Genomic DNA, 72,089 nt, shown 5'->3' with positions numbered 1-72,089 from the left:
CGCAACAGCCGTTTAACATTGATTTCTCGCTGACAGCGGCCATGTATCTCCACTGGAATTTGAGTCTAAATAAACCTCCCAAAGTTCAAGTTATCTTCGCACTTGTCCAACTGAGGTCTGGTCAGCGCTCTCTCCTCGGTCTTTCCATCCTCCTTGACCCTTCTCGATTATTTGACATCATTCTTAGAGGGGCGACGATGGAGCAATAGGGGTTGGGGAGGGGATAGAGAACTTATAGCTATGCAGCTTCATGGTTCTTGGTTCCATATAACGCTTCTTCACGTTTTGCCTCTGCAGCAGTTTGTCTGGCCCGTGCATGTGGCTAATGTGTATTAGTCTTTTTTCTTGATATTTCAGCTGTTTTCATTATTGTTACTTGCTGTATCTTTCAAGCCATTCCTCTGGTTCCAAATTTCTCCCATTCTTATTTCAAAGGTTTTCAGAATTCTTCCCAGCATTGTTCTTCTTCTTCTTCTTCTTCTTCTTCTTCTTATTATTATTATTATTATTATTATTATTATTATTATTATTATTTAAAAAAAAGTGGTTCTAGGAGAGGAAGTTGCTGCAGAATGTCGGATTTGTGGTAAGACCTCAGAGTCAATTGCGCACCTTGCAGCAGGGTGTAGCGGATTGGCCCAGAGAGAGAGAGTACCGCAAAAGACACGATCGCATGGAACTCCGGATATATTGGGAGGTGTGTAAGAAGGTTGGGGTGAAGTGTGCTGGAAAATGGTTTGAGGAGGTGCCTGATGAAATGAGAACAAGTGAGAATGGCAAGATAGATGTATGGTGGGACAAAAATGTCATAATGACCAAACAATTAGAACATAATCGTCAGGATTTGGTCGTCATTGAGAAGGTCTAAAAAAACTGGCAGATTGTAGACTTCTCAGTACCCTGAGACAGGAATGTGAGAGAAAAGGAGAATGAGAAGTGGAGCAATTATGCTCCCTTGGCCTTGGAGATAAGGCGTATACACGGGGTAAAACACAAATAATCCCGGTCATAGTTGGTACGCTAGGAATAGTATCAAGTCGTCTGGAAGACCAATTGAAAAAAACTACGAATCCCCGATGTTTTAGGCGGCCTTCAGACCTCTGCTATTGTAGGTACTATCAACATCTTTAAGAAAACACTTGATCTTTGAAGCTCCTGGTTTGGAGCTGGAATTGAGGGAAATCCTCTGGAAATGAATCCCATCTCTTTCCAGAGAGACGTTGATAAACGAAATAAGAATTATTATTATTATTATTATTATTATTATTATTATTATTATTATTATTATTGTTGTTGTTGTTGTTGTTGTTGTTGTTGTTATTATTATTATTATTATTATTATTATTTTGTTGTTATTATTATTATTATTATTATTATTATCATTATTGGCTCACAAGGAAAATACACACAGGTTATCAAAATCTCTTTGAAAACAGCCTATGGTGTTCCCTGGAAGCTAAGTGACTACAAGTCTCCCCAGGTTTCCAGTACTCTCTACCTCTTTCGATAACATTTGCAAATAAATTTGCATTATCGCAACCGCTGCTTGCCACTGATTTCTCGTTAGCGGCGGTTATTGGTCTTCACCAGAATTTGAGTGGCAATAAGTTTCTCCAAGGTTCCAGTTCTCTTCGCACTTATCCGGCGAAGGTCTGGTCAGTTCCTCGATTTTTCCTTCCCTCTTGACTCTACTTGGTTATTTGCTCTTACTCTTTTTTTCTTTGGGGGGGGTGATGTGGTGATGGGAGGATCGGGGGGGGTTAGAGAACATAGATATGCGAATTCAATGTTCTTGGTTCCATGTAGCGCTTCATGTTTTGTCTTTGCAGCAGCTTGTCTAGCCCGAGCTTGTTGGTCCCGTGTGTTAGTTCCCACATTCAAGGGTTTTTCTTAATATTTCACCTGTTTTATTATTATTATTATTATTATTATTATTATTATTATTATTATTATTATTATTGGTGGGGGTAGTAGTAGTAGGTATAATAATAGAAGGTTATTTAGTAATTTAATTTTGCTTTCGTTTTATTGTCGATTAGTTCTTTCTTCTCGTCAATTAGTTGTTGTTTTATTATCGATTAGGTTTGTTAATATAGGTTTAAAGTATTGAATAGGAATGTAATTGCGAAGCAATAGAAAGCCGACGAAGCCAGATTGCATTGTTAATAAAGAAAATATATGTAAAGAATATATATCAGCCTATCTCACGGCAACATATATTGAGCGAGTTTCTAACAGTATTTTGTATCTTTGTTTTTATTTTTAACTCCTTTCCTTAAACTTATTGTTGTGAACAGAGGGTCTGGCGCCATTTGTAATTTTAAAATTCGTCGGTAAATACTATGTTTTTTCGAGCTGAATAAACATTTTACATTAAATAAAAACACTAAAAAATTATCCAGTTAGGAATAGAAGTAACTTATCTTGCCTTTGATAACATTTATTTGTTATATATTTGTTATTTGGCCACTTTTTCGAATCTATGTTTATATTAATACAAACCCTGAAATTGAATTTTTTTCTGGCGAGCCCTTCAAAGCGAAGGGTATTTCGTCTAGCTCTTCCAAGGAGAATGCCTAGCAGAAATTGCTTATAGACAAAGTTTTATAAAAGTTGAAGAGAGTTACGAGAACGCAAAACAAACCGTTATCAGTATTGGCCTATTAATTACGCATGCATAGTTCACTATTTCCATCCACGGCTTTTTTCTCATGGTACTTGGGATGGCAATTTATTTATTCCTCAGTAAAACGTTTCATTTTGCAATCTATTTTATATACCTGTTTGTCGTGTTTACATCCGTATACGTGTAAATCAGCTGACCACGAAAAAAAAATTGTTGATTTACAGAATTACAAAAAAATAAATATGTTTATTTACAGAATTACAAAAAAAATAAATATGTTTATTTACAGAATTATAAAAAATAAATGTGTTTATTTACAGAATTACAAAAAAATAAATGTGTTTATTTACAGAATTACAAAAAAATAAATATGTTTATTTACAGAATTATAAAAAAATAAATGTGTTTATTTACAGAATTACAAAAAAATAAATGTGTTTCTTTACAGAATTACAAAAAAATAAATATGTTTATTTACAGAATTACAAAAAAATAAATATGTTTATTTAAAGATATACAAAAAAATAAATATGTTTATTTACAGAATTACAAAAAAATAAATATGTTTATTTACAGAATTACAAAAAAATAAATGTGTTTTTTACAGAATTACAAAAAAATAAATGTGTTTATTTACAGAATTACAAAAAATAAATATGTTTATTTACAGAATTTCAAAAAAATAAATATGTTTATTTACAGAATTACAAAAAAATAAATATGTTTATTTACAGAATTACAAAAAAATATATATATTTATTTACAGAATTACAAAAAAATATATATATTTATTTACAGAATTACAAAATAATATATATATTTATTTACAGAATTACAAAAAAATATATATATTTATTTACAGAATTACAAAAAAATATATATGTGTTTATTTACAGAATTACAAAAAAATAAATATGTTTATTTACAGAATTACAAAAAAATAAATATGTTTATTTACAGAATTACAAAACAATAAATATTTTTATTTACAGAATTAAAAAAAAAATAAATGTGTTTTTTTACAGAATTACAAAAAAATAAATATGTCTATTTACAGAATTACAAAAAAAAATAAATGCTTATTTACAAAATTACTAAAAAATAAATATGTTTATTTACAGAATTACAAAAAAATAAATATGTTTATTTACAGAATTACAAAAAAATTATTGTTTATTTACAGAATTACAAAAAAATAAATATGTTTATTTACAGAATTACAAAAAATAACTATGTTTATTTACAGAATTACAAAAAAATAAATATGTTTATTTACAGAATTACAAAAAAATAAATATGTTTATTTACAGAATTACAAAAATAAATATGTTTATTTACAGAATTAACAAAAAATAAATGTGTTTATTTACAGAATTACAAAAAAATAAATATGTTTATTTACAGAATTACAAAAAAATAAATGTGTTTTTTTACAGAATTACAAAAAAAATAAATATGTTTATTTACAGAATTACAAAAAATAAATATGTTTATTTACAGAATTACAAAAAATAAATATGTTTATTTACAGAATTACAAGAATTATATATATATATATATATATATATATATATATATATATATATATATATATATATGTAGTTACAGACATATGAAAAATATGTTAATTTACAGAATTTAAAAATTGATGCGTTTATTTTCAGGATTAAAAAAAAATGTTATTCACAGAATTACAAAAAAAAAAATATGTTTATTTACAAAATTAAAAAATGTAATATGTTTATACAGAGAATTACAAAAAAATAATTTGTTTACTTGCGAAATTACAAAAAATAAATATTTTATTTATAGAATTAAAAAAAATATATTTATTTACAGGATTACAAAATTAAGTATGTTTATTTACAGAATTAAAAAATAAATATGTTTTTGCAGAGCTACGAAAATAAATATGCATATTTACAGAATTTCAAATAATGAATGTGTTTATTTACAGAATTACAAAAAATAAATATACTTATTTACAGAAATACAAAAATGTATATGTTTATTTACAACATTACAAAAAATGCATATGTTTATTTATAGAAGTACAAAAAAATATCATTATTTACTGAATTACAAAAAATAAATTTGTTAATTTAGCGAATTTCCAGAAAATAAATATGTTTATTTACAGAATTACAAAAATTAATGTTTTTGAATGACAAAACACAGAGTAACAAAAAATTTTTTTTTAATATTTATAGAATTACAAAAAATGAATATGTTTATTCACAGAATGACAATGAAAAATATATTTATTTACTGAATTCCGAAAAATATTATGTATAGTTACAGAATTACAAAAAATGTGTTTATTTGAAGAATTACTCAAAATAAATGTGTTTATTAACAGAATTACAAAAATAAACATGTTTATAGATAGAATTACAAACATTAAATATGTTTATTTACAAAATTAACAAAAGTAAATATATACAATAACACAATTACCAAACCGTTTTTTACAAAGGAGTCACCAGTACTCAAGGCCCGAAGACAACTCGAGGATAAGAGTGAATGACTGTTCAGTGGCTAAGGGGAACATGTCAGTCATCGATAGTAGATGAAATTTAATAAATTGGATTACTTAAGAGGACGACACATCAAGAATTTGTTTATGTTGGACTTGAAGACGACCATATTGTAGTCAGTTGGAAAGCAGGAAAATGGAACAGAGTTCCACTGGCGTGCATTTTTAAGAAGGAATTATTCATAGAATCTACATTTAGGTTTAGGAACAGATAAAGAGTGGGGGAAATTATTGATAGTGTTATCAGCTAGACGAAATTTTTTCGTGAAAGTCAAGCCGGAGGGGACTATAGATTGGAGCTCAGACGAGCACTTGCCATAAAATAATGATAAAGCAGAGACAGGCTCGCGACGTCTCTTCTCTGGGACAGAGGCTCCAAGGAAGAAAAAAGGGCATCCCCTTATTGGGCTACGACGTCTATTTTGAACTCTGTTAAGGCAGGATAAGTCATTCTAGCAGTTCCTGCCCAGATGTGGCAGCAGTACTCCATCCTTGGGCGGCGCACTTGTAGAGAATTGCATCTGCAGTGAGATATTTACTGGAATGGTAGAACGATCCCACCATTTTTCCAGCAGCCTTGGCCACGATTTTTATGTACGTGTTCCATCTCAGATCAGGAGTAAAGATCAAACCCAGAAGTTTGTCAAAACCTGGAGCCTTCTTAAGATGAGAGCCATTCATATCATTTAATGCCAGACGAGTATCAGAGCGTTGATGATGGAAAGATAAAAGTTTGGTCTTAGATGCATTAAGATTAAACAGACACCTCTGTTCTTGTTGCACTACATACTCAATATCGGAAGAGAGAGGATCAGAGAGAACTTGGTCGTTTATGGCCTTTGAAGTGTTGTCGTTGAATGTAGTGTCGTCAGCATAAATGTCTATGCATGATCTTAGAATGTGATTTGGGAGATCATTGATGCAACGCATGAATTGAGTTGGGCCCAGGATGGATCCCCAAGGGACTCCAGCATTAATCCTGTGAGCTTCGGATTTTTGCCCATCAACCATTACTCATATGAATATCAGAGAGAAATGATTTAATAATTGGAAAGACGTTTCCAGTTATACCGTAACGCAAGATTCTGTGGAGTAGAACTTTACGCCACACACTACCAAAAGCCTTGGATATGTCAAGAACAATTGCCTTTGAAAGGAAGCCTCCATGCAGAGTTTCGCTAATCCTATGCGATATAACTTTTAACACATCAGCTACACAGTTTTATTTACAGAATAAAAAAGTAAATAAGTTTACTTACAGAATTACGAACGGTATGTTTTCTTTTACAGAATTTCAAAATATATTTATTTACAGAATTTCAAAATTTAAATATATTTAGTTGCAGAATTACAGAAAATAAATATAAATAATTACAGAATTATGAAACCCACATATGTAAATTTACAGAATAAAAAATAAATATTTTGATTTATAGAATTACAAAACATATGTTTATGTACAGAGTTACAAAAAATAAATTAGTATATTGAAAGAATTAAAACAATTAGTACGTTTATTTACTGAATTACAATAAAAATATGTTTATGTACAGAATTACAAAAGGTATATGGTTATTTACAGAATAATAAATAAATAAACATGTTTAGGTAAACAATTACAAAAAATAAATATGTTTCTTTACAGAATTTCAAAAAATAAATATGTTTATTTTAAAACAATTGTAAAAAATAAATGTTATTTACAGAATCACAAAAAATAAATATACCTTTTTACAAAATAACAAAAAATAAATATATTTCTTTACAAAATAAAAAAATTACAGAATTACAAAAAAATAAACATGTTTCTTTACAGAACTACAAAAAGTAGGTATGTTTATTTAAAAAAATTGTAAAAACTAAATATTTTATTTCCAGAATTACAAAAAATAAATATGTTTGTTTGCAGAATTACAAAAAAATAAATATTTTAATTTATAGAATTACAAAGAAATAATAATATTCATTTAAAAATTTATGAACAATAAACGTTTATTTACAGAATTACAACAAATGATTTGTTTAGTTACACAATTATAAAAAAATAAATATATTCATTTTCAGATTTAGAAAGAATATATTTATTTAAAAATTATAAAAAATAAATATGTTTATTTACACAAATACAAAAAATAAATACGTTTTTTTACAGAATCAGGAAACATAAATGTGTTTCTGTAGAGAATTACAAAAAAATTAATATATTTATTTATAGAATCACTAAATTAAATACGTAGATTCACAGTATTACAAAAAGTAAATATGTTCATGTACAAAATTATAAAAAAACAAATATGTTTATTTACAGGATTATAAAAATATGTGCATTTACAGATGTAGAAAAAAGTCATATATATTTATAGAATCTTAAAATAATATGTTTATTTATTGAATTACAAAAATAAATATGTACATTTTTAGAATTATAAAAAATATGTTTATTTACAAAATTATAAAAATGATATGTACATTTACCAAATCATAAAAAATATGTTTATTTATAAAATTATAAGAAATATGTACATTTACAAAATCATAAAAATATGTTTATTTACAAAATTATAAAAAATGATATGTACATTTACAAAATCATAAAAAATATGTTTATTTACAAAATTACAAAAAATAAATATGTACATTTTTAGAATTATAAAAAATATGTTTATTTACAAAATTATAAAAACAATGATATGTACATTTACAAAATCATAAAAATATGTTTATTTACAAAATTATAAAAAAGTGATATGTACATTTACAAAATCATAAAAAATATGTTTATTTACAAAATTATAAAAAAATGATATGCGCATTTACAAAATCATAAAAAATATGTTTATTTACAAAATTATAAAAAAATGATATGTACGTTTACAAAATCATAAAAATATGTTTATTTACAAAATTACAAAAAATAAATATGTACATTTTTAGAATTATAAAAAAATATGTTTATTTACAAAATTATTAAAAAAATGATATGTACATTTACAAAATCATAAAAAATATGTTTATTTTCGAAATTACATAAAAATAAATATTTCCATTTACAGAATTATAAAAAAATAGATATGTGTTTTACAGTATTAAAAAATAGATACGTTTGTTTACAGAAATTTAAATATTAAATATGTTTAGAGCATTAAAAAAAATCTGTTTTCTAAAAGAATTAGAAAAAATAAATACGAGATGCCTTAAATAAGTTTCCAGACTTTTTCGTACAGAAATTTTAAATTGTTGTAGACACTTCAGAATTCAGTATGTTATTGCTATACATCTTATGAGATGACTGACCAATTTTTATGATTTCAGGTTCAAATGAACAGCTACAGCAGGATTTGGAATACACTCTACTAAAGTATTATTGCCACAACTAGTAAATTTAAACATTTCAATCTGAACGTGAGGACACCTTATAAGAAAGATACGCAATAAAATTCTGTTTAAAATTTGGAAAATGCCACTGAAACGTATGGAATGCTTCAGACTGCTTTTGGACCAGCATGCACGTATCGAGCATCAGTTTTTGAGTTGCATAGATTCAAGGAAGGCAGGGAGTCTGTGAGTGATGATGAGACGTGCAGAAGAAGTAAAGAAGTCAGAACAGTAGAGTTGATTGACCAAATAAAGAATTTCATAGATTAGGATCGTCGTGTATCTATAGAGACTATAAGTGCACATAAGGTGTTATAAATAAAAACCCAGATAAAATACCGTTAAAAACTCGCTCTTTATATGTTACCGTGACATAGGTTGACATATATTCGGCGGGTTTTTAATAGTATTTTGTATAGTTTTTTATTTATAACACCTTTTCCCAAACTTACCGTGTTAAAGAGAGAATCAGACGCCATCTTGAATTTTTCAATACATCGGTAAACACTGTATGTTTTTCGAGCTGAATAAATATGTTACATTGAATAAAAACACGAAAAATATATCCAGTTTGGTAGAAAAGTAACTTATCTTGCCTTTGATAACATTTATTTGTTATATATTTGTTTTTTTGACAACTTTTTCGAATCTATGTGTACAGTAATACAAACCCCATATTTATAAAACAATTAAAATTAGTATTAATTAACAGAAAAAAAAATACATGAATGTTTACTTAACCTATTTTTCAAGTGTTTAATACCTACTGAACAGTTAGTTTTTTTTCTGAAATATTTTTTACTAGCCTGAGTGCCCGGCGTTGCCCGGGTGTTTGAGGTGTGTGTGGAGCAAAATAAAAAGTGATAGTAGGCAGGTAGGCTCGAACCGTATCGTGTAAAAAAAAGTTAAACAAAAAACGTAATGTCTTTGTCGTTGCGTCCATCACCAAACCGGAAGTGACGAAGGTTTAAATTAAGGCTAGTCAATCAAAAAGATGGGATGCCTTTCAAAAATATCGGCGAAAAAATGCGACCCCTCCTTGTAGAAAAGTACCCAGTTGAGAGTGAAGGAATTATTGTTTTTAGCCAATTTTTCGATATTTGTCGTCTGGAGAGTCGGGCTTCAAAACGATACCGATCTCGTGAAAATTTATCGCCTATGTCGAAAGTTTTAGGTAGACATAAGTACATTTAAACAGACAGGTGAGATTTATATAATAGATTAACACTAAATATCTAACACTTTTAACTAATATTTTAAAGCAAAAATAATCATAATTACCAAACAAATTAACTACAGAAAATGGGGGCGTTAATTTGTTAACATAGTTTAAAAATATGAATTATTCACATATAATAAATTAAATAAACTAAACTGAAAGATTGTCTATAGTTTTTTCCTCGGGAATTTATCCCCATTTTAGTCAAGTAAATTCGTTTCACGTACAAGTTTTTTTGGGTCGACAAAACGTTTTCTTGTTCTCAAAACAGAGAAAATAAGAGGAAAAAGTGTCGGATTCAAAATTCTCTTAACAATCAGCGTTGTATTTCTGCACCCTTGCCGCCGCCGTCGTCGTCGTAAGTCTCTTTTCGTTCTCTTTCCAAGTGTCAATAACCTCACGTGCACGAGATAGATGTCTGCCCTGGAAAAAAACATCATTGTATACTGCAACCTCGAACCACAATAGCGCCTAAATTCGCATTTATCTTGTTATTTTTTTGCATCGGACGGGTTTTAAGTTCAGATGCCAGCTTTTCTCTACAGAGGACACACGGCAACCGTTGCTGCTTTTTGCTGTTGTTCTTCAGACCATCTTCTATAATATAAATCTCACATGTCTGTTTAAATGTATGTATGTATGTATGTATGTCTACTTAAAACTTTTGACAGAGGCGACGAATTTTCACGATGTCGGTATCATTTTGAAGCCCGGCTTCTCGGACGACAAATATCGAAACATTGGCCCAAAACATTAATTCCTTCAACTGGCCAGTTTTGTTACAATGTGGCGTTGATTTTTTGCGAGCCATTTTTGCAAGTTATCGTATCGGTTGGATAGACTTTGCCTAATTTTAACGTTCCAGACTTCCGGTCGCCTCATGGAGTAGCGGTAAGACGTCAGATTTTCTTTCACCTTCTTTTCCGCCTTAGCGTCATGGTTCGAGCCTGCCTGCCTACTACCACTTTTTTTTTTTTACTCAACACCCGGCAAACGCCAGGCACCCAAGCTAGTTATTACATAAATGTAATTTAAAGAAAACGCGAATTTGTTCAAATATAATTAAACTACACAAGAAACACGAATCTAAGCAAAGTAAAGAAACGCGAAATAGTGACGTCATCAGATAAGGTTACACTGTTTACTGCAGACGAGTTTTAAAACAAAAAAAGATCACCTATATCAGTAAATCTGACCGAGACGATGATAGAGGACATAATGTCTGCCCAATCTCCCATTTGAAAATTCAAATATTTCAGATTTGCATTAAATTTGATTCAAAGACAGCAATCAGTAAAAATTCATGAATTTCAACGTCTTCTTAATACCCCTTAAGCTTAAGCCACAAATCCTAAACATATTATAGAATTAAAATCACGTTAATAAAAACTAGTGATTGGACGATTCCAATACTTTTCCCGATTTCGAGACAATTACCGATGTCGTGCTAAATTCCCGAATCCGATACAATTATCGATTCCGATTCTTCATAAATCTCTAATTATTTAACTATTGTTATTTCCTCCGATCTTCGTAAAAAGAAAAACACATGTTAAATATGCAGATATTTTCCTGAACGTTAAAATACACCTGTGATGGATGATCTATAGATTTTAGTTTTGCTGATATTTTAAAATCATAAATATTTATTATTTTATCATTATTACCAGCAATGGAAGATTTTTCTTTAAACAAAATCTAATAAAAAAGACAATTAAAAGAATTTGTTTTGGCAAACAGACGAACGGACGAACGGACGAACGAAAAAAGGTGAATTTACAGGTCCACCCTCCTTTTTATCGGCGAAATAATAATGATCGGTTTATCGTTTGTTTGTTTGTTTTTTCTCTCTCGTAAAGGAGTCACCACTTATGAGTTACTGAGTGTACAGTAGTCAATGGGTCAATATCGTAGTAATCGTTAGCAGTGGAAATTTGGTAAATTGGATTACTTAAGGTGGACGGCTCATCAAGAACTTGTTTACGTTGGACTTGAAAACAACCATATTGTAGTCAGCTGGAATACAGGCAAACGGAAAAGATTTTCACAGGCATGCAGTTCTTAGAAAGAAGCTTTGTTCATGGAATTTATGCTTAGATTTAGGCACAAATAAATGTAGGGGAAAATATTGATAGTGGTTTCAGCTAGACGTGTGTTTTTCGTGACAGTTTGGCAAGGGGGGCGCATAAATTGAAACTCAGACGAGCACTTGCCATGAAAATAACGATAGAGCAGAGACAGGTTCGCGACGTTTCTTCTGTGGGAAATAGGTTGCAGGAAAGAGGAAAGGGTATCCCCTACTCGGCTACGAAGTCTATTTTGAACTCTGTCAAGGCAGGATAAGCTGCTGCTAGCAGCTCCTGCTCAGTTGTGGCAATAGTAATCCATCCTAGGAAGTACCTGGCTCTTATACAGGTAGAGAATTGCCTCAGCAGTGAGGTATCTACTGGAGGCGGAAAAGGAGCTCGCCGTTTTTTTCCAGCGACATTGGCAACGGATTTGATGTATATGTTCCATTTCAGATCAGCAGTAAAGGTCAGACACAGAAGCTTGTCAAAACATGGAGCCTCCCCAAGACGAGAGCCATTCATTTCAATTGATGCCAGATGAGGGTCAGATGATGGAAAGAGAGAAGCTTGTTTGTGAATCTTGTACAAATAAAGCAGAGTTTCCCGAGAACAAAGATGAATGAGTGGGTCAGATTAAGGTGAGGCAACACTGTGACGATTCGTAATGATGACAGAAACTTGACAGAACTGGAATATCACGGGTAACCACCAACAAGAACCTGTTAACATTGGATTTACAAACGACAATGTTGTAGTCAGATGGGAAGCAGCGGCGTGTTAATATGTTCCACAAACGAGTACTTGTTGCAAAAAAACTTTCCTCATGGAAGCTATGTTTGGATTTAGATTCACAGCAGAACAGAAATTATTTCTACTGGTTGTAGAAAGACGAGTACTCCAAAGAGAAGGAAATTTAGGAAAGTTATTTATTAAAAACATTTCGCAAAAATCGAAAGAAACTGAATTTTCGCAAAGGGCTTTCATTCTTTATTAACTGAAAACACTATCAATAATCCCCCCCTCACTCTTTATCTGTGCCTAAACGTAGATTCTATGAACAAAGCTTCTTTCTTAGAACTGCGCGCATGTGAAACTCTCTTCCGTTTGCTTGCTTTCCGGCTGACTACAATATGGTTGTCTTCAAGTCTAACGTAAACAAGTTCTTGATGAGCCGTTCCACTTAAGTTAACAAATTTACCAAATTTGCATTACTAACGATTACTATATTGTCCAATTGTCTACTGTACACTCTTAACTCTTATTCTCGAGTGGCCTCTTGGCCTTGATAAGTGGTGATGCCTATGTAAAAATAAAATCCCCTTTGAATAATAACAAGTTAAACTAAATACAGTCCTTATTTGAATCGTTTATGCCAAACACCTGATTAAAAAAAATAACGAATAAGGATCCGTTAATTAGTTAGGAACTGAATCGTCCACGTGCAAATATCAAAATGTTCGTCGTTTTCTAAAGATAGACATAAATGGAAGAATTTACATAAAAGAAATCAGGTCAGCAGACAAAAGGGCGTGAGATTTTGCAGCTCGAGGGGAAAAGATGTCGGGAAATGTTTATAAAACAAAACCTGAATGTATTCAACAATTTACAAATGGAATTTCTGCAGAGTGTGAAAATTTGAGGAAGGATTACGAGTTGAGTTGTTTTTTTTGTTGTTGTTTTGTTTGTTTGTTTTGCTTTGTTTTTGTTTTTTGTTTTGTTTTTTTTTGGCTTTGTTTTGTCGGGCAAAGATAAAGGACATTTTACACTTTTTCTGTAACAAACTATTTGTTAAGATGATTTGCGCGGTTTTGCTGGTAAAGATTTCGTTAATCTATATATCTATAACAGTAAACGTGTGTGTGTGCGTGCGTGTGTGTGTGTGTGTGTCTGTGTACATATCCCTGCGCAATAACTCTGTCAATTTTTAGTCTACAGACTCGAAATTTGATATACAGAGTACTGAGATTTGGGAAAATCTATGTGATCGGTTTGCAGTCAGAAATTTGGCTGTTAAGGGGTCAAAGTTCAACGATTTGATCTTTGAGAACTCTACCAAACTCCTCCGACAATTTTGGGTCTAAACACTTGAAATTTAAGATATAGGTCCCTTGGACATGGATCTAACTTAATAACTTGATTTGAGCCCAAAACAATAAATGATAAGAGGTCATAATAGGGGTCAAAGTTTTAAAAAATTGACGTTTCTTTTTTTTTATTTTTTGCTCAGCATACACCTCCAAACACCCGGGCAACGCCGGGTCGAAATGCTAGTAGTTTATATTTTACTTATGTGTCATCTATCTATCTATCTATCTATCTATCTATCTATCTTTCTATCTATCTATCACAAGAGAAATGACACTACCCTGGGAAAAAAAAAGAAAAAAGCGTCATTGTATACTGCAGTCTCCAACCACAATAGCACCTAAATATGCATTTATCTCTTTTTTTTTTCTTTTTTTGTATCGGACGGGTTTTGGGATCGAAGGTCAGCGTTTCTCCACAGCCGACACACGGCAACCATTTGTGCTTATTGCTGTTGTTCTCCAGACCAAAATCTCACCTGTCTGTTTAAATGTATGTATGTATGTATGCCTAAAACTTTCAACAGAGGCGACGGATTTTCACGAAATCCATTTCATTTTGAAGCTCTACGTCTCGGACGACAAATATCAGAAAATTGGCAAAAAACATTAATTCCCTCAACCTAAACTGACAAGTTTTTTACAAGGAGGGGTCGATTTTTTTGCGAGCCATTTGTGCAAGTCATCATATCGGTTCGATTGACTTTGCCTATCTATCTATCTATCTATCTATCTGCATATATATATATATATATATCTATCTAAAAGAAAAAGCGCGTGTGTGTGTGTGTGTGTGTGTGTTTGAGTTCGTCAACCAGGTTCTTCTAAACGGCTGAGCCAATCTTTATGAAATTTAACACAAATGTACTTTATGTGCCTGGAAATGTTCTTAGAAAGTTTTTGTATCGGAATGTCGTCAATAAGTATCAATAATCAAAATAATTCAATGAAAGAAGGAACAAGCGATTTTAACTAAAGTTAACACCTTACACAGCCTAACGAGTGCATTTGAGAAGTTTTATTAACACACAAGCAGAAAGGCCAGCATATAAAAAAATCAACAGTAGGTTTTTTTTTTATATAATGGGTGCGTTCAAAATGAATGTTTGTGTTTAGAGTACAATGTAACCATGATACTTGAGTTTTGCATTTTAAACTTTAATCCAAGTCATTTTCATCGCACAAGCAATAAGGCCAGGCATATAACATCAACAGAAGTTGTTTGATATGACAAGGGCGTGTTTGAAATGAATGTTTTGTTTATAGCACAACTGAACCATGGTACTTGATTTTTGCATTTTAAACTTTAATTCAAGCCATTTTATAAAATAATTAAATAAAATCAACAGTAATTTCTCTACAGTGCAATGTAGATTACAATGTATGTGTGGATTAATTAACTAGGTGTGGGTAGGCATGCGAAGCTTCCTCATGATGCACCACGATGGATCCCAAACTAGAACAGGCAATCGATAGATTTCACCGATTTCGATGACAATAAATTATGGGGGACTGAAACATTCGTTGATCCTCATTCAACCCCGGGCAACGTCAGATTTCCTCGCTAGTTATTATACTAAAGCTGAGTTAATCAACGTTTGTCGTATGCGTTACCCAAAACGGGGTGGATGCAATAGACATGAAAATAGAAGAGGTTTTTTTTATTTATTTTACTTGAAAGGTCATCACTAATCAAGGCCTGGAGGCCACGTTAAGATAAGAGTTAAGTGTTCGGTAGTTGGTGAGACGACGTGATCAGTTATGGTGGAACTTGGATAGGTCATACATTATTTTAGAAGACGGCTCCATAGGAATTTATTCACATTAGATTCGAAGATGACCATGTTATAGTTAGTCGGGAAGCAGACATACGGTGTTGCGTTTCACAGACGGACATTTCTTGGAAAGAAACTTTGCCCATGGAATTCTCATTTCGTTCTCGGGACATATAGGGTGTGTGAGAAGTAGTTGGCAGTTGCTGCAGCCAGACGCGTGTTTGTTACGGACATTTTACAAGAGGGATCATAGATTGGTGCTCAGTCGAGCACCTACAGTAAAAGTATAGATAGAGGAAAGGCAAATACGCAAAGACTCTTCTCTGGGAAAGTGGAAGTTGTAAGTGTAACATTCTACCCGTAAAATATCTTTCAGTCCATCTAGCCCGCTCACTATCCGCCTCTCTCTCTTTTCGTTCTCGCCGTTTTACGCTCCTTCCCACTTATCGTCCCACGCTAGCCCCCCTCTTACTCTCTAACTTTCCCACTAGCTCCCTCTCTCACGCTATATCTTTCCCATATTTCCTCCCAAATTTTCCCTTCTCTCTCTATCCTCTCTCACTCCTCCCTATCTATATATCTCACCTACCCATCTCTCCCCTCCCCATCTCTGCCTATCTAATATCTCCACCCTTTTTATCTCCTCTCTGTGTTTCCTCTTTCTATAGCCCAGCCCCTCTGTTCATACCACGTCTCTCTCTCTCTCTCTTCCCTGAACATCCCTTGTCTTCTCCCACTCTCCTCTTTCTCTACTACCTCTCTATCATCCCTACATATCCCCCCTCACTATCTCTTTTCTCCTCCCTCTTTCCCTCTCGCGCCCTTCTCTATTCATATCTCTCTCCTTCCTCATATTCATATTGAGGGGAAAAGATGCCGGGAAATGTTTATAAAACAAAACCGGAATGTATTCAATAATTTACGAATGGAATTTCTGCAGAGTGTGAAAATTTGAGGAACTATTACGAGTTGAGAGCAAATAGAAATGTCCCACCATTATTATTCTTCCCGCTCCCCTCAACCCGGATTTTTATTCTCGATCCCCAAAATCAACAGAGATTAGACCATTTCTTTAATGATCTGGTCACTGTTTATGTCGGTGTAATGCCAGTTCTGTGAAGTTCTAGGATATTCACCCTCCCAGGCCGATTTATATATACGGCACAATCACGTTGACACACTGGTTCCCGCCAGATCACCGAAGTTAAGCAACATCAAGCCTAACCAGTACCAGATTTTTTTTTTTTTTTGCAAAAGAATCACCACTTATCAAGGCCCAAATGCCATTCGAGGATAAGAGTTAAAGGATGCACAATGGTCAAAAGGACAATACCATAGTAATCGTCAGAAGTGTAAATTTGATAAATTGGATTACTTAAGGGGAACGGCTCATCAAGAACTTGTTTACATTAGACTTGAAGACGGCCAAATTGTAGTCAGCTGGAAAGCAGGCAGACGGAAGCGAGTTCTACAGGTGTGCAGTTCTAAGAAAGAAGTTTTGTTCATAGAATCTACGTTTAGGTTTAGGCACGGATAAAGAGTGGGGGAAATTATTGATAGTGGTCGCCTTTTTTTGTCGACTTTTTTCAAAAATTATCCCCTCTTTTCGATTGACTAGCCTTAATTTAAACCTTCGTCACTTCCGGTTAAGCGATGGATGGAACAGCAAAGATGTCATGTTTTTTTTTTTTCACGTTCTTTTCCTCCTTCGTGGTACGGGTTCGAGCCTGCCTAATAATACCACTCTTTTTTTTTTTTGCTCAACACGCACCTCCAAACACCCGGGCAACGCCGACCACTCAGGCTTATATATATATATATATATATATATATATATATATATATATATATATATATATATATATATACGGCAAAATGTGTGTGTTTGTATGTGTGTGTATGTGTGTGTGTGTGTGTTTGTGTGTGTGTGTGTGTGCGATCCTCGCAAAAACTTTCGACCTTAGAGGTCACCCCCGTCATTCAAAATGTCCCCGTCTGGAACCAGAACACCTGGCCCGGTGTCCTCAGGCCAGACAATGTCAACGCTATTAGTCTAATATTTCCTGTCGTCTATTTTTCAAATAACAAATATATCTCTGATTTTCAAAGAATAAAGCAAAATATATCTATATATTCAAGTCTTTATAATATCCGCTGTCGTCCAGGATTAATGTAACAATTTTAACATATTTACCCGGTCTTTCTTAGGTCCCAGGGAAGTCTCAACCTCAAGTTGATTATGTCACACAACGCATTTTCGCGAGATCGGTATCGTTTTAATGCACGACCCTTCGGACGACAAATATCGAAAATTTGTCCAAAAACATTAATTACTTTCATCCTACACTGGTCAGTTTTGTACAAGAAGGGGTCGATTTTTGCGAGCCATTTTTGTAAGTCATCGTATCGGTTGGATTGACGACGTAATTTCAACGTTCCGAACTTTCTTTGAGCATCGATAACACGTCAGATTTTCTTTCACTTTCTTTTTCTGCCTTCGCGTCACAGGTTCGAGCCTGCCTACCTCCTACCACGGTTTTTAAAACGTCTCTCCACCCGTGGTTCCTTACAACACCCCCTAAATACCCGGGAAACGCTGGGTACTCCCCCTCCCCCGCTACTACTATTTTTTAGCGCTCTATCAACCCGGACTGCCTACTGTTGTTTTAATCCCCTCTCGCCACTACCACTTTTTTTTAAACACCTCTCTTGGTTGGTTGGTTGGTTGGTTGGTTGGTTGGTTGGTTGGTTTTGTTTTACGGCATATCAACCCTTTTCGGGTTATTTAATGCCGAATCCAAAGATTTTGAAGAAAATATTTTTAATAGAATATATTTGTTGTTTTCACGTTGGTTTCTATTTAACCCATAGTTGGGACCCTAACAGGTACTATCACTCCAGGTCAGAGTGGACCTGGGAGCAATGGTAATTAAAGGGTGGCTCCACACTCCCCAAAGCCCACAAGCTGGGGCCTCACCACTGGATATAGTTTAAGGTCATATCCAGGACCCCCATTGAGGGACTTTTACCCTCTGCATGGGGGGGGGGGGCAGTCGGCCTCTACATTCGGACTTCCTACGGTTATTTTACCCCCCCCCCTCTCACACACACACACATCAATCCCCGGACAACGACGGGTACCCCGTTAGTTTGATAATAAAGGTGTTAATATAAAAAAAAAACTACTCGTCGGCGACAATTTTAAATGCAATGTTTGTCTAAACCAGAACCGACTATCCCTAGAAATTAACTTTTTAAAGATGTCATTAGTTTAGTTTTCTAGCGCATAGTAATAGACAAAAAAAAAAAAAATGAAGGAAGGAAAGACAGAAGAGAAGAAGGAAAAAAAGAAGGAAATAAATAAGAAGATGTAAATCAATAAATGAAGGTTTCATAACAGCGACGGTTTTGAGAATAGATTTCATCAGAAATCCGTTGAACAGCGAATAAAAGCCAGAAAGACTGAAAACAGACGGAAAGAAATGAGAAGACAAACGTCGATAATAAAACGGTTTTGTGTAGATTTTATGAGAAATCTGTTCAACTAGACGAAATAACAACAGTAAAAAAAGAAAAAAAGAAATAAGATTAAAAAAGAAATAAACCATCGTAATAAAATTAAAACGTACATAATAAAACGAACACTTTTGTGTATATTTTGATGTATTGACTTGTACTCAAAGGCTAAAAGGATTATCTATATCTCCATCTCTAGTCTCTACAATTATATGTGTGTGAGTTCGTTCCTTATAGACTCCGAAAAAGCCGATCAGTTTTTTTTAATTACAGAACTTTAGTGTATAAATCTGGGAGTGATCCTAGTTAAGTTTTGTCTCAACAATTATATAAATGCAAATATGTGTGTGTGTTCGTTCCCTATAGACTTCGAAACAGCCAGTCAATTTTTTTTAAATACAAAACTTAAGTGTATAAATCTGGTAGTGATCTTAGTTAAGTTTTGTCTCAACAATTATATAAATGCAAATTTGTCTGTGTGTGTGAGTTCGATCCTTATAGACTCCGAAACAGCAGATCTTTTTTTTTTTGTTGTTGTTATTACAGAACTTTAGTGTATAACTCTGAGAATCATCTAAGTTAAGTTTTGTCTGGTCACGACTTGGTCTTTTGGTCAAGATCAAAGTGTAGTATCTGTTCTTCAGATGCTGCACTTCTATTTCTTGTTCTCTTTCAGTGGAGGAGAAATCCTTCACGACTGAGACAATTTTTATTTTTGTACCTTTTCTCCACGTTAAAAAACGACCCTAGTGTCTAACTCTGTCCCGTGGGGAGGCATAGTAAATAGGTACAATTACATAAATACAACTTTGTGTGTGTGTGTGTGTGTGTGTGTGTGTGTGTGTGTGTGTGTGTGTGTGTGTGCTCCTTATAGACTCCGAAACAACCGATCAATATTTTTTTTCAATTTACAGAGCTTTAATGTATAAATCTTGGAGTGATATTAGTAAAGTTTTGTCTCCTACAATTATATAAATGCAAATTTGTCTGTGTGTGAGTTTGTTCCTTATAGACTCCGAAACAGCCGATCAATTTCTTTTTTTTTTTAATTTACAGAACGTTAATATATAAATCTGGTAGTGATTTTAGTTAAGTTTTGTCTCTACAATTATATAAATGCAAATTTGTCTCTGTGTGTGAGTGTTTGTTCCTTATATACTCCGAAACAGACGATCATTATTTTTTTAATTTACAGAACTTTAGTGTACAAATCTGGGAGTGATACTAGTTAAGTTTAGTCTCTACAATTATAATAATGCAAATTTGTCTGTGTGTGAGAGAGCTTTTTCCTTATAGACTCCGAAACAGCCGATCATTTTTTTTTTAAATTTACAGAACTTTAATGTATAAATCCGGTAGTGATTTTAGTTAAGTTTTGTCTCTACAATTATATGAATGCAACTTTGTCTCTCTGTGTGTGAATTTTTTCCTTATATACTCCGAAACAGACGATCATTATTTTTTTTTTTACAGAACTTTAGTGTATACGACTAGGAGTGGTCTCATTTCAGTTTTGTCTCAGAATACCCCCAATAATTACCGATAATCGATAATCGATAATCGAAACCGTTATCTTAATTTATCTATCATAGGTAAAGCCATCTTTTCCATATCGTCGTTTAGCAGCAATGATAGAACAACCGCCCGTGAAAATTATCCTGTGATAAGTTGATTGTGTGTTTCTTTGTTTTTTGTTTTTTTTGCATGACGTGGCCTGGAGGTTCAAACTCCGCACGTAAATTTCTTATTTTTTTTCATTAACTGCAAAGAATTTTATAAGACTTGAAAATTTATGTTTTTTTTGTTTTTTTTTTTTGCATAACGTAGTCTGTAGGTTCAAACCCCGCATGTAAATTTCTTAATGTTTTTTTTTTCGTTAACTGCAAGGAAGTGTATATAAAATATTTTTATAAAAGAAACAGTAGGTTCTCTAGAGTGCAATGTAGAAAAACATATATTTTGGACTAAGTTACTGCCTGGAGGCATGTGAAGCTTCTTCCCGAGCGATTTTACGGATTTCGATGACAATAAAAATATAGGAGTGATATTCGGTGATCATTATTCAATCCCGGGCAACGTATTGAATTAGACACCATTCGGTAGAATTCGTAATTTGATAGGTTACGTATTGAATTAGAAACCATTCGGTAGAATTCGTAATTTGATAGGTTACGTATTGAATTAGACACCATTCGGTAGAATTCGTAATTTGATAGGTTACGTATTGAATTAGAAACCATTCGGTAGAATTCGTAATTTGATAGGTTACGTATTGAATTAGAAACCATTCGGTAGAATTCGTAATTTGATAGGTTACGTATTGAATTAGAAACCATTCGGTAGATTTCGGAATTTGATAGGTTACGTATTGAATTAGAAACCATTCGGTAGAATTCGTAATTTGATAGGTTACGTATTGAATTAGAAACCATTCGGTAGAATTCGTAATTTGATAGGTTACGTATTGAATTAGAAACCATTCGGTAGAATTCGTAATTTGATAGGTTACGTATTGAATTAGAAACCATTCGGTAGAATTCGTAATTTGATAGGTTACGTATTGAATTAGAAACCATTCGGTAGAATTCGTAATTTGATAGGTTACGTATTGAATTAGAAACCATTTGGTAGAATTCGTAATTTGATAGGTTACGTATTGAATTAGAAACCATTCGGTAGAATTCGTAATTTGATAGGTTACGTATTGAATTAGAAACCATTCGGTAGAATTCGTAATTTGATAGGTTATGTATTGAATTAGAAACCATTCGGTAGAATTCGTAATTTGATAGGTTACATATTGAATTAGAAACCATTTGGTAGAATTCGTAATTTGATAGGTTACATATTGAATTAGAAACCATTCGGTAGAATTCGTAATTTGATAGGTTACGTATTGAATTAGAAACCATTCGGTAGAATTCGTAATTTGATAGGTTACGTATTGAATTAGAAACCATTCGGTAGAATTCGTAATTTGATAGGTTACGTATTGAATTAGAAACCATTCGGTAGAATTCGTAATTTGATAGGTTACGTATTGAATTAGAAACCATTCGGTAGAATTCCCAATTTGATAGGTTACGTATTGAATTAGAAAGCATTCGGTAGAATTCGTAATTTGATAGGTTACGTATTGAATTAGAAACCATTCGGTAGAATTCGTAATTTGATAGGTTACGTATTGAATTAGAAAGCATTCGGTAGAATTCGTAATTTGATAGGTTACGTATTGAATTAGAAACCATTTGGTAGAATTCGTAATTTGATAGGTTACGTATTGAATTAGAAAGCATTCGATAGAATTCGTAATTTGATAGGTTACGTATTGAATTAGAAACCATTCGGTAGAATTCGTAATTTGATAAGTTACGTATTGAATTAGAAACCATTCGGTAGAATTCGTAATTTGATAGGTTACGTATTGAATTAGAAACCATTCGGTAGAATTCGTAATTTGATAGGTTACGTATTGAATTAGACACCATTCGGTAGAATTCGTAATTTGATAGGTTACGTATTGAATTAGAAACCATTCGGTAGAATTCGTAATTTGATAGGTAACGTATTGAATTAGAAACCATTCGGTAGAATTCGTAATTTGATAGGTTACGTATTGAATTAGAAACCATTCGGTAGAATTCGTAATTTGATAGGTTACGTATTGAATTAGAAACCATTCGGTAGAATTCGTAATTTGATAGGTTACGTATTGAATTTGAAACCATTCGGTAGATTATGTATTAGATCTGAAACCATTGGGTAGAATTGATAATTTGGTAGATCATGTACTAGATTTGAAACTATTTTGTAGAATACATAATTTAATATATCACCTATTAGATTTTAAACCATTCGGTAGAATTCATAATTTGGTAGATAACGTATTAAATCTGAAACCATTCGGCAGAATTCATAATTTGGTAGATTACGTATTAGATGTGAAACCATTCGGTAGAATTCATCATTTGGTAGATTACGTATTTGATGTGAAACCATTCGGTAGAATTAATAATTTAGTATATCACGTATTAGATTTGAAACTAATCGGTAGAATTCATAATTTGGTAGATCACGTATTAGATCTAAAACCATTCGGTAAAATTTATAATTTTGTAGATCACGTATTAGATCTGAAACCATTCGGCAGAATTCATAATTTGGTAGATTACGTATTAGATGTGAAACCATTCGGTACGATTAATAATTTTGTAGATCACGTATTAGATTTTAAACCATTCAGTAGAATTTATAATTTGGTAGATTACGCATTAGATGTGAAACCATTCGGTAGAATTCATAAAGTAGTCCATCACGTATTAGATTTTAAACTAATCGGTCGAATTAATAATTTGGTAGATCAGATATTAGATTTAAAACCATTTGGTAGAATTTATAATTTTGTATATCACGTATTAGATCTTAAATCATTCGGTAGAAGTCATAATTTGGTAGATTACGTAGTGGATTAGAATCCATTCGATAAATCACATATTAATTTGATACCATTGGGCAGATAACATACTGAAGTAGAAACTATTTGGTAGATAACAAAACGAACTCTAATTCACTCTAACCTCAAATCTAACTCTTACTCTAACACTTCATAGATCACACATTTGATGAAAATTGATAACAGAAGCGATTTTTGATGACTTTTTTTGCAATAATAAACAACCAAAATTAACTATGTTTTTCAATATAACTTTGAGGAATATTTTAGCATGTATTTTGTGTGATATATAGAAGGAAAGTTCTAAGAAAACAAACGTCCATTTAGTCAGCTTTAGAATAATTATGAGGGATTTATTTGATCTACGTGTTTAATGATGTGAATGTTTCGAATTAAAACCCTAGCATAAACTTATGAAGAACAGCGCCTTTTCGAGTGCCGATTGTAATGGAGTCACTTCAAATTGACTTCATTTATCTCCGGACTCAGCACGAACCACGACATTGGGTCATTTAATTCGTCCATTTAGCAATGAAAATACGATGTCAAACTTAAACATGGCAGAATTACGAATAGACATTTTTTATAGAGATTCCCTGGCGTATCTTAAACTGAAGAGTGGGACCTCATCCAATCAGTAAATCACCATCTTGTTTTGACACTTGATTATCTCCCCTTTCGCTTACCATCTTTGCATGCCACTTGAACGATAATCCAAATATTCAAGAGACCTTGCGTTCTTTTTCTTTTTTCTTTTCTTTGCTTCGTATTTTATTTTTAGTCATGTTGTGGTTCGTACGGAGTCCAAAGAAAAACAATACTAATATAAAGTGACGCGCCATCATTCAAGTTAAGTCCCTTTATTATTGATATTTACCAGCATCGTGATCCAGCATACTGGTATAGAACTATTTTCTTCGTGACTATACTGACTAAAGAAAAAATGCCTTACGATTGGTCTTATCTGATGAGGAAAGCGAGTATCATTTTATAAAAAATAACCGATTACAGGAAGTCTATTATGTATAACTAGCCTGAGTCCCCAGCGTTGCCGGGTGTTTGGAAGTCTGTGTTGAGCAAAAAAAAATAAATAGATAAATAAAAAAAAATAGTAGTAGGTATGCAGGCTTGAACCCCTACTGCGAAGGAGGAAAAGAACGTGTAAAAAGAAAATAAATAAATAAGAAAAAAATAAATAAATAAAAGAACCGTGACGCCTTTGCCGTTGCGTTCAGCGCCAAACCGGAAGTGGCGAAGGTTAAAATTTAGGCTATTCAATCGAAAAGAGGAGATGATTTTCGAAAATATCGGCGAAAAAAGCAACCCCTCCTTGTAGAAAAGTGGCTAGTTGAGGGTAAAGGAATTAATGTTTTTATCCAATTTTGCAATATTTGTCGTCCGAAGGGCCGAACTTCAAAACGATACTAATCTAGTGAAAATCCGTCGCTTCTGTTGAAAGTTTTAGGCAGACATACATACATACATACATACATTTAAAAATATAAGTGAGATTTATATAATAGACTAGCGGGGGTATGTGGAGGGGTGTGTGCTGTTAAATAAAAAACAAACCGGGGTGTGGGTGGGGGTTAAAGTTGGTAGGATTGAACGCGAAGCCCTGAGGCGAAGTTTGAAAATAAAATCGACCAGCCAGAATGAGTTACTGAAAGATGTTTGAATTTATTTAAGTAAGAACCAAATTGACAGGTGCGCGCATGGAAGTCGTCGAGCGTTACGACGACGATGACGACGACGACGGTCAATGACCAAGTTTGTTTGTTATAAGCGAAGTAAAAAAAAGAAAACAACGTTAAAACTTAAGCGGGGGGTGTAATCAAAACATCGAAAAAAAAAACACAAAAAACTAACGTAAGGCAAACGAACGATGTTGAATGTAAAAATCGAAAAATACCCCCCCCAAAAAAAACCCCAGAAAAACGAACACGTGAAAAATGGCCTGTTTCGATATTAAAATTGAAAAATCGGTGGGTACCCAGGTGTTTTTGGGTGTGTAGTCGGGGTTGGATAAGCGAAGTAAAAAAAAAAAAACAGAAAAACGAACGTTACGTGAAAAATAGCTTAAATAACACTGGTTCAATATTTAAATTGAAAAAAAAAGACATCTCACACCACGATTCGACCCCAAAACGTTCAGATTATAAACCAACGCGCTAACCAACTGAGCTAACACGACGTACATTAAATTTACTCCGTTTTTCAACTATTTCAAGTAAATCAGGTCATGACGTCATCTGACGCATGCGTAGAACCGTCGTCGTTACGAGAGGACCGTTTTTGTTCCCCCCCCTGTCGAAAATTGTCGATTTCGGGGTGAAAAAATGTACGTTTTTGGCCAATTTTTCGATATTTTTCGAGCGAAGAATGGAGTTTCGATATGAGTTTGTGAATTTTCGTAGTGTCTGTTGAAAGATTTTAGCGGACACACAAACATACATACAAATATACAAACATACATACATACACACATTTTCGCTTGTATATATATAAAGATAACTACGAGGGGCGTGCAATAAGTAATGCCCTTGACCCACTTTCAGTTGTCTGATCTAGCTGAAATTGTGCATGTACAATGATTTATATCTCTACGGGTTATGTGGCAAGTTACAGCTCTGAACTAATTGTGGTTTCTGTTTTACAGATGTTTCAACTGAGTCAGGTGTGAAATGGGGCCTGTTGAATGTCGAGCAGTGATCCGGTTTTTGTATTTGAAAGAACGCACACCACAGGAGAATTTTGATGAAATGAAAGAAACGTATAGTGATAATGCCCCATCATACGACCTTGTAAAACACTGGCATCGTGAATTCAAGCATGGCCGGAAGTTTGTGGAAACAACTCCCAGACCTATTCGTCCTCCTTCTGCCATTGATGCAGCATCTGTCCGTCAAGTTGAGGCTGCCATTTTGGAAGATCGGCACGTTACTATTCGCCAAATAGCCCAAGATGTCAAGATTAGTACAGGGTCTATGGAAACTATCATTTGTGACAATTTGCATATACATAAGGTGTCTGCCAGATGGATTCCCAGATTGCTCACACCATTCCAGAAGCGAGGACGCGTGGAGTGCTCGAGGATGAATTTGGAGATGTGCCAAGAAGATGAGTCAAAGTTTTTCAAAAGACTAATTGCACAGAATGAAACCACTATGATCCAGAGACCAAAGCCCAGTCAATGCAGTGGAAGCACTTGGATTCATTACCTCCAAAGAAGGCAAGGGTGCAGCCCTCCGCTGGCAAGGTCATGCTCACAGACTTCTGGGACCAGGACGGAGTAGTGATGACAGATTTGCTGGCAAAGGGTACCATAATTACAGGAGCCTATTACGCTTCACTTTTGAGGAAATTAAGGGAAGCTATCAAAATCAAAAGGCGGGGCAAGATCAGCAAAGGTACCCCCCTCCCGCAGAACAATGTTCCGGTCCATAAATCGCATGTCGCCAGATCAGAAGAACGGGCATGTTGTTATGAAATCCTTCCCCATCCTCCCTACTCTTCTGACCTTGCACCCTCTGACTTTCACCTCTTCCCAGCCATGAAGGAGAGCGTTTCCAAGATGATGATTTCTAAAGTCACGTCGTAGTTGGATGACCAACCTGGGGTGTTTTATAAAAACGGTCTCCATAGCTGCATCAAACGAGGGGAGAAATGCATAACTCTGGGTGGTTCCTATGTAGAGAAAGACTAATAAATGTGCCAAATTTCGTTGCTCTATTTCTATGGGAAGTGGGTCAGGGGCATTACTTATTGCACACCCCTCGTAGCTGGGCGCCCGACGTTACCTGTGGTCAAATACGCTTAAATATCATATTTTAATCATGGAGATTTCGAATTGGTATTTATTATATTTATTAGTTCATATTTATTATAGAGTCAGTTCTCTACCGATGGTTAAATATTATATTGTACTCAATATATAGTAGTAATTTCAAAAGTAAAAAAATATATATATATATATATATATATATATATAACTTGGGTTTCCACCAGCTAGAATTAAACCCAAAACATATAGCGATACAGGCTTAGTCATTGCCGTTTCTGTTACCGCCAGATAGATAAGAAATATTTAAAAAATGAACTATAACGTATAGACCTGTATTTGCGTATGCGTACAAGTGGTGCCCTAAGACCAACTCCCTTGCCAGCTCTATACTGCCTAACTGGTATTCCACCACCACATACCAGGCGAAAAGTCATCACCAGAATAGAACGGTACAAACAGCTTACCGACCAAAACCACTCACTGTTTGGCCACCAATCAGTGAGACAAAGACTAAAATCTCGCAGTAGCTTCATCAGTATAGAGGAAATCGATCCCAGGCAAGCTGCCTCCTATAGGATGGAACGATGGCGAGACAATAACAGCAGGAATAAAAATGCAGCCCAACCAGACCCAAACGAAACACTCCCCCAGGGTTCAAACCTTGGTAGAAAAAACTGGGTGATTCTAAATAGAGCCAGAGCCAAAGTAGGCAAAACAAAAGACAATCTCCACAAGTGGAGCCTAGACACCTCACCTTTATGTCCACGTGGAGAGGTACAAACGATGCACTACCTTAGGGAAAACTGTCGATTGGGTCCTCATTGCTTAAACCAAGACCTTAAGGAGGCAAACAGCACCGCCATGCGATGGGTTAATTTCTATTGCGATAAGATATGACGATGATGATGATGATGCGTACAAGTGAACATTTAAGTCGACTTATGACTGCCGAATTCAATTTTTTTTTTTCAATTTGGATCTTTTTGCAGCTATTTTTTTTATTGACGACAAAACATAAAATGAGGGTCAACAAAAATGTAATCTTTTGACCCACATCGCGCGGCTCAGCGATCTTGTGTCTCGGAGGACATGCACTTTGAAAAAAATATGGTCAATTGCAACCGTTATATAACGCGTAGGGAAATAAATCCTCTTTAGGTAAAACATGCGGACAACTATAGTCAGCCGTTATAACAGCGTTCAACAGAAAAAAAATCTGAATTTAGAGCTTAGATTAGACAGCTTGACTTATTTCTCATTAAAGTGCCCGACCGTAAAAATAAGTATTCAATAATATTTAGTTATTCTCTAGATACGTTTTTAATGATTATGTGAAATGCTTTTAGCAGCTGATTCATTCACGTTCCGGGTGGCTTGCTATTATATTATAAAAGTGAAACATGTATTGTTTGCTCAGATGGTAACGAACGCTCATAGAGAGCTAAATGATTTGGTTGATTCTAGCTGATTGCACCCGAGGTATAGTAAAGAAAAATACTTGAAATCACTAATATATACATTGGGTACAATATAATAATCTGTAGAGTTGGTTCTATAATAATACATTCGAAATCTGCATAAATTAATATACGCGAATCATGAGGTGTGTCAGAAATTTCGCGAAAAATATTGAATAATTCCACCTCGTCTTTCCAAGCTTATAACTCCTCGAAAAATGTAATTCAAGCCCTAATTTATTTTTTCAATTAAAGGAGCAAGGACCAAGGTTTCATTAAAACAAAACAACAAAAAACAAAAACAAACAACGTGTTTTTTAAAAAAAGATTTTAAACTTCGGACTTTACAGGTAAATTTCTAAAAAACACTACTTATTTTGTTTTAAATTTGAATATATTATTTATTGATTATTTATCTTCAATTTGTGATATATAACACTTTGGTGAGTAAATTATTTACTTATTAATAGACATTTCAAAATGGGAGGCGTGAAATCATTCAACCCCTGTCTTTCCAAGCTTATAACTACTCGAAAAATGTAATTCAAGCTTTATTTTTTTTCAATTAAAAGAGGAAGGACCAAGGTTTTATTTAAAAAAAAATAACAAAAGAAAAAACAAACAACGTGGTTTAAAAAAATGGTTTTAAACTTCGGACTTTACAAGTAAATTTCTAAAAACACTACATTTTTTTGTTTTAAATTTGAATATATTGATCTTTTATCTTCAATTTTTGATATATAAAACTTTGGTTAGTAAATTAATTATTTACTTTTTAATAGACACTTGAAAATGGGGGGGGGCGTGAATAAAAAACGTTTGTATAAAATATTATATTAGGCTTATTAGAAAGAGCATAAAATTTCACACTGATCCTGAAAATATCGTAAAAATTAAATCAATAGAACAATTTTGATAGATTTTTAAAGTTTAAAAATTGAAAAATACTGAGCTCGTAAAATTCAATTAATTTCATTACTGTTTTTAAAAAAAAATATATTTCTATTACTTTTAAAACAACTTTATTAGTTTATTTTGGAAGTATAATTCATAAAGAAAATAAACAACTCACTTTTAAAAGAGAAATTACGAGGTTTTTTTTGTATTTTATTCGCAGTTTCGTGTTAGGGGTGTCAAAAATCCTACAAAAACTCTGATACACTTAGCGAATCATATTTATATACGACCGGGCAATGCCGGGCGGTATGATAGTAAATTAATAAAATTATATAATTATATTTTTACACTGTCCAAAATTTTGTTTGCGTGTAAAATATATATATATATTTTTTTAATTCTTTTTTTCTTTTATGTTTTTAGTTTCTGTATTTTTGCACATTGTCAAGTAACGTTCGCTGTACTTTTCTGTTGTTTTTGGTACTAATTTTTGTTTTGTTGATTTTTACAGGGTTTATTTTTTTTAAACTATTACTTAGTACAAAGATTCTTTTTTTTATTTTATTTTATTTTTTAATTTTATTGGTTGTAATTCTTGGTGGTCTCAGTTGAAAAAGACGCCATTCACAATTTAGTGTCTTCACCTTCGCTTCCCGGTCGTCTGAGCTGGATGTCTGATGCGACCATTTAGACTTCCATTGTTCTATCCGCCATTTTTACATCTCTTTTAATATCATTCATGGTTTCATCCACTCTAGGATTCGTCAGGCTTATGCGCATAAGCCTAAAGAATCCTAGAGTGGATGAAACGCGGAATATTCAGTGTAGCTTAATCGCCATATTCCGCGTTTCATCCACTCTAGGATTATTAAGGCGTATGCGCATAAGCCTGAAGAATTCTAGAGTGGATGAGATGCGGAGTATGGCGATTAAGCTACACTGAATATTCCGCGTTATGCGCATAAGCCTGAAGAATCCTAGAGTGGATGTAACGCGGAATATGGCGATTAAGCTACACTGAATATTCCGCGTTTCGTCCACTCTAGGATTCTTCAGGCTTATGCGCATAAGCCTAAAGAATCCTAGAGTGGATGAAACGTGGAATATTCAGTGTAGCCTAATCGCCATATAGATAAATTACTAACTAGCTCTACCTACGTATTGAGCACTTTTGAAGTAAATACTTAAAGTTTATGCATAAATTTATACTTTCGTATATTAATTTTATGTGAGTAAATGAAGTAGTTGGGGCCCGTTTGTTTTGGGTCATCCTTTATATTCAAAATGGCGTATCTAAACATTATGAGATAATTACTTCTCCTCCAATTTTCGGATTTTTAATCATGTCAAAACACACTTTATTTCTTTTTGACGAATTGATTGTTGCTATTTTCTTCTGATGAGTTAAGGGCAAGATAGATTCACTGATTGATATAATAATGAAGTGATTGATTTTGTGCTACGAAACAGATACTGTCACGAATTGTAAATGTCAACTGAATTAAAGGAATAAATTGTAAGATGGTCAACATCATAAACTTTGGAATATAGACGTTTGTCATTCATTTGTTATATACGTGTATCGTGTGCGTGTGCGTGTGTGTATGTGTGTGTGTATGTGTGTGTATGTGTGTGTGTGTATGCGTGTGTGTGTGTGTGTGTAAGTTAGAATACAAGATAAGAACAGGAAAGGACAGCGAATATAAAGAAGGCGTTAACAATATCACAGTGTAGTATCTGTTCTTCAGATGTTCCACTTAAATTTCTTGTTCTCTGTCGGTGGAGGAGAAATCCTTCACGACTGAGACAATTTTTATTTTTATTCCTTTTCTCCACGTTAAAAGCCGACCCTGGTGTCTAACTCTGTCCCATGGGGAGGCGTTGTAAATAGGAACAATATGTAGCGTCAACAAACAAAACAACAAAAAAGAAACCTATCTAACCGTCATTGGGTCGTGTTGAAAGATTCCTCGCAATTGCGATACAACCATGTTAAGAAACAAAGAGGAATCTATCCAACCAACCTCGTGACTTGTCACAAGGGTAGGAAAAGACGAACAAGAAAGAACAGAAAAGAAATTAAAGTTCCGAACAAGAAAAGAAACCGGTTTTATTATCATCTGTCACGGAATAAGCATCTACTTTTATCTGTCAAATACCTTCTCTCTTCATATTTATCTAATTATCTCATTTCATTATTATATAAAACTAGCGTGGGTGCCCGGCGTTGTCCGAATGTTTGTTTGGGGGGGGGGGAAGTGGTAGTAGGCAGGCAGGCTAGAACCGGTAACACGAAGGCGGAAAATAAAGTGAAAGAAAGAAGCTGAGATCTTACAGCTACGCTAAGACGCCAAAGGAAGTGGAAAGCGTTCAAATTTATCAATGTCATTCCAAAAGTTGACTTGAAGTGAATAAGTTAAGAATACACAGGCGCAGAACTGAAGGTTGGCTGCAGGCCAGTTTCTGCTGTATTTTGCTTCCCCACGATGTTGGGAAAAACCAGCTCCCCCCAAAAGGGGAGATCGCCAAATGAATGGCATTTGTTTGATATGAAGGGGTTTCCCAACATTGAGCAAAGCTAATTGCGTTTCTTTTATACGAAAAAGACGAAAAAAAACACGCGAAAGGACGGACTAGAGGGAATTTTATAAAAGTCGATCGAAATAAATATAGAGATGACGTCCTTTCGCAAATAGTAGGTATTATAATCTAGGGCGTATAAGGAAACTTCTAAATAAATATAAATTTGTTGAGACTCCTCCCCTTAAAAAAAAAAGCCTTTCGTGGACATACAAAAACGCGCTCGCAACTTTTGCCTTTTATATATATATCCACGGATTTTGTCTTTGTGTGTGCGACTCCGTGTATGAGTTCATTCCCTACGGACTCGATAACGGCTGAACCGATTATATGCCTGGCACTTTCCTGAGACGGGGTTTGTATCGGAATGTCATCGATAAGTATCATCTATCGAAAAATCCGATGAAAGAAGGAACATGAAATTTTGACTAAAGTTAACACCTTATACCACCTAACATTACACGTGCATTTGAAAAAGTTTTATTACCGCACAAGCAGAAAGAAATAAGCAGTAGATTCTTTAATATGACAGGGACGTATTCAAAAAGGATGATTCTATTTAGAGTACTACTGAGCCATGATACTTGATCTTTTCGTTTTGCACTTAAATTGAAGACATATAAAATAATTTCATAAAATCAGCCATAGGTTCTCTACAGTGCAATGGAGACTACAATGTATTGTGAGCTAAATTACTATGGAGGTACGTGAAGCTTTCCTCCGGTGCACAATGGGGGGTCCCCAACTAGAGCCAGCAATTAATCGATTTGATTTTAAATTAAATGGGTGATTTTACCGATTTCGATTACAATAAAATATGGGAGTGTGAAACATGCGTTGATCTTCATTCAATCCCGGGTAATATCCGATCCATCTCTTAGTGCATATATATATATATATATATATATATATATATATATATATATATATATATATATATTGGCAGCAAGTTATTATTCAGGCACGTCTAAACACGACAGATTTATTCTTTTCCCGATTTTTCTAGATATTTTTCCATTTTTATTTCAGCTGACATCTTGTATAAAATGGCGCCGAAAAATTAGAACTAAATAAATAAACTATAAAATAAGAAAATTTTAAATAAAAATAATTCACCCCTAACATTCCTGTACCCACCTTAACAACTAATAAAAAAAACAAAAAAAAAACAAAAAAAGAAGATAATTACACCAAGCCTCAAAGAAAAAAAAAACAATAACAACAACAATCGCTCCTGATGATAATCGGATGCAGCGATAAATAGTGCTTGAGTAGAATATGGCTGAACAACAACTTTTGGGCGCCATTTTATACAACATCCCAGCTGAAATAAAAAAGACCGTTCGGCAAATGGAAAATATATATATATATATATATATATATATATATATATATATATATATATTAAATAATATCGTTAGAATTCAAAGGATTGGACAGTTAAAGGCGCGTTTCTCATTTTTATTTACTGTTTAATTTTTAATTTTCGTTTATCTGTGTATATGTACTGTGTGCATGTGTGTATGTGCGTACTTATATGTGTATATATTTAAAACTGGCGTGACACCTTCTCATTGGCTATACCTCCTTCTCCTCCTCCTCCTTCCTTCCTTTTCCATTCCCCTTTTCCCCGTGCATGCTCATACTTTCACTACACCGATGAAGACTGAAGGATCGGTCGAAAAATTATTTACTTGTAAAAAAAGTTTTTAAATTTTTTTTCATAATATTATTTTGTATTCCTGCACGTCACCAATTAAAAACGAATAAAGAAAAGTTATACGCTTTTATACTTTTCGTATTCCTTTTTATACATTTCCATTCATATATATATATATATATATATATATATATATATATATATATATATATATATATATATATATATATATATATATATAATTATTTACTATAATAATTAAACACCTACAGACACTAGTGTTTCATCCTTTCGGGAACCATCAGTGCAGGGAGTCACGATTAACGCCAGTCGAGTGATTCGAATCCTGGCAATAGAAGCCATGCCTGCCTTTATTAGCAAGCACCTGAATCACTCGGCTACCGATAGCCGCAAGCGGTACAGTTTAAATTAAACATTTATTCTTTTTAAATGCTTTTAACGTCAGTCAGAGTGATCTACTCATTATATGACGATCTACGCATATATATATATATATATATATATATATATATATATATATATATATATATATATATATATATATATATATATATATATACTTTTAAATTTCGGAATAATATTTTAAACTTTAAGTTCGGTATTGCATTTTCCATTCTCTGCTAAAAATTTCCGGTTTGAACCTCATTTTTAAATCTAGTATTTTAAAATTATCTTTCACATGAAATTTTAAATGTTTTGCTAGCACCAACTGTTGACTAGTGGCTAATCAGAATATAATCTGTGGTTCTTCCCTATAAGATACTAGACTACCCGTGACCCGTCAGCTATGGAATTCATGTATGAGCGTGACACTTGTGACGTACAGAAAATAGGGGTTTTTTTTGCCATAACAGAAACATTTCTATGAAAGTATATTAAAATGAAAAAAGAATATAGATAGATTTCTATGAGTTGTTCTGTTTATTATAATTGATTATTTTTGGAAAAAAAAATTACAGTTACTGAATTATAAGTGGTTGGCCATACTTATAGGTAAATGTGCACTGAACAGATGCCATAATACTTATTATAGTTAAATTGAAATTTTGATACATCTGCTTTTTTTTACATCGTTCATTTCTATATTACGTTTAAGTTATTTAAACCCCCACTCTTCCGATGTTAAATAATAATTTCGAAATAATAACATAATTATTTCAGCGTCCTAATTGTTCTTTTGGCTTTTTTGTTTTCGCGTTTAAATTATCCAAATAAACAATTGTTAATACTGTCTGCTTTTTTTTTTTACATCGTTCATTTCTGTATTACGTTTAAGTAATTTTAAACTCTTCCCATGTAACATAATAACTTCGAAATAATAACGTTAATATTTCAGTGCGCAGGTCGTGCGTGCATGCGCAACCGGATGTCGTAAACAGGAATGTGGGTTACATACATTGTTACAAGGTTATTTGAGTTTTATAATTATATAGATTCATAGCAAGAACTCCTTTTTCTGCCACACAGAAAATTACTTTTCTTTCTCCAGTCACCTACCTAGCTTCAGGTGAAATTTTCATAGACAGTGTTCCTTTGTAAGTAGTTTCCGCCTGTGGAACACATTACCCACGTTGCCCGGGATTGAATGATAATCAACGAATGCTTTACACTGCCATATTTTTATCGTTATTTCCATGGCAGGTGCTCGTCTGAACTCCAATCTCTGGCCTCCCCTCGCCAATCTTCCACGAAAAACACCCGTCTAGCTGAATCCACTGTGAAAAGTTTCCCCCACTCTTTATCTGTGCCCAAATCAAAACGTAGATTCCATGAACAAAGCTTCTTTCTTAGAACAGCACGCCTGTGGAACTCTGTTCCGTCTGCCTGCTTCCCACCTGACTACAACTTGGATGTCTTCAAGTCCAACGTTAACAAATTCCTAATGAACCGCCCCCTTAAGTAAACACTTCATCAAATCTCCACACTAACGTAATGTACTTGCAATAACCCTTAACCCTGAGTGGCTTCCGGGCCTTGATAAGTGGTGATCACTGTAAAAAAAAAAAAAAGAAATCGGTGAAACCGTCCATAATACATTATAGTCTACATTGCATTGTAGAGAACCTACTGTTGATTTTATAAAAATTCATATATGTAATGGCTGTAATTTAAGTTTCTATTGTTAAAGTCAAGGATCATGGCACAATCGTGTTTTAAACAGAAACATTCATTCCAAACGCTCCTCCATTATATCAATGAACCTACTGTTTATTTTATGTACCGCACCCTTTTTTTTTTGTAGTAATAAAACTTCTCAAATTGAGAAGTTTTATTACCACAAAAAAAGGTCCGGTACATAAAATCACTAGTAGGTTCATTGATATAATAGAGGAACGTTTGAAATGAATGTTTGGGTTTAAAACACGATTGCGCCATGATACTTGACTTTTACAAGGTGTTTACTTGGGTAAAAATCGGCGCGGATGATTTCGATCATTGATTTACAATACTTATCGAAGAAATTCTGATACAAAGATTCTATCTATCTATATAAAAGTCAAGTACGTCCAAGGATAGAATACTGCTGCCATATCTGGGCAGGAGCTGCTAAAAACAGCCTATCCTGCCTTGACAGAGTACAAAATAGACTTCGTGGTTTAGTGGGGGGTGCCCTTTTCTCTACCCTGCAACCTCTCTCCCACAAAAGAGACGCTGCGAGCCTATCCTTGTTTTATCGTTATTTCCATGGCAGGTGCTCGTCTGAACTCCAATCTCTGGTTCCCCTCGCCAATCTTTCACGGAAAACACCCGTCTAGCTGAATCCACTGTGAAAAATTTCCCCCACTCTTTATCTGTGCCTAAATCAAAACGTAGATTCCATGAACAAAGCTTCTTTCTTAGAACTGCACGCCTGTGGAACTCTGTTCCGTCTGCCTGCTTCCCACCTGACTACAACTTGGATGTCTTCAAGTCCAACGTTAACAAATTCCTAATGAACCGCCCCCTTAAGTAAACACTTCATCAAATCTCCACACTAACGTAATGTACTTGCAATAACCCTTAACCCTGAGTGGCTTCCGGGCCTTGATAAGTGGTGACCACTGTGTAAAAAAAAAAAAAAAAACGATTTAAGAACACTGCCAAGCACATAAAGCACCTTCATGTGAAATTTCATAAAAATCCGCCCTAGCTTTTTGGAGTACATAGATAACGAACACACACACACACACACACACACACACACACACACACACACACACACATACATACAGACACACAAATTTCCTTTTATCTCTTTTTTTTGTTTTTTTTTCTTACATAGGCATCACCACATTATCAAGGCCAAGAGGCCACTCAAGGATAAGGGTTAAAGAGTGTACAGTAGAAATTGGACAATATAGTAATCATTAGTAATGAAAATTTTGGTAAATTTGATAACTTATATGGAACGGCTCATCAAGAACTTATTTACGTTAGACTTGAACACAACCATATTGTAGTCAGCCGGAAAGCAGGAAAACGGAAGACAATTCCACAGGTTTGCAGTTCTAAGAAAGAAGCTTTATTCATGGAATCTACGTTTAGGTTTAGGCACAGATAAAGAGTGGGGGAAATTATTGATAGTGTTTACAGCTAGACGAGTGTTTCTTGTGAAAGTTTGGCGAGGGGGGGACCATAGATTGAAACTCAGTCGAACACTTTCCATGAAAATAACGATACATCAGAGACAAACTCGCAACATCTCTTCTGTGAGATAGAGGTTGCAAGGAAGAGAAAAGGACATCTCCTACGAGGCTACGAAGTCTATTTTGAACTCTATACACCCGGGTCGTTTAATTGTTATGTACTTCCATTTCTTGTCATAGATAATTTTACCAAGAATTTTTTATAAGTCTTGGTTTCGGTTTCGATTATAGCCGATGGCACTTAGGTCATCTATTTTTATATGAATAATTTTATCAAGAATTCTTCATAAGTTTTGGTTTCGGTTTCGATTATGGCTGAAAGAATTGACGTTATATATATGCATATATCTTTTTCATGAGTGCTTATTCGGTTTCGATTGAAACTAATGCACTCAATCATATATATAATTTTTTTTTAAATAAATCACTACTTTATGATATATAGAAATCGATAGAACATTAACTCTATAATAATATATACGAAATCTGCAAGAATTAAAATATCATATTTAAGCGTATTTTACGACCGAGTTTTGCCGGGCGTTTGTGCTAGCTTAGATAAATACTTTTGCAGTTTTAACAAAAGAGCTACAATAATATCAGAGCGTCTCCATTTACGCTGAACATCCACAGAATGCCAACATCAATATTTTACATATGAATGAGTCCCCTGTGGAATTTCCACAGGTCCCACTAGTTTATATATGATTTCTTTTATATACTAGCAATTCATCCCGGCTGTGTTTGGGACCTTTTTACTGTTCATAACTTTATGTGCATATATATATATATATATATATATATATATATATATATATATATATATATATATATATATATATATATATATGAATTTAAAAGTTTGAGCCATGTAATCTATATCTAAAATTTCAAGTGTTTATACCTAAAATTCGCGGAAGAGTTTGGTAAAGTCTGCAAAGGTCAATTCTTTCAACTTTGACCTCTTGGAAGCCATTTTTACGCCCGAAACTGATTAAAAAGCTTGCTGCGTGTCTGAATACCCTTTATGTAAAATATGAAATGTTTAGTCCCAAAATTGATTGAATAGTTTGCTAGACACCGCAAAGGTCATTTTTTTTTTTAAATTCTGACCTTTTTGCAGTCAAATTTTCGACCAAAAACCGATTAAAAAGCTTGCCCTATCTCTGAATACCCTCTATGTTAAAATGTTTGGACCAGAAATTGGCTGAGTAATTTGGTAGAGACTGTTGTTTAATTTGATCCCAATTTTTACCCTCTTAACAGTTACTTTTTGAGTTCAAATCAAATTAAAAAGTTTGATCCATATCCAAGTAACCTACATCAAGTGTTTAGACCCAAAATTGGCGGAGGAGTTTGGTAGCGTTTTCAATGGTCAAATCGTTGAACAGACAGATTTCTGGTCGAAAATCGATTCAAAAGATTTTCTCAAATGTCAATAACCCTTATCTCAAATCTCGAGTCTGTAGACTGAAAGTTGACAGAGTAGTTTGGTAGGGAAATGTACACACACACACAGACAATTTTACTTTTACAGATATCTAGATGATTCATACACCAACAGTGTTTCTCCTATTTTATTTGGCAATTATTTCCGTCTCGACTTTTGATAACAGAGGTCGATAACAGAGGTCAAATTATTAAGAAAAAGTCCTAAAAATATAGTATCTGCAGGTTGAATATGCAAGTCGTTTTTTTGCTAATCTTGCACGCGAGGTATTGGATTAAGTGGATAATCCATTCATAATCTACGTTTGGAAGAAGCACGAGATAATCTTTAAGCGTCGGTGGTGGTGGTGGGAGTTCTAACGGAAAAGTTAATTAGAGATAGCGCGGGGGAAGTGAATTTGGATGAATTACGTGCCGAATAATTGACTGCAAAAAAAAAAAAAAATAAATAAAATAAATAAATAAATAAATAAATAAAATAAAATAAAATAATGAAGAATGGAAATAAAAAAAATCATGAATGATTATTATGTAAAAGAACATTTCTCATATAACAAGACAAACAGGACTTTAGCAACAATTATCTTTATCTATTGATCTAATATTATTATTATTATTATTATTATTATTATTATTATTATTATTATTATTATTATTGCTCCTTTGAATCTCTGATACTTCTATTGCTTTCTGGCGTTATACTTCAGTGAGCACCTTAAATTAAAGGTAAAAAAAAATATCGGTCACTTAAGCTTACATGCGCAGATCATGATGAGATTATCATAAGATCACTATCACCGTCTTGAGATTTAAAAAAAAATAAATGAATTAGAGTTGTGGCCCGTTTTTTTTTTGTTTTTTTTTTGAGGTGGGGGGGGGTCACTCTGTATTTATTTCAGAACTATATGTACAAGTTTCAAAGGCGTACCAGTTGTTTCATTGCATTGAATCAACAAATAAATGTTTAAATTTCAACTGTATTTCTCGCGGTTTACGTTGGCTGTGCGAATTTGTTCCTTATTAACAGAGTCAGAGATGACTTCGTTGGCGGATTTGAATCTCCCGAACGGCAATAATCGTGACACCCTGAACTGATGATTTACAAAAGGATGACGCACTAGTTTCCGTATGTATTAAAAATAATTATATATATATATAATTAGCCACTGACACGTGTTTCGTCGTCTACGAATCACCAGAGTGGCTGAATCTAGCGAGATTCGAAATCGAGACCCCACGGTAATGAGCCTAAACCCCTTACCGCTCATCCATCTCGCACAACTGCTTGAATATATCGCGATTTACTTCGATGTTTTTTGTTTTTGTTTTTTGCGATACATTTTGAATGAATTCAATTATTTACGAAAGTGCATTTTTACCTAAATGCGAGTTGGGAATATTTTTCCCTTTAACCAAATTGGTACCCCCACATGGGGAGCGGCATATATATTATTTTTAAAATATAATGATCCACTGACACCATTTTGGGTAAAAATGCACTTTCGTAAATAACTGAATTCATTAAAAACGTATCGCAAAAAAAAAAAAAAAAAAAAAAAAAATCAAACAACATCTACGTAAATGACGATATATCCAAACAGCCGAGCGAGATGGATCAGCGGTAAGGGGTTTAGGCTCATTACCGTGGAGTCCCGATTTCGAATCTCGCTAGATTCAGCCATTCTGATGAGCCGAAGACGACGAAAGACGTGTCAGTGGATAATTATATTTTAAGAATAATATATATGCCGCCCCCAAGGGAAAATTATTCCCAACTCGCATTTAGGTAAAAATGCACTTTCGTAAATAATTGAATTCATTCAAAACGTATCACAAAAACAAACAACATCTCTCTCTCTCTCTCTGTATATATATATATATATATATATATATATATATATATATATATGTTTACCCCCCAAAAAAAACAAAAGCTAATTGGAGGCCATCTCGAACATATGCTGTAGAACGGAGAAAAAAAAAGCCAAAGACCCTAGTGTTTTGATGTGATGTTTTGAATATAATAAACTAGTTATGACCAAAGTTTCATTTCATTCGAACAAAACACTAAGAAACGGGGCCTAATTAGATTTGGCGCCCGTTTTTTTTTTGGGGGGGGGTTACCATGTATATATACAAGTATTTATTTAAGAACTATATATACAAGTTTCAAAGGCGTACCAGTTGTTTCATTGCATTGAATCAACCATTAAAGGCTGAATGGAATCAATACAATTCATCATCGACTTTGAAACGACGAAAAAAACGCGAAGTAAACAGAGAAATACACCGTTTTACGGGCGGTGTTTTAACTCGGAGTTCCTAATGTACGCCTTTAATATATATATATATATTTTCGAAATAAATATTTGTATTTTCAGCTCTCACATCCGCGATCGAGCACTTGATTTGTTTTTGTTTTTTTATCGACTCCTGACACGCTATATCTATATATCTATAAAAGCAAAAATGTGTGTGGACACTAGGAATAGTTTTGATTGGCTAATCTAATAATCAAAACTCCTCGTAAACGATGATTCCAAGCGTCTTAATTTCAGCATCAAATGAAAGACAATAATTTATTGTTAATCTTGGGGGGCGGGGTTAATTTTTTTCTAAGTGAACATTTACAAAAATAAAATTATACCAAACTACCCCCAAAAGACATTGTATATACGAAAATTGCCATTTACACCTAAATTCTTACGTCTGGTTTATATAGCAACACACCCGCACGCACATATACGCTTTTTTAAAAACCTAAATCATAACCACGCCTCATTTTTTTTTAAATAAATCGTTTTTAATTATCTCTCAAGATGGAGATATTTTGTATCTATGGGTATATTAGATGACCTGTTTAAATTTTAAAATGCACATTTTTTTCTTCCTATTTTCCTAGGTGAACATTTAAAATATACAATTATATGAAACTAACCCAAAACACAGTAAAATATGAAAACTGCTGTTAAAATTTAAATTTTTACGCAAAAAATTATTGTAAAATTTCATGCAATAACAACTTCTTTGAAAATTCTTTTTCTTTTTTTTTTCATTTTTTTCTTAACATTTTCCTTGTGAATGGGGGTTAATTCGATGATTGTTAAATGAATTTATTATTTAGTAGAAGCACAAGAACACTTTGAACGTTATAACAAAAAAAAAACAGGGATAGATTACTTTAACTTTGACATGAATTGTAGTACCCCCCCCCCCCCAAAAAAAAACATTATTTGCACCTTTCTTTCTTTTTACTACTTTTCTATTCACAGACTGAACCCAATCTTGTATATTAAGCAAGGTATTACCAGTTTTCTTTTTTACATTTACTGACCATATTTTTGTTATATTTATGTTAAGATATTTTCTATTTGCATCTGTTTATTACTGACTGCTTGCTTAAATTATTTATAGATTTAAGAAATATTATTTTTTTATTTTTAACTTCTCTCGTATTTAATATTTTTTACATTTTTGAACTGCTTCTAAATGACGTTTTTAATGAAAAAATTATCGTAAAATTTCAAGCAATAACAACTTCATAAAAAATTCATTTTTTTCTATTAACTGAAAAGTATTTATTGAAATATATTTATTACTGACTGCTTGCTTAAATTATTTATAGATTTAAGAAATATTATTTTTTTATTTTTAACTTCTCTCGTATTTAATATTTTTTGCATTTTTGAACTGCTTCTAAATGACGTTTTTAATGAAAAAATTATCGTAAAATTTCAAGCAATAACAACTTCATAAAAAATTCATTTTTTTCATTTTTTTTCTATTAACTGAAAAGTATTTATTGAAATATATTTATTACTGACTGCTTGCTTAAATTATTTATAGATTTAAGAAATATTATTTTTTTATTTTTAACTTCTCTCGTATTTAATATTTTTTACATTTTTGAACTGCTTCTAAATGACGTTTTTAATGAAAAAATTATCGTAAAATTTCAAGCAATAACAACTTCATAAAAAATTCATTTTTTTCATTTTTTTTCTATTAACTGAAAAGTATTTATTGAAATATATTTATTACTGACTGCTTGCTTAAATTATTTATAGATTTAAGAAATATTATTTTTTTATTTTTAACTTCTCTCGTATTTAATATTTTTTACATTTTTGAACTGCTTCTAAATGACGTTTTTAATGAAAAAATTATCGTAAAATTTCAAGCAATAACAACTTCATAAAAAATTCATTTTTTTCATTTTTTTTCTATTAACTGAAAAGTATTTATTGAAATATATTTATTACTGACTGCTTGCTTAAATTATTTATAGATTTAAGAAATATTATTTTTTTATTTTTAACTTCTCTCGTATTTAATATTTTTTACATTTTTGAACTGCTTCTAAATGACGTTTTTAATGAAAAAATTATCGTAAAATTTCAAGCAATAACAACTTCATAAAAAATTCATTTTTTTCATTTTTTTTCTATTAACTGAAAAGTATTTATTGAAATATATTTATTACTGACTGCTTGCTTAAATTATTTATAGATTTAAGAAATATTATTTTTTTATTTTTAACTTCTCTCGTATTTAATATTTTTTACATTTTTGAACTGCTTCTAAATGACGTTTTTAATGAAAAAATTATCGTAAAATTTCAAGCAATAACAACTTCATAAAAAATTCATTTTTTTCATTTTTTTTCTATTAACTGAAAAGTATTTATTGAAATATATTTATTACTGACTGCTTGCTTAAATTATTTATAGATTTAAGAAATATTATTTTTTTATTTTTAACTTCTCTCGTATTTAATATTTTTTACATTTTTGAACTGCTTCTAAATGACGTTTTTAATGAAAAAATTATCGTAAAATTTCAAGCAATAACAACTTCATAAAAAATTCATTTTTTTCATTTTTTCTATTAACTGAAAAGTAGTTTTAAGAAAATAATTTTCATCTGCTTGGTATTTTTCAAAAAAATTTTAAAAAAATATTTGTGTACAGTAAGAAATAATTTGTTATAGGTTATGGTCAGCCAATATTCTGTGAGGCATTTTTTAATATTTTTCTTGTGAGTGGGGGTGGGGGTTAATTCGATGATTGTTGAAATAGTTTATTATTTAGTAGAAGCAGAACAACACTTTGAACGTTATAACAAAAAGAAAGACAGGTATAGATTACTTTAGATGTGACATGAATTGTAGCCAAACCTCCAAAATAAAATTACTTTGTCCCTTTCTTTCTTGTTACTATTTTTCTATTTACAGGCTCAACACAATCTTGTTTATTAAGAAAGGTATCACCAGTTTTTAAAAAAATTACTGACCATATTTTTGATATATTTATGTTACGATATTTTCTATTTACATCTTTCTATTACTGACTGCTTGCTTAAATTTTTTATAGATTTAAGAAATATTAATTTTAATTTTGAATTTAAACAAACGATTGATTGTAATAATTTCGTCAGTCTATTTTGCATTACTTTCATTACACTTATATTGCAACTGTTAATTTTGAGAACATTCTTATCAATTATGCCAAAAAAGGGAAGGTCATCGATAAGTGTGTCGAGGCATCAATTAATGCAAAGAAGGCGCATGGCGCAACAATTAACAATTACTGTGCCCTACGACACAGCAGAACCGCCAGGGGATGCTAAGGTCGTATTTGTTGAAAATAGTCGTTTGGGTCATTCGGCTGGGAGTGGTTCGTCATTCATTGCAGATCCAGATGCAATTGGTGATAATTCAATTTTGCCTGGGTCTTCGGCAAGTAGTTTCTCAGCATTAGACAGTGCACTGCACGCCAATCTCCCCATTTACCCAAATGAAAAGAATAAAATCCAGGTTGTTTCTCAAGCTTCAATGGACGAAGACTCAAGAGAAAGTTATTTGGAAAGACATGCTTCAAGTTCGGCTGAAGAACAACGAAAGAATCGTCTTAAAAGAAAGGCATTAGGCCAGTCTGTTGCACGCGCTTCCGAAACCGAAGAACAACGAGACAGACGTTTAAGGAGAAATGCTTCAGCCATGTCCACTGCACGCGCCTCAGAAAATGTAGAGTAACGAGACAGGCAGATGGAGGGTCAGATACAATATAGAGCCAATTTGTAAGGACATTCAACAATAACAAAGTCATGCTGGTCTTTAAAAGCATTCAACTAAATTCCCTCTTCTAATTATGCTGAACATCCTGACATAAAAATAACATTCTATGTAGAAGAAATGCTTCCATTGTCTCGCGAAAAGATGGCCAAGTGAGTCAGCGAGAATATGCTGTTCAAATGGCAAGGTGAAACTCTCACTTCTTGAAGAACCTCCACAACCGCTACTACGCTTGCTCACAGGTTCAAATCCTGAATCAAGAACCTTCATGAAAGAAATAAGGCACTACAATTGCGCACTTCAGATGACGTCTTTCGGGTCCAGTTACCAATATGGAGGGTTTATGCCAACATTCAAAGTACAGGGGCAGGTCTACCATCTGATTGGATCTCTTCAGCCAACTGAAAATGAAAAAAAAAACTGGTGTAAAAGTTCAAAATATTTCATTTTTACTTTTTCTACAAAATTACTATGTCAATTTGGAGTATAAAGCCTCGAAATTTGAGATACAGGGTAATCGAATGTGAGGAAAAATCTATTGGCTTTGACCCAGAAAAATAACTGCTAAACGCCGGGTCGATATACTAGTATACATACATATATATATATATATATATATATATATATATATATATATATATATATATATATATATATATATATATTAATGATGGGACGATTATAATATTTTCTTGATTTCGTACAATTACCGATTCCATACTAAATTCCCGATTCCGATACAATTGCCAATTCCGATTTCGATTCCGATTTTTATAAATCTCTAAATATTTTACTACAGAGTTACTATTTGTTCGGTTATTGTAAAAACACTTGTCAAATGTGTCGACGTTTTCTTAAGCGTGCAGCTTTCCATTTTAAAGTTCATTTCTCATTTGTTTCTCTTTAATTAAAATATCAGTTCGTCTAAAACGACTTGCTAGATTTCCATGCGGAATGCAAAGGTCATTTATCCGCAATTCTGCCGCTCAACTCCGTCTTGTCACACGTCAAATCTTTTTCTCTCATTCGTCCCGTTCCTTCGACAACATCGTGAAGTACCCCACGACACCATCCTCAACGCACTTAATTAGTCAGAATTCTCTGCGATCGACATTCAACGACATTTCACTCTGGTTCTTCCGACCGTTAATTGGAAAGCGTTCAATTATTTATTTATTTATTTTGTTATAGAAAAAAATTAAAAAGTAAAAAAAAAAAAAAAACACTTTCATTTTTTTTTAGGTTGTCAGCAGTGCATTAGCGCATGCTGAATGTAAAGGCGAAAAAAAAAAATCGCTGTCGACATGTTTGACGTCAGTTGCGGCACTGAGAGTGTTTGAATGTCAGTGAGGAAAAAACGCTCCACGAAAAGTTTATTCGAATTTTAGTTTCATTTTTTTTGCTTTGTTTTTTACTCCCATTTAAAAAAAGAGTCTTTAAATATGCACGAGAGAAGTCGTCTGACTGTTGTTCCATTCAGGCTCAAGTTTGAAAGAGCATGTTCTTTCGTTTGTCAGTTATATAATAGCACTTTTTGATTTCTCAAGCTCAAATTAGCATTTTTTTTCTCGGGCTCAAATTAGTAATAGCATTTTCTTTCATTTCTCAGACTCAATTAATAATAGTATGCTTTTTTCATTTTTCAAGCTCAAATTAGCATTTTTTTGTCGGGCTCAAATTAGTAATAGCATTTTCTTTCATTTCTCAGACTCAAGTTTATAATAGTATATTTTGTTAATTTTTCAAGCTCAAATTAGCATTTTTTTTCGGGCTCAAATTAGTAATAGCATTTTCTTTCATTTCTCAGACTCAAGTTTATAATAGTATATTTTGTTCATTTTTCAAGCTCAAATTAGCATTGTTTTTTTGTCGGGCTCAAATTAGTAATATCATTTTCTTTCATTTCTCAGACTCAAGTTAATAATAGCATTCTTTTCTCAAGCTCAAATTAGCAATAGCATTTTCTTTTGTTTACCAGTCTCAGGTTCAATATAAAAATTTCTATTTGTTGTCACGATTCAAATTAGCAACAACATTGTCATTTATATGTCAGACTCAAGTTAGCAACGACATTTCTTTCTTTTGTTTGTCAGACTTAGGTTTGAAATATTATTTTGAATTCGTTTCAAAACTACGGCAGTTGATTAACACACACGTCGAACTTCTAATCACACTGATGCAGTTCATACACACTGTTGTGTTTATTTGCTTCACCACTGAGCAAATTAGGCACAAGGCCGTTTTTAATGTGGAGATAGGGAGAGGGGGAGGGAAAAGGGGGAACCAGCTCCCGAGAGGTGGGAAATGGGAGCTGGATAAGTAACTGTTGGTATGAAGGGTTGCCCCTCCAGTGACCAAGGTCAGATATGTGGGGTTACCCCCACATACGGTCTTTGCTAGTCATAGCTTGCAGCATCTGTCTGAGCAGATACTACACTTTGATCTTGTCGCCCGATCCCCGGAGGGAGTTGAGCCTGTGAGGGCGGGGGGACTGCAGTTGATACACACTGTCCTCGATCTTGTGAACATACTCCTTTTATTGTCCAAGCGTTCTTCATCAGCCAATCGGCGGCCAGAAAAACAGTCACGTGAGGCCTGACGTCATCGCTCAATAATCTTACAAAAAACACAGCCGCCATTTTTAATTTCTGCCCTCCCTGTGATCCTCCCATCAGGTAAGACAACACGCGCAGACACGTGGTCGCTTTCTTCCTTCATTCTGCTCGACTTTATATATTTTTTCTTGTTTGCCGGGCTAAAGTTTTAAAGAGTATTTTATCTTGTTTTCCAGACCCAAATGCGGAATTGCGTTTTATTTCTTTAGTCAGTCTCAGGTAAGAAATAATATTGTCTTTAGTTTTTCAGGCTCAAGTAAGAAATTTTTTCTTTGTTTCTCAGGCTCAAATTATCAATTGCATTTTCTTTTGTTTTTCAAACTCAAGTTAGTAATTGCATTTCCTTTCGTTTGTATTATTATTATCTTTGTTCTCCTTTGTCTTACACAAGTTTGAAATATTTTCCTTTGTTTGCCAGGTCCAAGTTCGGAATAGCATTTTCTTTTGTTTGCTTGGCTCAATTTTAATTTTTTTCTTTTGTTTGTCAGGTTCATGTCTGTAATAGAATTTGTTTTGTTTATCAGATTCCAGTTGGCAATTGCATTGTCTTTCGTGTGTCAGCTTCAAGTCAATGCAATATCATTTTGTCTGCTTGCTCAATTTTGAAATAGTATTTTCTTTCGTCTGTGAAATTCAAGTTTGGAATAGCTTTTTCATTTCGTTTGTCAGATTCAAGTTAGCAAAAGTATTTTCTCTTGCTTGCCAGACTCAAGTTTTAATTAGCATGTAATTTACAAAACTCAAGAATATCATTTCCTTTTGATAATCGACATTAAATTTGAAATAGCATGTTCCTTGGTTGACGAAGACCAATTTTGACATTTTCTTTAGTTTACAAGGCTTAGGTTTCAAGTAGAATTTTGTGTATTCTATAAGCTCAACTGTGAATTTTATTTGCTTAGCATAACGTATGCATGCGTAGTATTTTCTTTGATTTTCTAGGCTCAAGTTTCGAATAGAATTATGTTTAGTCTGTTAGACGCAATTAATTAAATATTTTTACGCCAGGATCAAATTAAAAATAGCATCTAGTAACTTTTTTTATTACATTTTCACCCCAAACAAGGCATATTGCCAGTTTGTTGTAGGGGGCTACTGTCAGGGACATAGGCATCAGGGGTACTATGTAGGGAGTTAGGCAGCAAGATGTCGGCTCACGTTGCACTTGAACTTCTGCATTTAAGTACATTTGTGGAAGCAGGGACCCGGCAGGGAATTCCAAAGTCTAACTGTCCTGGGGAAGAAACTATTGGAGTAGAAGGGTCTCTTACATCTAGGGATCTCTACTGTGAAGGGGTGGGATTTAGCTGTTTGTCGGGTTTGTAGGGGGTATTTACCTCGAGAGGGTACAAGTGCTTGCAGTTCGTCAGAGCATTCACCGTTAAAGTACTTGTAGAAAAGGCAGAGGGATGCAACATTTCGTCGATGGGACAGGGGCTAAAGTTTAGATGACAGTTCAGGACCTATCAGATTGGCGACTCTCTTTTGAACCTTGTCTAGGAGCGAGAGACTAGTGGAAGATGCACCAGCCCAAATATGACAATACTCCATACATGGGCGAATGGTGGTCTTATAGAAGTATAGGATACTTTCGGGCGTTAGTATCTTTCTAGCACTCATATTTAAATTTATTTTTGTTTGCAATGCTTTGGTTAAAGTTTGGTATAGTTGAAATTGGTACCTCAATTTATAATAAAGTTGGTATCCAAATTTATAATAACCCTTTTTTTTTTGGTAAAATACTTGTTCCGCTTTTCGCGCTTAAGTTCAAGATAAAACTATTTGAGGTTTTCTAGTCTAAAGTCTCAGATACCATTTCTTTTGGGCTGGTAGACTTACGTTTAAATAGCATCTTATTTGGTTTGCTGATGTGTTTTACTTTCCAGACTCTAGTTTAAAATATCATTAAGTTGGAATTCATTTTTGAGATGCCCGTGGCGCAGTTGATAGAGACGTTGAATCTCCACGGTTCCAGATGGACGGTTTCAATCCTACCCAAAACGTGCCAGAGGGTTACTTGGCCAAAACGTGGTGAGAGGACAACAACTATGGATGGCAGTTATTGCTGAGAATGCAGTTAGGAGATTCGAAGTTCCTGTCTGTCGCGGTTACCACCTGAGGAAGGCCAGAGGAATAGTTGGCCGAAACGTCATGCAAAACAAAAACCAATAAAGATGAAAACAACAACTAATAAAGATGAGACTAATAGTCCGAAATAAAAATAAATCAATATATATAATGATCATCTCAAAAATGAATTCCAATTAAAGAACAATATATATACTAATCGGTACGGACCCGACTATGGAAGATCAGATAATAAATAAACGTGGATTTATAAGATCAAAGAATCCAACCTTGATCGCCCTTCAAGGCCCATGGCGCAGTTGATAGAGACGTTGAATCTCTGCGGTTCCAGATGGACATTGTCTGAAGATAGCGGTTTCAATCCTACCCAAAGCGTGCCAGATGAGACGACAACATTTACGGATGACAGTGATTGCTGAGAATGCAGTTAGGAGATTCGAAGTTCCTATCCGTCGCAGTTACCATCTGACGAAGGCCAGAGGAATAGTTGGCCGAAACGTCGTGAAAAAAAAACCCCAACAATGATGAAAACAACAACTAATAAAGATGAGAATAATAGTCCGAAATGAAAATAAATTAGTTTGGTTGCGTAAGTTTTAAATAGCATTATATTTTGCTTTTAACATTATAGCTAAACTCAAATTTGAAATCAAATTAAGGTTTGTTTGCAATGTTTTGGGTTTGCCAGGCTTAAGTTGAAAATCATTGTCTTTGCTACCCCATTATAAAAGAGCTTTTTTTTGTTTGTCAGGCTTCAATTTGAAATATTTGTCTTGGTTTCCACGCTTAAGTTTAAAATAAAATTATTTTTGGTTTGTCAGGCTAAAGTTTAAAATAACACTTCCTTTTGAGTTACTAGGCTTAAGTTTGTATTTTCTTTAGATAGCTAGGCTCAAGTTTGAAATTATTTTATTCTGCTTTCCATGTTTTATTTTGAAATATTCTTTGGTTTTGTTTTACCAAGCTTAAGTTTAAAAAAATCATTTTCTTTGATTTGCTAAACACACATGAAATAGACTTGCCTTTTGTTCACCGCGTTCGCAAATTTTAAATAACATGTTGGGGTTACCGGACCCAGTGATAAAAGGTGACCTTGATTTGTAGAAGAAAAAAAAATCACACTTTTCGTTTACCAGGCTTAATTTTGAACTAATTATTCATTTCTTGCGAGGTTCAAATTTAAATATAAAATCCTTTGCTTTGGAAGGATCAACTTTGATCTAGATCGAATCTATCAGTATATTTTAAATGCGCTCAAGTAACTCGAAAAATGCTATGTCCGTTGGACAGTAAGTTATATTTAAGTTTGAAACAATATTTTCTTTCTAAACGAATAGAACGCATTATATTTTAGACTAGCGTATGTGGGTGTTTTTGCTGAACCGTAAAATATGCTTAAACATTAACATTAAGAAAAACCAACTAAGAATTGTCCTAATGACATATGGCCGAGTGGTCCTAGAAGTTGTATCAAAGTTTACAGTTACTCAAAGGTGCTGAATTCAATCCTGAACGAAGGCAGTGGAAAGTTGCATTCAAAACAGAGAATCAGCAACTATGTCCCAGAGCCTAGCTGGAGTCCGAACACGGTACCCCCGTAATAATAATAAAGGGTTGGGTTCGAGACTCCTAACAAACGGTTCCTCAGTTCGATACAAAACACCTGATGAAGGTCGGAGGTCAAAACGGCCGAAACGTTGAATGAATGAAAACACCTCATCTCAAAAATACAGACAATTACAATGCTTAAACATATTTTAATTCGTGCAGATGTCGCATTTATAACCAGTAAGGCAAGTTTGTATTGACTATTATATTGCATTTAATGTATTTGAAAAGTTAAACAAAAATGACCTTCGTGCCATCAGCTAGAATCGAAACCCAAACATTAAGTGCTCCGATGTAATGATCGACAGATAGATAAGAATGATTGCAAATTAAACGACTTGAAGGAATGAATTGCATTTGGGCATGCGCAAAAAGAAATAAGATGTTAGCAAGTTAAAATCAACGTTACATTTCTACTTGCCGATATATTTCTGTACGCATTATTCATCCATCCAAAAAAAAAAGATTTTACTCGTTATAAACCATCCTTGCTGTAGATTACTATTTTCTGTTCATTTCAATGTTATTTCAACGTTTAAGAGTATATCGGTTAAATATTTACGTACAGACAGACAGATATACAGACATACGGCCGCTGTTATATTTATAGATAGATGTGATTCGTTAAGCTTAATTTTTAAAAAGGATTTCCATTGATCTATCAAACTTTCGGCTTGAAATTGCATTTTTATCTGTCACAATCCAGTTTTAAATATCGAAATGTCATTTTCTTTGACTTGTCATATTTCACTTTGACGTAGCATTGGTTTGAGAGCGCATTTCTTTGGTCTGTCATGCTTAATTTTGAAATAGCATTTGATTTGCTCTGTTTCGCATCAATTTGAAATAGCATCGATATAATACTAGCATGGAGACCCGACGTTACTCGAGATTGAATGATCAACGAATATGTCATACTCCCATATTTTTTTATTGAAATCGATATCGATGAAATAACCGATTTTTTAACTAATCGATTGATTGCCTGCTCAAATTGGGGACCCATCGCGATCAACTGAGAGAAAGCTTCACATACCCCTCGCAGTGATTAAACTCACTATGTATTTTAGTCTGTATTTCACTATAGAGAACCTATTGTTGATTTTCTAACATCATTTTTATATATAACTAGTAGTTCAGCCCGGCTTTGCTCGGGCCCTATGTACTGTTCATAACTTTATGTGCATATGTATATATTAAAAAGTGTGAAATATGTACGGTAATGCCTTTCTATATAATAAGCTTCCTAGACTACCAGAGAGAAAAGTTGTTCGAAACCGCAAAGGTCAACTTTTTAAAACTTTGACCTTAATTTTGACCTCTTAAAATTGATTGTTTTGGGCTCAAATCAGATTAAGAAGTTTGATCCATGTTCACGTAATCTACATCTAAAATTTCAAATGTTTAAACCCAAAATTGGCGGAGTAGTTTGGTGGAGTCTACAAAGGTCAACCATTTCAACTTTGACTTCTAGGCAGCCACTTTTACGCCCCCCCAAAAAAACTGATTAAAAAGCTTGCTGCGTGTCTGAATACCCTTTATGTATAATATGAAATGTTTAGACCCAAAATTGGCTGAATAGTTTGCTAGACACCGCAAAGGTAATTTTCTTTTTAACTTTGACTTTTTGCAGCCAAATTTTCGGCCAAAAATCAATTAAAATGCTTGCCTCTGCATCTGAATATAATTTATGTAAAATTTCAAGTGTTTAGACAAGAAGTCATTTGGTAGAGACGTCAGAGGTCAATTTTTTAAAACTTTGATCCAAATTTCGACCTCTTAACATTTATTCTTTTGGGCTCAAATCAAATAAAAAAAGTTTGACGCATGTCTAAATAACCTACATTTTAATTTTCAAGTGTTAAGACCCAAAATTGGCGGAGGAGTTTGGTAGAGTTCTCAAAGGTTAAATCGTTGAACGTTGACTTCATAACTGCCAAATTTCTGGCCGAAAACCGATTAAAAAGATTTTCCCTAATCTCATTGTAAAATGTTTTTGATTCCCAATGGGGGTAGTTATTTATTGAGTATCCACCACACCAAAATGTGGCGCAAGGTCGGAAGGTGGATATAGGCAAGCTCCCTTGAAGCCCGGTGGCAAGGCCTGGGAGGGTGGACCTCCTAGGTAGTATCCAAGCGGTGTACCTCAGTCCAACAGGTGCTGGTTCGAATCTCGGCCCCTCACCTGTCGGGCGGAGTGTGAACAACGGATTTTTGACGAGTACGACTACCTTGTCTCCCTACAGCCGAAGCTGCTAGGAGACACATCCCCATCAGACGAACTAATGGGGATAGTAATTTATTTGGTGTCCACCACACCAAAATGTGGCACAAGGCCGGAAGGTGGATATAGGCAAGCTCCCTTGAAGCCCGGTGGTAAGGCCTGGGAGGGTGGACCTCCTAGGTAGTACCCAAGCGGTGCACCTCAGTCCAACTGGTGCTGGATCGAATCTCGGCCCCTCACCTGTCGGGCGGAGTGTGAACAACGGATTTTTGACGAGTACGACTACCTTGTCTCCCTACAGCCGAAGCCGCTAGGAGACACATCCCCATCAGACGAACGAATGGGGATAGTTATTTATTTGGTGTCCACCACACCAAAATGTGGCACAAGGCCGGAAGGTAGAAATAGGCAATCTCTCCTAAAGGGAGGGGGCACTCTTGCCTCATTAAAAATTGCCTGGGCACCCCCATCGGCATTCCCCGGTAGGGGCACCTCAGGCGACAAGCAATTAACTTGGCTCACCGGAAAGCCCGGTGGCAAGGCCTGGGAGGGTGGATCTCCTAGGTAGTACCCAAGCTGTGTACCTCAGTCTGACAGAAGCTGGCGAATCTCGGCCCCTCACCTGTCGGGCTGAGTGTGAAGAACGGATTCTTGACGAGTACGACTACACTGTCTCCGAAGCCGCTAGGAGACCTTCCCCATCAGAGGACTAATGGGGGTATCAGACGAATGGATTCGCCAATCATTTTTTAACCAACTGCTGTGCTAAACAACCAATAAAAACCTTTCAAAATTATTATAAAAATTTTCAAATTTTGGATTCAATCAGTTCGTCGTTAACTACGCTACGGACCGCATTTGATTCTTGGCCGCCATCTTGGTTACTGCCAATTACTGATCTGAACTACGTCGCCATCTTTGTTCAACATAATGTCTCAAAACTTAACACTCATTATCCCTTATATCAAGTCTCGAACTTGTAGATTGAAAATTCACAGAGTAGCTTAGTAGGGAAATGTACACACACACACACACACACACACACACACACACACGGATAATTTCACTTTTATAGATTAAGAGACTAGCGGGGGTACCTGGCGTTTCCCGGCTGTAGAGTGGTGGTGTAGTTAGGAACCCCAGTAAGCATTCAGGATGGAGAGAAATGTTAGAGAAAAAAGTGGTAGCAGCGGAAGGTGGAGAGGTAGGGTTAGGGTTAGGGTTAGAGTTAGGGAAGGTGGAGAGGTAGGGTTAGGGTTAGGGTTAGAGTTAGGGAAGGTGGAGAGGTAGGGGGAATCAAAACAACAGTGCGATGCTGGTTATGTTGGGCGAACATCCTTGCATTTTTTGACTCGTATAAACCAGCATGTTCCATTGAAGATCAGACAAGGGAATGGGGTCTGGTAGTCTCCCTCCTTCTGCGGCCTTGGACTCTGCTATCGGCCAGCATTTGGTTGATAACCCGTGCTGTGCCGATAGATATAATATAGAATGGTTCAAGGTGCTACATAGAGCGGACTCCAGAAACCATTCAAAGATTTTGGAATCTGTCTCTATTACGGTGCGTAAACATTCTTTGTGCCGGCAAAAGGAAACAGTAAACGCATTGTTTCTCTTTGAGAAACTTTAAATCTTTTCTCACATTTTTTTCCCTCGTTGTGCCAATGTTTTAATCGTTTTTAAACGTTAAAAAACTTAATTTTAGTTGTTCCCGTACTTTTGGCACATTTAATAGTTCCCCATTAGAACTCTTTAAAGTTTCGACACAATATTATTTATTTTTTACGCTATCGATTTTCTCCTGATGAGATGATAGCCGAAAGAGCTCTTGAGAAGCTTCCGCCTATTTTATTATATATATATATATATATATATATATATATATATATATATATATATATATATATACGTATATATATATATATATATATATATATATACTTGTTTATTGTTATGTAAACATGTTTACATCCCGCTGCTACAAACAGCCATTTGTTTCAGTCAAACAACAGATATCATCAGGCAGCGACTTGACTATTCAAATGTTCAATGAATAATGGATTTTTTTTTTTAATTTTTAAAGGTTGGACGTATGTGAGATTATAAATATGTTGGTTGCTTACATTCGCTGTCATTTTGGACATGTACGCTTTTAACGCTAAGATTGTGTACTTTGTTTGTGTTGTTGTAATAACGCGTCTCGTCATTGTAATGTATAATTGTTCATAAATTAGTTGACACGCAGATCTTTTTCTCTATTCTCTTAACATTTTAAACTTCCCTTCCTACTAATTCTTACTTTCACTCTTTCTCCCTTTAACTATATTTCACCATTCTTTCTTTTCTCTTCTAGCCCTTGTTTTCTTTATAATAACCTTTTATGTCGCTTTTTTCTTTTTCTTCTCCATATTTTCTTCTCTCCTCCTCATCATTCTCTCTCCATTATATTTTTTTACTAGTTTTCTTTAGATTGCCCCTCCCTCTTTACATAATTAAAGTTCTGTGTTTTAAGGGTTTTTTTTAACTCCAACCTTTAAAGAGTTCCTACCTAATAAAAAAAACATTTTTTAAAAAAATCCATTATTCATTGAACATTTGAATAGTCAAGTCGCTGCCTGATGATATCTGTTGTTTGATTGAAACAAATGGCCGTTTGTAGCAGCGGAATGTAAACATGTTTATATAACAATAAACAAGTATTATCAGCTCTTTTTATTGAGCACTATCTAACAACCTCGTTGAATTCACTAGTCTATTACTTTTGAATAAAAAAAACCCCGAATATATATATATATATATATATATATATATATATATATATATATATGACGAGTTCCTTCAGTTATAATCGAAACCAAAACTTATGAAGAATTCTTGGTAAAATTATATACTACAAGAAATAGAAATCCATAATAATTAAACGACAGTCACTCGGATGTAAGCGTGACCCACAAATAAATAACACACACTCTATCCTATTAATATATAGAGTCGTAATTTCAAAAGTAAAAAAAATATATTGGTGCCATTAGCTAAAATCGAAACCGAAAGCAGAACTGTAGCATTAAAATCTGGTGACGTTACCTCTGTACTAACGTGACACACATGTGAGCTGACTAAAACTAAACTAAGTTTAATGTACAGAATGTACAAAGATTTTTTCAATTTTGACCCCTTTTTTGATCCCTTAAAGACTATTTTAACCGATTTTGACCCATAAAAGAACGATCCATAAAAACTCCGATCATTTAAGGCTCCTTGCGCTGCTTTGCGACTTTTAGTTTAAAAAAAAATAGAGTTTAGAAATATGGGGACTGACAGACAGACATCGTTCCTTTTTTATATTAGACGCGGGAAGGGGGCGCCAGGCTTTGCCCGGGCGTAAAATACGCTTAAATATGATATTTATTTTGTCCTAATTACATATATATTATTATAGAGTCGTGATTTCAAAAGTAAAAAAAAAAAAAAAGTCTTTGGGTGCCATCAGCTAGAATCGAAACCGAAACTGCAGCATTCAAAGCTTCGGTGAAGATAGAGTTTTAAAATATGGAGACGGACACACAGAAAAGCATATAGCCTTTTATATATACGGTTATAATAAATCCGGTTCATGTCCCTGTGGCAGAGACCGAGAAACCAACCTTTGTCATGGACGTGCGTCAGAAGCAGAGTTGCGTCATTGAATTCATATGCAATGAGAATGGTCATGACTATGTAGGAAAATAAATTCCATGGCACAAAATGTCGCTCGTTTTAATGGTACGTCTTCGTAGCTCTTCAACGTTTTAATTTGTGAGTTAAAAATAGACCTTACTTTTCGAATGATCCTACTGTAAAAATGACGACACACTAAACCTTATTTTATTTCCTACATTGGAAATCTTTTTTATTTGTTTGTTTTTTTGTTTGTACAAGGAATCACCACTTATCAAGGCTCAGACGCCACTCGAGGATAAGGGTTAAACAGTGTACAGTAGTCAATGAGACAATATCACAGTAATCGTTAGCAGTGGAAATTTGGTAAATTGGATTACTTAAGGGAGGGAACGGCTCGTCAAGAACTTGTTTACGTGGGACTTAATGACAGAGACTGACGACCTGAGTGTGCCAAGTTCGAACCCAGTTCGTTTCACAAAAATTCCTTTCACTTACGATGTTGGCAACCTTCACATGGTTCTGCCTGTAATTCATACAACGTGATTATGATTAAAATGGAATGCATACAAAAAAAACAACAGAAAAAACAAGCATATTTTTTTTTTACATTTTTTGTCACCTTCTATCAAGGCCCAGAGGCCACTCGAGGATATGAGTCAAAGAGTGTACAGTAGTCAGTGGGACAATATCATAGTAATCGTTAGCAGTGGAAATTTGTAAAATTGGATTACTTATGGGGAACGGCTCATGAAGAATTTGTTTACGTGGGACTTGAAGACGACCACGTTGTAGTCAGCTGGAAAGCAGAAAAACGGAAGAGAGTTCCATAGGCGTACAGTTCTAAGAAATAACCTTTGTTCATGGAATCTACGTTTAGGTTTAGGCACAGACAAAGAGTGGGGGAATTATTGATAGTGATTATTTATTTGTTAACGTGAGTGTTTGCACAATGAAGATGACAGATGGCGGTCTCCAATATGTCTACCAGAGAATATTAGTAAAGTTTTGTGGACTTTCAACACAAATTTAAACAAATGAAATAGACACTAAATAATGTACTGAATTTTTCTTTCACTCCTAAACATGCTACGTCATCATGCAATGTTGGGTAATTCAACCCACAATTAGCAGATAGATTATGTTGGTTTTTTTTTTTTATATCGATAACACGTGTTGCTGAAATGGTGACAGCTCGAACACGTGATTCTGTATGTTAGGATACTAACACTTAACATTGACAAAACTTGACAACAAAGAATAAAGTAAATACATGTATTTATCGATCGATTGAAATATCGAACCGATGGAATCATTGAAACAAATATATGAACAAGCAGATACGTAGTATCGATTGTTGAAAATAAATTGACTCTCGATCTTCGTATTTGTTTTAAGAAAGAATGTGCGCATTTTAAATATACATGGATTAAATATTGCTATTGATGACAGATCGATAATACATGGCATAAAACAAAAATCAATGATCGATTGATATATATATATATATATATATATATATATATATATATATATATATAATAAATACATATTATATACGTTTGAAACTAAAAACATCGCATTATTACAAAATAAACAGACATTTATTTTGTTTGAAAAATATGTTGAAATTCATAAATATATTTTGAGGCAAAGCCTCATCATCGGTATGTCTTTCTTTCTTTTTGTTGCCATGTTGGTGCTGGGGAAAATAATCAGAAAGTGGAAGTCCGTTTGTTGTTTTACGGTAGTTTTTTTTTTAAATCTCGGAACGGTGCTTTAAGTCACGCGGGATTCACGTTAAGATTTCTTGTTCCTTAGAAGCGCTGGTTGAGTTTGAATAAAATAAATACGTATTCTATACTCATGAAACCAAAAACAACGCATTATTATATATATTCGCATTATATATATATATATATATATATATATATATATATATATATATATATATATATATATATATACAGTGGCGTAGCTAGACCTTTTGCCGCCCGGGGCGGTAGTAAAATTTGCCGCCCTCCCCGGCATTTAGGCAACCGGAAAATTCGTCCCTGGAAAATTCGTCCATTTTTTGCTAGGTAGGAAAACTGGTCCATTATTATTAAGTTAACATTTATTCTGTAGTTGCTTAATTTTCATACCTTGCGAAAATTAGTTCTACGGTATCTAATTTTCCTAAATTCAATTAAATTAAAATTAAAATATGAAAACTGATTTTTAATATTTTTTATTCATTTGAGATTTTATCTGTTTTCCTTTTTTTTTAAGTAGATGGTGGGGGTTGCCCGGGATGATTTTGTCCGATCCCCCAGCTAGCAATTGTAAAGTTTACAAGGAGTTATAAAAAGTATGCTACAAAAACAAACGTTTGATACTTTCAAAGTCTTAGCCTCATGAATTGGACAGTAATAAAATTAATGAATTCAAACTTTCGCATCTAATGTTATTTCCTCTTTGATGTCGGTGTATATACACCCAAATATCCAACTTTCTTTTCGCACCTATTCGATAAAAATTTATATGAAAGTTCCCCTTTAAGTATGAATTTGTTAGCATTTTTTTCGATTTTCCCCTTTTACCATCTCAAAATGCCGCCCCCATGCGGCCCCCCGACGCTCAGAAAATAGGGACACATTTTTTCTGATTCCGATACCCCCCAAAATTCCGATTTTTTACAACCTTTTTGGTATAAAATTTCATATTTTTTGTTAGCTTTTGTTTATTTTTATTTATTTATTCTACTTTCTATTTTTACTCTCTCAAAATGCCGCACCCTGACATATGCCGCTCGCAAAATAGGGACACCTTTTTGCGATTCCAATAACTACAAAAGTTCCCATTTTTTACAACCTTTTTGATATAAAATTTCAGATTTTTTGTTAGCATTTTTTTCGATTTTCCCCTTTTACCATCTCAAAATGCCGCCCCCCATGCCGCCCCCCCCTGACGCTCAAAAAATAGGGACACATTTTTTCTGATTCTGATAATTCCGTTTTTTTTACAACCTTTTTGGTATAAAATTTCATTTTTTTGCTAATTTTTGTTTATTTTTATTTATTTTTTCTACTTTCTATTTTTACCCTCTCAAAATGCCGCCCCCTCAGGTGTGCCGCCCGGGGCGGTCCGCCCCCCCCCTAGCTACGCCAGTGTATATATATATATATATATATATATATTAGAAATGGTAATTAATAAAAACTGAGGAAAGTGCTCAATACTGTTGTAGAGCAAATATGCGTTTTATTTTTATAACCGTATCTTTCTGTTAAGTTACATTATTGTTTCAGCTACGCGGCCGTTTTTTTGGCCGTCTGTAGCTTCCTTTTCTGTGAAAGTCTGAGGAAGCTACAGACCACCAAAAAAAAAACGGCCGGGTAGCTGAAACAATAATGTAACCTAACAGAAAGATACGGTAATAAAAAATAAAACATATATATATATATATATATATATATATATATATATATATATATATATATATATATATATATGAGCAAACAGTTAACAAAATATGTTAAAAAAGACTTTGAAATGAGTTTAAAACATATTTAATCTGAAAAGGAAACACTAGATAAATGGATAGTCCTTAATCCGCCGAGTTTCAAAGAAATACTTTCCTTCTCATCAAAGGGTAGGAATTGGGAAAATGCGGGATCGGATTTTGCATGCAGAAGTATTTTATGAAACAACAAATAAGTCAAAGATCTTACTTGAATACAAAAAAAGTTAAGCAGAGGGAATATGATGAAGAAAAAGGTAATTAAAAAAGTGAAGCAGAGGGAATATGGTGAAGAAAAAGGTGATTACACATGAATGGATAGTCTTCCACCAGACTATCCATTCATGTGTAATCACCTTTTTCAAATTTTAAATGTAGGCTACTTGGACATGGATCCAACTTTTTAATTTGATTTGAGCCCAAAAAAATAAATGTTAAAGGGTAAAAATTGGGGTAAAATTTAAAAAAAAAAATAACCTCTGCGGTCTCCACCAAATTACTCAGCCAATTTCTGGTCTAAACATTTGAAATTTTACATGAAGTGTATTCAGAGAAAGGACAAACTTTTTGATCGGTTTGGGTCGAGAATTTGAGCTACCAAGAGGTCAAAGTTAAAAAGATTTGGCTTTTGCGGTGTCTAGAAAACTACTCAGCCAATTTTGGGTCTAAACATTTGAAATTTATACATAACGGGTATTCAGGCATGCAGCAAGCATTTTAATCAGTTTTGGGGTGAAATTTTGGCTGCCAAAAGGTCAAAGTTGAAAGAATTGTCCCTTGCAGATTCTAACAAATTCCTCCACCAATTTTGTGTGTAAAGACTTGAAATTTTAGATGTAGGTAACTTGGACATGGGTAAAACTTAGTATTTTCATTGGAGACCAAAATAATGAATGTTAAGGGGTCAACATTGGGGTCAAATTTAAAAAAAAATTGATTTCTGCTGTCTCTACGAAATTACTCAGACAAATTTTGGCCTAAACATTTGAAATCTTACATATTCACAGGTTGAGCAAGTTATTAACATTACATAGGGCCGGCTGAACTGCTAGTATATATATAAGAGTGCGTGTGAGAACACCTTACAACCTATATACTGAACGAATAATAAGAAGCGTTACAGGGAATGAAGAACGCCGAAGCTGCATATCAACAAGTTCTACACCACCATCATGCATCCCCCGCATTGTCTCATCACCGTCCCCCCATAGAAAAGTGATACCAAAGAGCTGAAAATGATCAAGGAGGATGGAAAGACCGAGGAGAAAGCGTTGGTCAAACCTCCGCTGGACAAGCGCGAAGAGAACTGGGATCGTGGGGAGGTTTGTGCCACTCAAATTCTAGTATAAACCAATGGCCACTATCAGCGAGAAATCAATGGTATGCGGCTGTTGCGATGACGCAAATTTATTTGCAAATGCTATCGAAGGAGGTGGAGAGAGCTGGACGTCTGGGGAGACTTGTTGTCACTCAGCTTCCAGAGAACACCACAGGTCTCCAAACCGATCGTTTGTTGTCTTGTGTGAAAGCTCCGTGTGTAATAATAATAATAATAATAATAATAATAATAATAATAATAATAATAATAATGATAATAATAAAAATGATAATAATAATAATAATAATAATAATAACAAAAACAACAACAACAACAACAATAATAATAATAATAATAATAAAAATAATAATAATAATAATAATAAAAATAATAATAACAACAACAACAATAATAATAATAATAATAATAATAATAATAATAATAATAATAATAATAATAATAATAATAACAACAACAACATATTCCACATTACCGCAATAAAATAACTACCAATAATTAACGAACTTACCTCAATGAAAAATTAAGGAACCCAACCATCACAAAAATCTAAATGAAATAAATAAGTTAGCTCTATTATCAAACGCAGTTTGTCCTAATAAACATAATTGTTAATAACATATTTTCTTCACGTGTTGGAAAATCAGATAACGTAATTTTAAATATGCATAAATAAATTAAATACATTAAAAATATAAAATCAATTGCATCACCAAACAAATAAGACAAATGAAAATTAAATTACCGATTCCGATTATTTTAAATTTCTAAATATAGATTTTTTTTGTGCGGGGAGGGGGGGGTCAGATTATGTAATGTGTACAATTATTTTCGCAAACAGACAAAAATGCGTTTGGGGATGATCTATCGATTTTAGGTTTACTTGCAGTTTAAAATCAATAAATATTTGTTTTGTTTTTTTCATACTTTAAATACGAGTCATGAAAAAATCAAGTTTTAAAGCAAAACAAAAAATGTAACTGAAAGAAACGTTTATTGGCATCGGATAATAAACAGAGATTTTGTACAATTCCGATACCAAGAAAAAGTCCGATTTTTAGATTCCCAATTCCGAGTTATTGTCCCAACACGAATATATATATATATATATATATATATATATATATATATATATATATATATAGTAAGTTATAAAATATATATGGCGATTAAGCTACACTGAATATTCCGCGTTTCATCCACTCTAGGACTCTTCATGCTAATGCGCGAATTTTGTGGTTGTTTGTCGTTTTTATATACGCATCTTCTATTGAGATTTTAGTTAACAAATCAGCTTTCTAGTATCCACCGCGCCCTTCCTATCAGCCATATATATTTTATAACTTACTAACTAGCTCTACCTACGTATTGAGCAATTTTGAATAAATATTTAAAGTTTGCACATAAATTTATACTTTCGTATATTAATTTTATGTGAGTAAATTAATTAGTTATATATATACATATATAATAAATTAATTATAGTTATATATATATATATATATATATATATATATATATATATAACTACTTAATTTACTCACATAAAATTAATATATATATATATATATATATAGTAGTAGTAATCGACATACAGTCCTGTTTCATCGTATCACAACTCATCAGTGTCGCTAGACTAGCACCTCTCCCAAGCCGAGGATTGAATCTAGAACCATTGCGTTGACAGTCAACCGTTCTACCGAACGACCCACGGGAGCGTAAATTATCTCGCCAATTTTCTATTTAAACAAATATTTGTCCACCACATTTGCAGTGCTCTAATCGTTTGTTTATAAACAATGATCGTCGCCTTTTTCAGCCAATTAAGTAGCGGATGAGATTATTTACGACAGTGCTCTACCCAAAGAGGGGGGGGCTTAAAATATTTTCTAGTCATCGACATACAGTCCTGTTTCGTTGTATCACAACTCATCAGTGCCGCTATATATCTATATCTATCTATCTGTCTATATATATATATATATATATATATATATATATATATATATATATATATATATTTAGTAAAATGATTGATAATTTATAATTGAAATTAAAAATTAAAAATCTGTTTCATAAGGAAGAACAAACAAAATCAATAAATTGTACGATCGTTTCGGAAACGATGTTTTTATTGTGATAGACAACGAGTCTTGGACAAAAAATTTTATCACATAGTTTTTTGCAACAAAGTCTCATCATCAGCAAAAATATTGGGTGGAGATTTTTAAAAAGATACCAAAAATAAACTTAGCATTTTTTAAGTAAGGCAGATGTATCTGGAAAATAATTAAAATATAAAGGAAAATAGTTGCTTTTTTCGATGTTGATAAACAAAGTAAGATAAAATAAAAAAAATAAAATACAAATAAAAATAAAATAAAATAAAATCGGGTTGAAAGGTAAGGTTAAGAGAGTGTAAATTTTAAATATTTTTAACAAAAAAAAAAATACCTTTTAATGGTTCGCCTTCTAAAAGCAGTACGTATCATCGTCAATGCTTTCATTGGGATGGTAAATGTAGTTTATGAATGCTTGAAAATGTTGACATATACAAACTTTCAAAGGAGACACCGATGGCATAATATTAACAGTTAAAATCGTTAGTGACGTTAAATTTAAAATCAGCTGAAATATTTCAATTACAAAGGGAGATAATTTTATTCAAATAGAAAAATAAAGGATTTAACTGTTCAAAGGGAGATAACCACTTATTAGTTAAGAGTTGAAAAAAAAAATAAATGAATCCTATTGGTAGTAATTAAATAAAAATAATATTTTAAATTAGTAATTATAATATTTATAGAACTTACATTAATAAAATAGTAACATATAAATTCAAAGTGAAATAGATAGTAAAATAAAATAGAAAATACTGGTAAAATATCAGATAAAATAATAATAATAATAAGATTGATAAAAACATAATAGTTATTAATTTATAAATTATACATTTTAACATAGATCAGTCATAAGATAATTTTATCATAAAATTATCTTATGAGTAATCTATTTTTAATTATAAATTATGAATCAATTTAATCAATATTAAAATAGCTCTAGGACATATATGCCTATCGAGCTTTGTTTTCTTTTCTTTTAATTTTATTAATGAATTTACTAATACATTAAAATATACGCTGCTCTTTAGACTCTTGTTCTAAGCCCCGAAGTATATATATATATATATATATATATATATATATATATATATATATATATATATATATATATATATATATACGGTTCTAAGTTTACTCCTTGGCTTGGGAGAGATGCTAGTCTAGCGGCACTGATGAGTTGTGATACAACGAAACAGGACTGCATGCCGATGACTACAAATATATATATATATATATATATATATATATATATATAATATATAAAGGAGATTAGAACAATAGTCTAAAGAGCAGAGTGTATTTTAATGTAATAGTAAAATTACTAGTTTAATCAAAATACAGGAAAGAAAAAGTGCTCGTTGTAATTTAGATATATAATAAGCTCGATAGGTAAATATCCTAGAGCTAATTTAATATTTAGTAATGTGATTGATTATTTAAAAATCAAATTATAATTAAATCCGTTTCATAAGAAGGAACAACAACAAAATCAATATTTTGTACGATCGTTTCGGAAAACAATGTTTTTATAGTGGTAGACATCAAGTTATGGACAATAATTAACAAACAAAGTTTCCTCATCAGCAAATATTGGGAAGGGTTTTATTATATGTAAAAGACACCATAAATAAACCTAGCATTAAAAGTAAGGAACTAATATTCACATGCAGTCATAAACGTTGGTTTAAATTTAATAAATATAAACCACCTTAAATCATTAAAAATTACTTATTAATGAAAATAGATTATACTTTTTTTATTATTCTGTAATAAATTAAGTTAGACTAATTATCTCCCTTGCATTCTTTAATTAAAAAAATATGACTAATTATCCCCCTTGCATTATTTAATTATACAAATAACATTATCCTCCCCTTTCTTTCGAATTTTAAATCTTGGCGTTCTTTAATCAAAAGTATGCTAACGGATATAAAATATTCCACAAGCGTTCCTTTCGAAAATTTATCATTTCATAAGCTGAAAAGCTATAACAAGCATCTATATGAGTACTTTGACCATAGTTCCTGATTTCAAACGGCGAAAAATTAGAAGGTAAATATTTGTATGTATATTTTTATGTATATATATGTATGTATATGTATATATGTGTGTATTTATATATATATATGTGTATTTATGTATATGTGTATATGTGTATATGTATATATGTGTGTATGTGTGTATACATATATGTATATATGTGTATGTGTCTATGAGTTTTATCGAAAAATACTATCATAATATTGTACTTAAACCAAATTTATATTTATAATTTTACTCTATTTTATTTCTATCTTTAACCCATATAAATTTTCTTATCAAGTTAAATCCATACCTTTATTTTAATTTTTCCAGATACATCTGCCTTACTTTTAATGCTAGGTTTATTTATGGTGTCTTTTACAGATAATAAAAACCCTTCTCAATACTTTGCTGCTGAGGAAACTTTGTTTGTTGAAAACACTATATGTAAAAATTATTGTCCGTAACTTGATGTCTACCACAATAAAAACACTGTTTTCCGAAACGATCGTATAAATTATTGATTTTATTGTTGTTCCTTCTTATGAAACGGATTTTTAATTTAATTATAATTTGATTTTTAAATTATCAATCACATTACTAAATATATATATATATATATATATATATATATATATATATATATATATATATATATATATTAGTAAATTGGTAAAAGCCTTCTAGATATACTGGCTTACAAAGACATAAATAGAGAGCAATTTTCTATCTTTCAGCATGGGTGAAATTGGATCGCATGGTTCTAGGGGTTCAGACAATAATTAAATTAAAAAACACAGATGTTTCGCAAACAGGATAAAACATATGAGTACGTGGATAGGAATTTTCAAAAATGACCGTAACTTGATTACGCTAAGATCCTCTGTATTAAACGTTAAGCCAAGATCAAAGTGTAGTATCTGTTCCGGCAGATACTGCAAGCAAAGACCATATGTGGGAGCAATCCCACATATAAGACCTTGGTCAATGTAGGAGCAACCAATTGTCACTGTCCAGCTCCCCTACTCTCCGGGGAGTTGGTCCCCATTTCCCCTTCACTCCTCACATTAAAAATCGGCCTTGTGCCTAATTTGCCCGGTTGGGGAGCAAATAAATACCTGGTCAATGTAGGGACAACCATTCATACCAATTGTCACTATCCAGCTCCCCTACTCCCCGGGAGTTGGTCCCCATTTCCCCTTCACTCTTCACATTAAAAATCGGCCTTGTGCCTAATTTGCTCGGTGGGGGAGCAAATAAATACCTGGTCAATGTAGGGGCAACCCTTAATACCAATTGTCACTATCCAGCTCCCCTACTCCCCGGGGAGTTGGTCACCATTTCCCCTTCACTCCTCACATTAAAAATCGGCCTTGTGCCTAATTTGCTCAGTGGGGGAGCAAATAAATACCCTGTTGTTCCTGGCCTTCGGGCCGGGATCAAAGTGTAGTATCTGTTCTGCAGATGCTGCACTTAAGCTAATTTGTCACAGTCAATGGAGGGCAAACCGTCTATACTGGGACAACTATTATTTTTGGTAACCAGAGTGCCCCCTTTTTGCCTACTTTTAAGGGAGCTGGTTTTTACCCCACATTAAAAACGGCCTTGTGCCTAATTTGCTTTGGTGGGGAAGCAAATAAATACATTAAACTTTAAGCTTCAATAATGTTAAAATTTCAGTTAATTTCCTGGCGATGAATAGTGTCCCTGAGGTATGTACCTTGCTAATGTAGCCAAAGGTAACTTTGTTTAAGGGTCCAAATCTTTCGCATCAGCTCTGCACCGATGATTGCGTAAGTATGAAACATGCGTGTCTGTAGGGATATACAAATAATTATTTATAATTTGTATATATATATATATATATATATATAGATAGATAGATAGATAGATATATAAAACTATAATATATAGATTTAAATTTATATATATATATATATATATATATATATATATATATATATATATATATATATATATATATATATTTAAACATGTACAAAAGGTCAGAAAAAACATGGGTACTGTCAGTTTCAAGCCTAACATAAGGGGGACCAGTAAATGGTAAATAATATTAGGCTATCGTCAGCCATATTGTTTTCTGTTTATCTTTATAAGATTATTTACCATTAATTGGTGCCCCTTATGTTATGCTTGAAACCGACGGTACTAATGTTTTGTTAACTTTCTGTACAGTTTTAAATAAATTAAGCCCTTCTATTGAATTTTTTTTGTAATCGAGCACTTTGATGGAATCCGTTTCCCAAAACTGTAAATAAAAAAAAAATACTACAAATATATATATATATATATATATATATATATATATATATATATATATATATATATATATATACGTGATTGCGTGATTGTGTCGTATCACCGAAGTTAAGAAATGATGAGCTTGGACAGTACCAGATGGGTAACCAATTCGGAAGGCTAGTCGCCCTATGTTACCGCGCTGAATCGAACAAATATTCAGGTTAGTATCTGGGGACGCGTTTAATTCACTGGGGGGGATGCAACCCCGAATAAACTCACCTAGGAATAAGGAGACAAGTCAGTACTCAATGTAATGAAGTACCGGCAATCTGCTACTTCCTCATGAACCTGCATGTTAAGCACATATTTGCTGCAGCGTATTGTGACATCTGAAGTGCGTGCGACAGGACGAAGTTACGCCTCGTGTATGACTGTTAACACTTTGTGGCTGGGGCTGGCGGAATTCCAATGAGTAAAATATATACTCGTATACAGGTTCTGTTAACGTATATATATATATATATATATATATATATATATATATTTATATAAAATGGGTTAATAAATTCCAACGAAAGAAAGATGTATATTTAAATAAGGGAGTAGTCACCAACAATGTGTATTTTTTAACATTATTTTATTATTCCGTGTCTTGGTTTTTCATTGAGAGTTATGTTTGGATCATTGTAATAATGTTTTTAAGTCATTGAAATCGTTTACGCGCGTTTCAGACGGTCTGTGATGCGTCCTCGTCAGAAATATATATATATATATATATATATATATATATATATATATATATATATATATATATAGTTAGTTATAAAATATATATGGCGATTAAGCTACACTGAATATTCCGCGTTTCATCCACACTAGGATTCTTCAGGCCTGATAGCCAAATTTCTGGCTGAAAACCAATAAAAATTATTTTCCCAAATGTCAGTACACCTTATGTAAAATCCGGAGTTTGTAGACTGAAAGTTGGCAGGCTAATTTTGTAGGGAAATGTACACACACAGACAATTTCATTTTTATAGATATATAGATAGGTTATATTGGACCCAATATATAGTAATAATTTAAGTGAATAACACATAAAAGATTGTCGGTATTTACAAACTGTTGAATTAGACAATCTGTAGTCTCGTGTTAGGTCGCCATATTTCCCCACGAAAGTACTGGATAAGGCACAAAATAACCCCAAATAGATGATATGTCGTAAAAATAAACAATCAAACTCGACACAATGAGTGCATATTTGAAGATATAAAGAACTCAAAGTATTTTTTTTTTTACTTAAATTACTAAATTCAGCATTAAATAATCTGGAAAGGGTTGATATGCCGTACGACAAAATAACCAAATGAAACCCCATGATTAAATATTTGAAAACATAAAGAACTTTAAACATTAAACATGTTTCTATATCACTAGATTTTGTATCAAATAATCCAAAAAGGGTTGACATGCCGTAAAACAACCAAATTTTACATCTAACTAACTTCACTTGCTCCGCTCCCTCCTCCTTAACGTAAATATTTACGACCAATCCGATCGGCAGTAAAATTTCACCTTTTCACTGTAGAGGTCTGTAGATGTTGTAACATCTACCCTGATGGTTCCAAGTTCTGGATATGACCTTAAACTATATCCGATGGTGAGGCCCCAGCTTGCGGGTTTTGGGGAGTGTGGAGCCACCCCTTAATTGCCATTGCTCCCAGGTCCACTCTGACTCGGAGTGGTAGTATCTGTTAGGGTCCTAACTATGGGTTTAATAGAAACTGACTTGAAAAAAAAATGTATATTCTATTAAAAAATTGTTCTTAAAAATCACTGGATTTGGCATTAAATGACCTGAAAAAGGTTGAGATGCCGTAAAACAAAAACAACCAACCAATCAACTGATGGGTTCTGTCCTTAGTCTCTTTGCCTTAGGAATTCTCTCCTTGCTCCTTTTTTTGACTGATCAGTGTCATTTAAATGTAATATAAACAAACTTCTTGCCGGCATTATTTGGATTCTTTGGACTGCTATTCTTAGCTTCAGTGTCGTTTTCACAACGTTTCGATCGATGTCACCTCCACCTTCCTTCAGGTTTATCTTATCGAAATCCAGAATGTTTCTGACGAACTCGAATTTGGACGGAATTTCGAACAGAATCATCGCAAGGACACAGTGCAGTGGTTAGAGTACTTGGAAAGATGTATTGTAAAAGTGATATTCTTCTGGAGGTTGGAGGTTCAATTCTCAGTATGGGCGCCCAAAAAATACCATTGCGATTTACTTAGGATCTTTATGCAGATATGGCCGACAGAACGAGAGCATGCAACCCCTGTGAAGTAAATAAAGAGTTCCGTTCGACATTCCATCTAGAGTCCCGAGTTCGATAGAAATATTCCCGAGTCCGACAAGATCCACCTGAAGAAGGTCGGAGGTTGCATTGACCGAAACGTTGTGAAAATGACATGAGATGAGACCAGTACTTACAAGAATCTGAATAATACGAATACGCAATCATCATCTTAAATTTTCAGAAACAAAATATCTTGCTATTCAACTCTTTATTCAGTTTGTTTCCTATATATCTGGCACATATCACAGCAGCCGCTTACGTTTCAGTGGCGATATGCAATATGGGTAGACCAGTTGCTTGAGACAAATATAAACCTTAACCTGTGCTTTGCATTTGCAAGGAAAACAGATGTCGACTAAAGTTAAGGAATGCGTTAACATCTGGATGAAAGCCGTAGCCGTGGCACGTCCTTTTACTGTGTTACGTGGGAAAATTCGACGTTGTTCACACATTAGTTATTTGTGGACAAACGCTGGATGACGACTTCAAACAAGGTCAAATACTGGTTTGGCACTGAGCGTTGATATCCCCAAATAAAATTCATTTTCTGCTGATCGCTAACAGACCGCTCTTTTTTATATTGTACCTATTTATTGTTTTCCACGAGGCTAGATGTGCCCCAAATTCAGGTTAATGATGGGCACACCCAGTTTCCCCCAAAGTTACAATCCAGATGAAACTAAAACATAAATAGATCAGTTATAGAAGGTTATCTCTTCATTTGATCGCAGACATATCACCTTGCCCAAATCACTACATATAACCACTGTATGCATGACCCTCCATAGTAACCCTTTACGTCCAAATGGCAATATTGTTTGGTGTTTTAATAATACGCAAACGAACTATCGCCGTCAAAATAATATCACCTGTGTACAGAGTAGACATGCGACTAGGCACCGCTTGCGGATTTAACATTTCCTCGAAATCTTTGCAGGAAGTCGTCTCAACTTGACCAGGGTGCTTGCAGCACATTTCCAAGTAGATCTCCAGTGTCGCTACGTAATTGTTTGAGAATCGGCGTGTTAATGTATAAAAATGACAATTGTTATAAAAATCTGATAGTTATGAAAAGTGTTTTACCACTCCACCCCAA

Source organism: Euprymna scolopes, chromosome 36, assembly GCF_053919585.1.
Source record: "Euprymna scolopes isolate OS-2025 chromosome 36, ASM5391958v1, whole genome shotgun sequence".
NCBI classification, from domain to species: Eukaryota; Metazoa; Mollusca; class Cephalopoda; order Sepiida; family Sepiolidae; genus Euprymna; species Euprymna scolopes.
The sequence above is the reverse complement of the archived record's forward strand: the minus strand, read 5'-3'. Positions refer to the sequence as shown.